Genomic DNA, 72,089 nt, shown 5'->3' on the forward strand with positions numbered 1-72,089 from the left:
GGAGACTGCTTGTTTCTACATGATATCAGAAGGAGACTGCTTGTTTCTGTATGATGTCAGACGGAGACTGCTTGTTTCTTTATGATGTCAGAAGGAGACTGCTTGTTTCTGTATGATGTCAGAAGGATACTGCTTGTTATTTTTTGATGTCAGAAAGAGACTGCTTGTTTCTTTATGATGTCAGAAAGAGACTGCTTGTTTCTTTATGATATCAGGAGACTGCTTTTTTCAAAAAATGAACATTTTAACTTTTTAATCAAGAATTTAATGTTTTAATGAACATTTAACGTTTTTAAAAATGAAGATTTTAACGTTTTATAGAAGATTTTAACGTTTTAATGAAGATTTTAACGTTTTAATGAATTAAAACGTTTTAATGAACATTTGAATGTTTTAATGAAACTTTAAACGTTTTAATGAACATTTTAACGTTTTTAAAAATGAAGATTTTAATGTTTTAATGAAGGGTTTAACGTTTTAATGAACATTTAAACGTTTAAATGAACATTTTAACGTTTTCATGAACATTTAAACGTTTTAATGATCATTTTAACGTTTTTAAAAATGAACATTTTAATGTTTTAATGAAGATTTTAACGTTTTAATGAAGATTTTAAAGTTTTAATGAACCTTTAAACGTTTTAATGAACATTTTAACATTTTAAAAATGAACATTTTAACGTTTTAATGAGCATTTTAACGTTTTAATGAACCTTTAAACATTTTAATGAACATTTTAACATTTTAAAAATGAACATTTTAACGTTTTAATGAACACGTTAATGTTTTCATGAAAATGTCAACGTTTTAATTAACCTTTTAACGTTTTCAAAAATGAACATTTAAACGTTTTAATGAAGAATTTAACGTTTTGATGAACATTTAAATGTTTTCATGAACATTTTAACGTTTTAAAAAATGAAAATTTTAACGTTTTAATGATTTTAACGTTTTAATGAACCTTTAAACGTTTTAATGAACATTTTAACATTTTAAAAACGAACATTTTAAAGTTGTAATGAACATATTAATATTTTAAAAATGAATATTTTAACATTTTAATGAACACATTAACATTTTCATGAAAATTTTAACGTTTTAATAACCTCTTAACGTTTTTAAAAATGAACATTTAAACATTTTAATGAAGAATTTAACATTTTAATTGACATTTAAACGTTTTCATGAACATTTTAACATTTTTAAAAATGAAAATTTTAACGTTTTAATGAAGATTTTAACATTTTAATGAACATTTAAACGTTTTAATGAACATTTTAACGTTTTAATGATCATTTAAATGTTTAAATGAACATTTTAACGTTTTCAAAAAATTGAACATTTAAACATTTTAATGTTGATTTTAATGCTTTTTAAAATGAACATTTAAATGTTTTAATGAAGATTTATATTCAACAAGCATATATATATTCTGATATATATATATATATATATATATATATATATATATATATATATATATATATCTTGTTTCTACATGATATCAGGAGACTGCTTGTTTCTTTATGATGTCAGAAAGAGACTGCTTGTTTCTTTATGATGTCACCAAGATAGTGCTTGTTTCTTTATGATGTCAGAAGGACACTGCTTGTTTCTTGATGATATCAGAAGGAGACTGCTTGTTTCTTTATGATGTCAGAAGGACACTGCTTGTTTCTTGATGATATCAGAAGGAGACTGCTTGTTTCTACATGATATGAGAAAGAGACTGCTTGTTTCTACATGATATCAGAAAGAGACTGCTTGTTTCTTTATGATGTCAGAAGGAGACTGCTTGTTTCTACATGATATCAGAAAGAGACTGCTTGTTTCTTTATGATGTCAGAAGGAGACTGCTTGTTTCTTTATGATGTCAGAAGGAGACTGCTTGTTTCTACATGATATCAGAAGGAGACTGCTTGTTTCTTTATGATGTCAGAAGTAGACTGCTTCTTTCTTTATGATGTCAGAAGGAGACTGCTTGTTTCTTTATGATGTCAGAAGGAGACTGCTTGTTTCTACATGATATCAGAAGGACACTACTTGTTTCTGTATGATGTCAGACGGAGACTGCTTGTTTCTTTATGATGTCAGAAGGAGACTGCTTGTTTCTGTATGATGTCAGAAGGATACTGCTTGTTTCTTTATGATGTCAGAAAGAGACTGCTTGTTTCTTTATGATGTCAGAAGGAGACTGCTTGTTTCTTTATGATGTCAGAAGGACACTGCTTGTTTCTTGATGATATCAGAAGGAGACTGCTTGTTTCTACATGATATCAGAAAGAGACTGCTTGTTTCTACATGATTCCAGAAAGATACTGCTTGTTTCTTTATGATGTCAAAAGGAGACTGCTTGTTTCTTTATGATGTCAGAAAGAGACTGCTTGTTGCTACATGATGTCAGAAGGAGACTGCTTGTTTCTTTATGATGTCAGAAGGAGACTGCTTGTTTCTACATGATATCAGAAAGAGACTGTTTGTTTCTTTATGATGTCAGAAGGAGGCTGCTTGTTTCTACATGATATCAGAAGGAGACTGCTTGTTTATTTATGATGTCAGAAGTAGACTGCTTCTTTCTTTATGATGTCAGAAGGAGACTGCTTGTTTCTTTATGATGTCAGAAGGAGACTGCTTGTTTCTACATGATATCAGAAGGAGACTGCTTGTTTCTGTATGATGTCAGACGGAGACTGCTTGTTTCTTTATGATGTCAGAAGGAGACTGCTTGTTTCTGTATGATGTCAGAAGGATACTGCTTGTTATTTTTTGATGTCAGAAAGAGACTGCTTGTTTCTTTATGATGTCAGAAAGAGACTGCTTGTTTCTTTTTGATATCAGGAGACTGCTTTTTTCAAAAAATGAACATTTTAACTTTTTAATCAAGAATTTAATGTTTTAATGAACATTTAACGTTTTTAAAAATGAAGATTTTAACGTTTTAATGAAGATTTTAACGTTTTAATGAATTAAAACGTTTTAATGAACATTTGAATGTTTTAATGAAACTTTAAACGTTTTAATGAACATTTTAACGTTTTTAAAAATGAAGATTTTAATGTTTTAATGAAGGGTTTAACGTTTTAATGAACATTTAAACGTTTAAATGAACATTTTAACGTTTTCATGAACATTTAAACGTTTTAATGATCATTTTAACGTTTTTAAAAATGAACATTTTAATGTTTTAATGAAGATTTTAACGTTTTAATGAAGATTTTAAAGTTTTAATGAACCTTTAAACGTTTTAATGAACATTTTAACATTTTAAAAATGAACATTTTAACGTTGTAATGAGCATTTTAACGTTTTAATGAACCTTTAAACATTTTAATGAACATTTTAACATTTTAAAAATGAACATTTTAACGTTTTAATGAACACGTTAATGTTTTCATGAAAATGTCAACGTTTTAATTAACCTTTTAACGTTTTCAAAAATGAACATTTAAACGTTTTAATGAAGAATTTAACGTTTTGATGAACATTTAAATGTTTTCATGAACATTTTAACGTTTTAAAAAATGAAAATTTTAACGTTTTAATGATTTTAACATTTTAATGAACCTTTAAACGTTTTAATGAACATTTTAACATTTTAAAAATGAACATTTTAAAGTTGTAATGAACATATTAACATTTTAAAAATGAATATATTAACATTTTAATGAACACATTAACAGTTTTCATGAAAATTTTAACATTTTAATTAACCTTTTAACGTTTTTAAAAATGAACATTTAAACATTTTAATGAAGAATTTAACGTTTTAATTGACATTTAAACGTTTTCATGAACATTTTAACATTTTTAAAAATGAAAAATTTAACGTTTTAATGAAGATTTTAACGTTTTAATGAACATTTAAACGTTTTAATGATCATTTAAACGTTTTAATGAACATTTTAACGTTTTCAAAAAATTGAACATTTAAACATTTTAATGATGATTTTAATGTTTTTTAAAATGAACATTTAAATGTTTTAATGAAGATTTATATTCAACAAGCATATATATATTCTGATATATATATATCTTGTTTCTACATGATATCAGGAGACTGCTTGTTTCTTTATGATGTCAGAATGAGACTGCTTGTTTCTTTATGTCACCAAGATACTGCTTGTTTCTTTATGATGTCACCAAGATACTGCTTGTTTCTTTATGATTTTAAAAGGAGACTGCTTGTTTCTTTATGATGTCAGAAGGACACTGCTTGTTTCTTGATGATATCAGAAGGAGACTGCTTGTTTCTACATGATATCAGAAAGAGACTGCTTGTTTCTACATGATATCAGAAAGATACTGCTTGTTTCTTTATGATGTCAAAAGGAGACTGCTTGTTTCTTTATGATGTCAGAAAGAGAGTGCTTGTTGCTACATGATGTCAGAAGGAGACTGCTTGTTTCTTTATGATGTCAGAAGGAGACTGCTTGTTTCTACATGATATCAGAAAGAGACTGTTTGTTTCTTTATGATGTCAGAAGGAGGCTGCTTGTTTCTACATGATATCAGAAGGAGACTGCTTGTTTATTTATGATGTCAGAAGTAGACTGCTTCTTTCTTTATGATGTCAGAAGGAGACTGCTTGTTTCTTTATGATGTCAGAAGGAGACTGCTTGTTTCTACATGATATCAGAAGGAGACTGCTTGTTTCTGTATGATGTCAGACGGAGACTGCTTGTTTCTTTATGATGTCAGAAGGAGACTGCTTGTTTCTGTATGATGTCAGAAGGATACTGCTTGTTATTTTTTGATGTCAGAAAGAGACTGCTTGTTTCTTTATGATGTCAGAAAGAGACTGCTTGTTTCTTTATGATATCAGGAGACTGCTTTTTTCAAAAAATGAACATTTTAACTTTTTAATCAAGAATTTAATGTTTTAATGAACATTTAACGTTTTTAAAAATGAAGATTTTAACGTTTTATAGAAGATTTTAACGTTTTAATGAAGATTTTAACGTTTTAATGAATTAAAACGTTTTAATGAACATTTGAATGTTTTAATGAAACTTTAAACGTTTTAATGAACATTTTAACGTTTTTAAAAATGAAGATTTTAATGTTTTAATGAAGGGTTTAACGTTTTAATGAACATTTAAACGTTTAAATGAACATTTTAACGTTTTCATGAACATTTAAACGTTTTAATGATCATTTTAACGTTTTTAAAAATGAACATTTTAATGTTTTAATGAAGATTTTAACGTTTTAATGAAGATTTTAAAGTTTTAATGAGCCTTTAAACGTTTTAATGAACATTTTAACATTTTAAAAATGAACATTTTAACGTTTTAATGAGCATTTTAACGTTTTAATGAACCTTTAAACATTTTAATGAACATTTTAACATTTTAAAAATGAACATTTTAACGTTTTAATGAACACGTTAATGTTTTCATGAAAATGTCAACGTTTTAATTAACCTTTTAACGTTTTCAAAAATGAACATTTAAACGTTTTAATGAAGAATTTAACGTTTTGATGAACATTTAAATGTTTTCATGAACATTTTAACGTTTTAAAAAATGAAAATTTTAACGTTTTAATGATTTTAACGTTTTAATGAACCTTTAAACGTTTTAATGAACATTTTAACATTTTAAAAACGAACATTTTAAAGTTGTAATGAACATATTAATATTTTAAAAATGAATATTTTAACATTTTAATGAACACATTAACATTTTCATGAAAATTTTAACGTTTTAATAACCTCTTAACGTTTTTAAAAATGAACATTTAAACATTTTAATGAAGAATTTAACATTTTAATTGACATTTAAACGTTTTCATGAACATTTTAACATTTTTAAAAATGAAAATTTTAACGTTTTAATGAAGATTTTAACATTTTAATGAACATTTAAACGTTTTAATGAACATTTTAACGTTTTAATGATCATTTAAATGTTTTAATGAACATTTTAACGTTTTCAAAAAATTGAACATTTAAACATTTTAATGTTGATTTTAATGCTTTTTAAAATGAACATTTAAATGTTTTAATGAAGATTTATATTCAACAAGCATATATATATTCTGATATATATATATATATATATATATATATATATATATATATCTTGTTTCTACATGATATCAGGAGACTGCTTGTTTCTTTATGATGTCAGAAAGAGACTGCTTGTTTCTTTATGATGTCACCAAGATACTGCTTGTTTCTTTATGATGTCACCAAGATACTGCTTGTTTCTTTATGATGTCAAAAGGAGACTGCTTGTTTCTTTATGATGTCAGAAGGACACTGCTTGTTTCTTGATGATATCAGAAGGAGACTGCTTGTTTCTACATGATATGAGAAAGAGACTGCTTGTTTCTACATGATATCAGAAAGAGACTGCTTGTTTCTTTATGATGTCAGAAGGAGACTGCTTGTTTCTACATGATATCAGAAAGAGACTGCTTGTTTCTTTATGATGTCAGAAGGAGACTGCTTGTTTCTTTATGATGTCAGAAGGAGACTGCTTGTTTCTAGATGATATCAGAAGGAGACTGCTTGTTTCTTTATGATGTCAGAAGTAGACTGCTTCTTCCTTTATGATGTCAGAAGGAGACTGCTTGTTTCTTTATGATGTCAGAAGGAGACTGCTTGTTTCTACATGATATCAGAAGGACACTACTTGTTTCTGTATGATGTCAGACGGAGACTGCTTGTTTCTTTATGATGTCAGAAGGAGACTGCTTGTTTCTGTATGATGTCAGAAGGATACTGCTTGTTTCTTTATGATGTCAGAAAGAGACTGCTTGTTTCTTTATGATGTCAGAAGGAGACTGCTTGTTTCTTTATGATGTCAGAAGGACACTGCTTGTTTCTTGATGATATCAGAAGGAGACTGCTTGTTTCTACATGATATCAGAAAGAGACTGCTTGTTTCTACATGATTCCAGAAAGATACTGCTTGTTTCTTTATGATGTCAAAAGGAGACTGCTTGTTTCTTTATGATGTCAGAAAGAGACTGCTTGTTTCTTTATGATGTCAGAAGGAGACTGCTTGTTTCTACATGATATCAGAAAGAGACTGTTTGTTTCTTTATGATGTCAGAAGGAGGCTGCTTGTTTCTACATGATATCAGAAGGAGACTGCTTGTTTATTTATGATGTCAGAAGTAGACTGCTTCTTTCTTTATGATGTCAGAAGGAGACTGCTTGTTTCTTTATGATGTCAGAAGGAGACTGCTTGTTTCTACATGATATCAGAAGGAGACTGCTTGTTTCTGTATGATGTCAGACGGAGACTGCTTGTTTCTTTATGATGTCAGAAGGAGACTGCTTGTTTCTGTATGATGTCAGAAGGATACTGCTTGTTATTTTTTGATGTCAGAAAGAGACTGCTTGTTTCTTTATGATGTCAGAAGGAGACTGCTTGTTTCTGTATGATGTCAGAAGGATACTGCTTGTTATTTTTTGATGTCAGAAGGAGACTGCTTGTTTCTTTTTGATATCAGGAGACTGCTTTTTTCAAAAAATGAACATTTTAACTTTTTAATCAAGAATTTAATGTTTTAATGAACATTTAACGTTTTTAAAAATGAAGATTTTAACGTTTTATAGAAGATTTTAACGTTTTAATGAAGATTTTAACGTTTTAATGAATTAAAACGTTTTAATGAACATTTGAATGTTTTAATGAAACTTTAAACGTTTTAATGAACATTTTAACGTTTTTAAAAATGAAGATTTTAATGTTTTAATGAAGGGTTTAACGTTTTAATGAACATTTAAACGTTTAAATGAACATTTTAACGTTTTCATGAACATTTAAACGTTTTAATGATCATTTTAACGTTTTTAAAAATGAACATTTTAATGTTTTAATGAAGATTTTAACGTTTTAATGAAGATTTTAAAGTTTTAATGAACCTTTAAACGTTTTAATGAACATTTTAACATTTTAAAAATGAACATTTTAACGTTGTAATGAGCATTTTAACGTTTTAATGAACCTTTAAACATTTTAATGAACATTTTAACATTTTAAAAATGAACATTTTAACGTTTTAATGAACACGTTAATGTTTTCATGAAAATGTCAACGTTTTAATTAACCTTTTAACGTTTTCAAAAATGAACATTTAAACGTTTTAATGAAGAATTTAACGTTTTGATGAACATTTAAATGTTTTCATGAACATTTTAACGTTTTAAAAAATGAAAATTTTAACGTTTTAATGATTTTAACGTTTTAATGAACCTTTAAACGTTTTAATGAACATTTTAACATTTTAAAAACGAACATTTTAAAGTTGTAATGAACATATTAACATTTTAAAAATGAATATATTAACATTTTAATGAACACATTAACAGTTTTCATGAAAATTTTAACATTTTAATTAACCTTTTAACGTTTTTAAAAATGAACATTTAAACATTTTAATGAAGAATTTAACGTTTTAATTGACATTTAAACGTTTTCATGAACATTTTAACATTTTTAAAAATGAAAAATTTAACGTTTTAATGAAGATTTTAACGTTTTAATGAACATTTAAACGTTTTAATGATCATTTAAACGTTTTAATGAACATTTTAACGTTTTCAAAAAATTGAACATTTAAACATTTTAATGATGATTTTAATGTTTTTTAAAATGAACATTTAAATGTTTTAATGAAGATTTATATTCAACAAGCATATATATATTCTGATATATATATATATCTTGTTTCTACATGATATCAGGAGACTGCTTGTTTCTTTATGATGTCAGAATGAGACTGCTTGTTTCTTTATGTCACCAAGATACTGCTTGTTTCTTTATGATGTCACCAAGATACTGCTTGTTTCTTTATGATTTTAAAAGGAGACTGCTTGTTTCTTTATGATGTCAGAAGGACACTGCTTGTTTCTTGATGATATCAGAAGGAGACTGCTTGTTTCTACATGATATCAGAAAGAGACTGCTTGTTTCTACATGATATCAGAAAGATACTGCTTGTTTCTTTATGATGTCAAAAGGAGACTGCTTGTTTCTTTATGATGTCAGAAAGAGACTGCTTGTTGCTACATGATGTCAGAAGGAGACTGCTTGTTTCTTTATGATGTCAGAAGGAGACTGCTTGTTTCTACATGATATCAGAAAGAGACTGTTTGTTTCTTTATGATGTCAGAAGGAGGCTGCTTGTTTCTACATGATATCAGAAGGAGACTGCTTGTTTATTTATGATGTCAGAAGTAGACTGCTTCTTTCTTTATGATGTCAGAAGGAGACTGCTTGTTTCTTTATGATGTCAGAAGGAGACTGCTTGTTTCTACATGATATCAGAAGGAGACTGCTTGTTTCTGTATGATGTCAGACGGAGACTGCTTGTTTCTTTATGATGTCAGAAGGAGACTGCTTGTTTCTGTATGATGTCAGAAGGATACTGCTTGTTATTTTTTGATGTCAGAAAGAGACTGCTTGTTTCTTTATGATGTCAGAAAGAGACTGCTTGTTTCTTTATGATATCAGGAGACTGCTTTTTTCAAAAAATGAACATTTTAACTTTTTAATCAAGAATTTAATGTTTTAATGAACATTTAACGTTTTTAAAAATGAAGATTTTAACGTTTTATAGAAGATTTTAACGTTTTAATGAAGATTTTAACGTTTTAATGAATTAAAACGTTTTAATGAACATTTGAATGTTTTAATGAAACTTTAAACGTTTTAATGAACATTTTAACGTTTTTAAAAATGAAGGTTTTAATGTTTTAATGAAGGGTTTAACGTTTTAATGAACATTTAAACGTTTAAATGAACATTTTAACGTTGTCATGAACATTTAAACGTTTTAATGATCATTTTAACGTTTTTAAAAATGAACATTTTAATGTTTTAATGAAGATTTTAACGTTTTAATGAAGATTTTAAAGTTTTAATGAGCCTTTAAACGTTTTAATGAACATTTTAACATTTTAAAAATGAACATTTTAACGTTTTAATGAGCATTTTAACGTTTTAATGAACCTTTAAACATTTTAATGAACATTTTAACATTTTAAAAATGAACATTTTAACGTTTTAATGAACACGTTAATGTTTTCATGAAAATGTCAACGTTTTAATTAACCTTTTAACGTTTTCAAAAATGAACATTTAAACGTTTTAATGAAGAATTTAACGTTTTGATGAACATTTAAATGTTTTCATGAACATTTTAACGTTTTAAAAAATGAAAATTTTAACGTTTTAATGATTTTAACGTTTTAATGAACCTTTAAACGTTTTAATGAACATTTTAACATTTTAAAAACGAACATTTTAAAGTTGTAATGAACATATTAATATTTTAAAAATGAATATTTTAACATTTTAATGAACACATTAACATTTTCATGAAAATTTTAACGTTTTAATAACCTCTTAACGTTTTTAAAAATGAACATTTAAACATTTTAATGAAGAATTTAACATTTTAATTGACATTTAAACGTTTTCATGAACATTTTAACATTTTTAAAAATGAAAATTTTAACGTTTTAATGAAGATTTTAACATTTTAATGAACATTTAAACGTTTTAATGAACATTTTAACGTTTTAATGATCATTTAAACGTTTTAATGAACATTTTAACGTTTTCAAAAAATTGAACATTTAAACATTTTAATGTTGATTTTAATGCTTTTTAAAATGAACATTTAAATGTTTTAATGAAGATTTATATTCAACAAGCATATATATATTCTGATATATATATATATATATATATATATATATATATATATATATATATATATATATATATCTTGTTTCTACATGATATCAGGAGACTGCTTGTTTCTTTATGATGTCAGAAAGAGACTGCTTGTTTCTTTATGATGTCACCAAGATACTGCTTGTTTCTTTATGATGTCAAAAGGAGACTGCTTCTTTCTTTATGATTTCAGAAGGACACTGCTTGTTTCTTGATGATATCAGAAGGAGACTGCTTGTTTCTACATGATATGAGAAAGAGACTGCTTGTTTCTACATGATATCAGAAAGAGACTGCTTGTTTCTTTATGATGTCAGAAGGAGACTGCTTGTTTCTACATGATATCAGAAAGAGACTGCTTGTTTCTTTATGATGTCAGAAGGAGACTGCTTGTTTCTTTATGATGTCAGAAGGAGACTGCTTGTTTCTACATGATATCAGAAGGAGACTGCTTGTTTCTTTATGATGTCAGAAGTAGACTGCTTCTTTCTTTATGATGTCAGAAGGAGACTGCTTGTTTCTTTATGATGTCAGAAGGAGACTGCTTGTTTCTACATGATATCAGAAGGACACTACTTGTTTCTGTATGATGTCAGACGGAGACTGCTTGTTTCTTTATGATGTCAGAAGGAGACTGCTTGTTTCTGTATGATGTCAGAAGGATACTGCTTGTTTCTTTATGATGTCAGAAAGAGACTGCTTGTTTCTTTATGATGTCAGAAGGAGACTGCTTGTTTCTTTTTGATGTCAGATGGAGACTGCTTGTTTCTTTATGATGTCAGAAAGAGACTGCTTGTTTCTACATGATGTCAGAAGGAGACTGCTTGTTTCTTTATGATATCAGAAGGAGACTGCTTTTTTCAAAAAATGAACATTTTAACTTTTTAATCAAGAATTTAATGTTTTAATGAACATTTAACGTTTTTAAAAATGAAGATTTTAATGTTTTTTAGAAGATTTTAACGTTTTAATGAAGAATTTAACGTTTTAATTGACATTTAAACGTTTTCATGAACATTTTAACATATTTAAAAATGAAAATTTTAACGTTTTAATGAATATTTAAACGTTTTAATGAACATTTAAACGTTTTAATGAACATTTAAACGTTTTAATGATCATTTAAACGTTTTAATGAACATATTAACGTTTTCAAAAAATTGAACATTTAAACATTTTAATGATGATTTTAAAGTTTTTTAAAATGAACATTTCAATGTTTTAATGAAGATTCATATTCAACAAGCATATGTATATTCTGATATATCAGACATATATATATTGTTTCTACATAATATCAGGAGACTGCTTGTTTCTTTATGATGTCAGAAAGAGACTGCTTGTTTCTTTATGATGTCAGAAAGAGACTGCTTGTTTCTTTATGATGTCACCAAGATACTGCTTGTTTCTTTATGATGTCACCAAGATACTGCGTGTTTCTTTATGATGTCAAAAGGAGACTGCTTGTTTCTTGATGATATCAGAAGGAGACTGCTTGTTTCTACATATCAGAAAGAGACTGCTTGTTTCTACATGATATCAGAAGGAGACTGCTTGTTTCTTTATGATGTCAGAAGTAGACTGCTTCTTTCTTTATGATGTCAGAAGGAGACTGCTTGTTTCTTTATGATGTCAGAAGGAGACTGCTTGTTTCTACATGATATCAGAAGGAGACTGCTTGTTTCTGTATGATGTCAGATGGATACTGCTTGTTTCTGTATGATGTCAGAAGGATACTGCTTGTTTCTTTATGATGTCAGAAGGAGACTGCTTGTTTCTGTATGATGTCAGAAGGATACTGCTTGTTTCTTTATGATGTCAGAAAGAGACAGCTTGTTTCTTTATGATGTCAGAAGGAGACTGCTTGTTTCTTTATGATGTCAGAAGGAGACTGCTTGTTTCTTTATGATGTCAGAAAGAGACTGCTTGTTTCTACATGATGTCAGAAGGAGACTGCTTGTTTCTTTATGATATCAGAAGGAGACTGCTTTTTTCAAAAAATGAACATTTTAACTTTTTAATCAAGAACTTAAGGTTTTAATGAACATTTAACGTTTTTAAAAATGAAGATTTTAACGTTTTATTGAAGATTTTAACCTTTTAATGAATTAAAACGTTTTAATGAACATTTGAACGTTTTAAAGGAGACATAACATGCTTTTAAGTTATTCCTTTTTACATCTAAATCCTTCAGTTGGGGTCTAAATACAGTGGAACTGCAGTTCTTTGGTCTGATTTCCTCATTATTGTTGCTCTACAGACCCTCATCTACCCCTGTTCTGAGGAGAGTCTTGAGAACGAGCCGTTTTTGGGTACTGTCTCTTTAAACTGGAGGAGGAGCTGTAAACTCCGCCCCCCCTCCATAGTGCAGACCTGTACTCTCCTCCCCCAGTCGGACTTTGTAGTTCTATAGAGAAATCATTATTTAGCATAGCAGATTTAGCATAGCATATTAGCATTTTTAAAACATGTGGGGAGGGTAGTTCATCAAGCTGTTTCAAGGCTGCTAACTCTCTCATGCATTTGTCTGTAGTCACTCACTCACACCCGTCACGGCCGACGGAGGGACAAGTGAGCAGGCACGTGCGCGCGCGCGCACACACACACACACACACACAAGGAATGCTGCTTGCTTATTTATTTCTATAAAAAATGTTTTAAAAAATGATACAGCTCATTAAAACACCATTAAAAGAATACATTTTATTAAGATCTCTATCTATATATATACATACATATAATTATAAATAATTTTATAAGTAGTCTTATTTAATATTGAGTTTCTTAATGGCTGAAAATGGATAAAAAGCAGTCACATTTTAATTTAAAGATTTGAGATTCGAGTCAAAAATAAATAACATTCCTCCAAATGTTCTTTAATGTGATCATTATAATTCTAATGCTTACAACTTTGTTTTTATTGTCTGCAATGCGTAGCCTATATCTTTATTAAATGTGTTTAGCTGTAAAGTGGTAATTCTCTCTAATGTGTACAGAGAGGTGGACATCAGTGCTGCAGTGAAATTCCCAAGATCAGTCTGCTTTGCTAACAAATATAGTTAAATCTTACCTGCATTCTAAATAAATACCGTTAGGTGAAAACATCAGTAGGCATTGAGTTATTGATACAATCCCTAACAGCCAGAATGGAAGAAGAGCATGCTGGGTCATCCTGGACCTGAGCCTGTTCTGTGTATTTACCTACAGGATGCAATAAATGTCTACAAGGCTGAGTTTGGACCATTACATCTAAAAGAAAACATACAATCAGTGATTTTTTTTAATTGTTTACATTAATATACAAATTTTCTAAGTATTAACCTCACAGCAAATAAGTAGAACAATATAATAAACAGGCTTTAGTAGTTAAACAGGCGTTGTGCACACAGGTGCTTTGTGTCTCGGTGCTGGTGGTGTCTAGGTCTCAGAGTTCCTGTCCTCCTGCCGTCTTCTGTTGTCCTCAGGATACGGATTGATGTTTCCTGATGATGAGGGAGGGGCAGTATGTGGGCTTCAAACTGGTCCTGGATAACAGTGGGAGACCTCCGTTGTCTGAATACTGAGATCAGAGGGTTGGTGAGATGCAGATCTTCTCTACCTCATCTAGAAATGGAGTTGGTTCAGGGAAAACTTTTCCAAAGACCAGTTCCATGATGTCATCGTCATATTCTGCAATGATAGACAATAACTTTAATGACATATTTTGTTTACAAGCAGCTTTAGGAAAGTTGTTTCTTTAGCTTTCATGTTTATAGTCACGTTTGTGTTTGTTCACAAGTTCACTTTGCTGCAGTGACTTCATATTCTTACAAATGTAATAAAATAGTGACACTAAAATTATACAAATGATTCCTTATGAAAGGAAGCTCATTAGAGAGCAGTGCAGACAGACTTACTACTCTATTAAATCCACTGTGTTGATGCACTTTAATGACTTTGTCACGCTGCATTTTAGCTGATATGGGACTTTATTTCCTGGATGCTAAGATTACATCACACTCACGTAGAATAACACACAGGCTCTCTGCTGTTACAATCAGTGGGAGGTGAGCATCTGGTGTAAAAGAAGGCGTTTATCAGAAATCACGTTTTATTCCACGAAAATCAGCCAAATCCACATTGATCTGGGTGCTAACTTTACTAGCATACTGTGCTAGCGATAGCAAGCCGGATGCTAACGCTTTAGTGCTGCTAATGCCCGTAAATCTAAAGTAAAGTTTGTCGACATTTTAGAGTCATATGAAGCTTACTGCTCTGCTGCTGTGTCCCGGTGCTGCCACATTCAGATAAAAATGACTCCTTTTAGATAGATGAAGCCCTCAGTACTTACTAGCCTGGAGATACGAACGAACGAACCACGCGCGCGTGCGCGCGCACACACACACAAACACAAACACACTACTTTTTCTTCTGTGTTTTTTTTAGCAGTAGTGTCATCAGCTCCTGGGTTTAAATACTGCCACACCACCCTTCCTTAAAACGAGGAACAGTTTTGAGCTGTGTGTGGCTAAAATAACCAGACATTCTGCATTTTTCCAATAGGACTACAAAAAATCTTAGCGAGAAGAAAAAATGGCGGATTGGCTCTGTGTTTAGCCGAGGGCCATTACCATATTTGGTAGTTATCCTCACTAAATTAATTACTGATGTCATAGATAATGTAAAAACTGAACGGGTGGACAAATATGCCCAAAACTTAATTATTAAATATCTAAATAGCAACTCCAGTGAATAATATAAGCCTTTTTGCTCACTTAGACACTTAAAATGTGAAACACACTGTGTTAATGGATAAAAAAGTGTGTTTTTCATGTTATGTCTCCTTTAATGAAACTTTAAACGTTTTAATGAGCATTTTAACGTTTTTAAAAATGAAGATTTTAATGTTTTAATGAAGGTTTTAACGTTTTAATGAACATTTAAACGTTTAAATGAACATTTTAACGTTTTCATGAACATTTAAACGTTTTAATGAACATTTTAACGTTTTTAAAAATGAACATTTTAACGTTTTAATGAAGATTTTAAAGTTTTAAAAATGAAAATTTTAACGTTTTAATGAAGATTTTAACATTTTAATGAACATTTAAACGTTTTAATGAACATTTTAATGTTTTAATGATCATTTAAACGTTTTAATGAACATTTTAACGTTAAAAAAAATGAACATTTAAACATTTTAATGATGATTTTAATGTTTTTTTTAAAATGAACATTTAAATGTTTTAATGAAGATTTATATTCAACAAGCATATATATATTCTGATATATCAGACATATATATCTTGTTTCTACATGATATCAGAAGGAGACTGCTTGTTTCTTTATGATGTCAGAAAGAGACTGCTTGTTTCTTTATGATGTCACCAAGATACTGCTTGTTTCTTTATGATGTCAAAAGGAGACTGCTTGTTTCTATGTGATGTCAGAAGGACACTGCTTGTTTCTTGAAGATATCAGAAGGAGACTGCTTGTTTCTTGATGATATCAGAAGGAGACCGCTTGTTTCTACATGATATCTGAAGGAGACTGCTTGTTTCTACATGATATCAGAAGGAGACTGTGTTACGTTTTACCTTCTTCAGGGAGGGGAAACCAGGGAGGCAAGAAGGAACTTGTGTAAAGAAAAACAAATTTATTAAAATATTAGAGGATAACACAAAACCAAGGGCTGGAAATCCTTACAGCAATTCACTAACACAGCCCATAAATCTCAGAGAGTCCAATGTTTGTATAAAATAAAGCAGGAGACTAAGGCTCAGATCTTTTAACTGGCAGCACCAAAAGAAAACCATTCAGACCTAAGTGTCCAACAGGTTGGTACAAAGGAAAGATTTGGGATGGATTAACTAGAAGACTCAGGGTTATTTCCAAAACCTAAAGAAGCTTTCACCTTCTACATAATAATGTTTCGTTCCCTCCTGACTGCCAGTGGCAGTAAACAGAGTGGATGTATCTCCTCGCGCTCTGCGCAGGTCGAGTACTAATGTAAACAAAGTCACGCACGTGACACGTAGCGCACCTGGTCGCGAGTCTATAAATTACGCGCCGATAGCTACGTTCGGGTCTCTTTGATCTTCTCGCTGTTGGCCTGGCGTGCTTCGCTGGTCAATCGCTCCGTAAGTCCGTGATTCGGATCTTATCGGTCTTGAGAGGTGAGTACTGTTTTTACTTGGCGTCTTCCTGCCCGGGACCGTGTGGTCGGAGCGCTCGAAGGAGCCCTCTGGGGCGGTGGATTGACGCTGTTATTTATCTGCTAATTGTTACCGAGTGCGGGTGGTGCGGCCGGCCGGCGCCGTTCGGACCGCCGCTGCCGGCTCGGATAGGGCTCGCTTGCGGTCGCAGGTTTTCCCCTGTGGAAAGGGGAGGTGAGTGCGGCCGGCGAGCGCTACAGGTAAGTGGGGCTGGACGTTCTGTCCGTGGTTGTGGCACGCTCAGTTTACCTAGCCGACACACACGCACGTGTGTTGTTTTACAACGTTACCGGTGAGTGGGGCTGGACGTTCTGACCGTGGTGGTGGCACGCTCAGATTACCTAGCCGACACACACACACGTGCGTTGTTTTACAACTCCAGGACTGAATCGCGTTCTTCAGTTTTCCTCGAAGTCCTCGCTCAGTTCCTGTGGAGTCGCTGGCGTCTCCCACACCGGTAAGGATGTTGGAGTGTACGTCATGCGGGGCTCCCCTCCAGGTGGAGGACGGCCACAACTTGTGTCCTAAGTGCCTGGGCGTCGGTCACCTCAGAGAGGCGCTGACTGACCCGTGCATGAACTGCAGCATTTTGCCGCTGGCGGTGCGGGAGGACAGGCTACGTCAAGTGGAGTGCCTCCTGTTTGAGTCAGACCTGCCGCCCTCTGGTGTCCCTCGCCCGTGTTCCGGGAGACGGAGGGATAGACCGGCTGAGGAACGCGGCAGCCCGAGGCGCAAGAAGCGGCGTGTGGCGCAACCCTCTCGCCAGGAAGTGGACTCTTTGCGGGCGGAGGTGGAACAGCTCAAAGCGCTGCTGACCAGAGCCCCGGACGAGGGGGGCCCGGACGACCTGATCTCTGTGAGGGCCTCAAATTCTGAGTTTCAGTCCCTCGAGGAGGAGGGCCCCTCTCCTGGCCGTAGTCAGGGGCTGGTGATGGAGCCCCCGGGCCTGGGAGGTCACGGTGACTCGGGGATGTCTCTCCATAGCTCAGCAAGCTCGGAGCTGGCGGAGGACCCCTGTCAGTTGCGGGCGATTTTGCGAGCGGCACTGGCCAGGATTGGACTGGACGACGTGCCGGTGGCCCGTCCGGCGGGGAATCCCTTCTTCCGCCGGGCTCCGGCGGCGCCCCCTTTTCAGGTCCCACCATCGCCAGCCTTTGTGGAGGAGCTGCAGCGGTGCTGGGGGGACCCGAGACAGCTCTCCCACCATGGTAGGGATGCCAGGACCCTGGCATCGATGCGGGAGGCAGGAACCTACGGGTTGGACCGCATGCCCCCGGTGGACCACTGCGTTGCCTCTGGTGCTCTCCCCGGATGAGGCATTGAGGGACAGGGTCCGCTGTCCGAGCACCCAGTGTCGGGTGACCGACAGCTTACTGTGCCGGGCTTACGACATCGGGGCACGGATGGTACGCACCAGCAATTCGCTGTCGGTGCTGTTGCTAGCCCAGTCCCAGATGCTGCAGTCGGGCGCAGCGGGGATGGCACTGGGCGATACGAACGACGCAGCCCTGCAAGCATTTGGGCTGATGTCCAGGGAGCTTGGTCGGTTGCTGGGCACGCTGGTAGTGGCCCGCCGTCAGGTCTGGTTGGCGCAGGCTCCGGTGTCGGATGATTGCCGACAGAGCCTGCGCGGTCTGCCCGTGGTGCCGGGCCAGTTGTTCAGGCCCGAGGCTGAGCGGGCGTTGGAACGTCGGCGGCAGTCCAGACAAGCCGCAGAGGCCTGGAGTGGGCGTAGCGGGGCAGGGGTCCTCCCCATGCCACAGTCCAGGCCACGAGGGGCACGGGACCCTCGGCGCCGGTTTCGTCCGGCCGCCCCCTTGCAGGTCGCCCAGCAGGCCGCGGCTGCGGCAGGGACTTGGAGACGCTCGGGGGCAGGTCAGGCCCCGCCCCGGGGATCCTCGGGGCAGGACAGGGGCCGCCGCCCCCCCAGGGCCCCAAACAGGCGTCGGGACACGGCCTGAGGGCTGTGGGCCGGCGGCGGGCAGATTTACACCACAGCACCTGGCCCTCTGGGAGGCCCAATGCGGAGACGCTTGGGTGGTTCGAACTATGTACCAGGGCTACAGGTTGCAGTCCCGCCGTCGGCCCCCACCCCCTTCGGGGGTCAGGGTGACTTCGGTCACAGATCCTGCACGGGTCAGCATCCTGATGCAGGAAATAGATGTGCTCCTGGACAAACGGGCCATAGAGGTCGTTCCGCCGCATTTGCAGGCAGACGGCTTTTATTCGACGTATTTCTTGGTGCCCAAGAAGGACGGGCCCCTGCGGCCGGTACTGGACCTCAGGGGTCTCAATCGGTTCCTGAAGGTGCTGCCCTTCCGCATGCTTCGGACTCGCGATGTCCTTCAGGTGGTTTGTCCGGGAGAGTGGTTTACGACCATAGACCTCAAGGACGCATACTTCCATGTCCCGATCCATCCGGGGCACAGGAAGTACCTGCGGTTTTCTTTCCTCGGGAGGGTGTACCAGTTTCTGGTTCTGCCATTCGGCCTGTCTCTCGCCCCCCGAGTTTTCACGCGGTGCGTGAAGGCAGCCCTGAGCCCCCTGTGTCGGGCGGGGTTGAAGGTCCTGCCATATCTCGACGACTGGCTCGTCTGCGCGCCGTCGTGTCGCGAAGTGGGTCTGGCCACGGCCAGGGTCCTTGCCCACGTCGAGGCGCTGGGGATGACGGTGAACCTGCAGAAGAGTTCTCTGGTTCCGACTCAGCGGGTGGATTTTATCGGCATTGCCATAGATTCTGTGGCCATGCGGGCGAGGCTGACCGAGCAGAGGAGGGTCCGGATTCGGTCCTTGCTCCAGGCCTTTCGCCTTGGGGCGGCACCCCCAGTCCAGGTGTGGCTGCGACTGTTGGGGATGCTGGTCTCGGCTTCTGCACTGGTGCCTCTCGGGCTGCTCCACCTTCGGCCCTTGCAGAGGTGGTTCAACGGCTTCCGCCTGGATCCCCGGCGACACCGACAGGTCGAGCTGGAGGTCACGAGCAGCTGTGTGGCTCTTTTGCGTCGTTGGGACGATGTCGCCTACCTGAGTCTCAGCGTCCCGCTTGGCGCGGTTCCCGCCAGACGGGAGGTGGTCACGACGGATGCGTCACCCCGGGGGTGGGGGGCGCATTGGCAGTGCACGTCGGTCCAGGGGTTGTGGAGCCCCCGTCAGGCACGGCTTCACATCAATGTCCTGGAGTTGAAGAACGTCTACTTGGCGCTGAGGCGCTTCTTGCCCTTTTTGCGGGGCAAGCACGTGCTCATCCGGATGGACAGCACCTCGGCGGTGTTCCACATAAACCATCAGGGGGGCACCAGGTCGTTGCGATCGTTGAGGGAGGCTCAGACGCTGCTGACCTGGGCTTACCCTCGCTTGGCCTCCATCAGGGCGCTGCACCTTCCGGGGTGGAGGAACTCGATGGCGGATTGCCTGTCCCGGCGGGGTCTTCCCCCGGGGGAATGGAGGTTGCACCCTCAGGTGGTGCAGAGGGTGTGGCATCAGTTTGGAGAGGCCCAGGTGGATCTGTTCGCCTCGAGGAGCAGCACACATTGCCCTCTGTGGTTCTCCCTGGCAGAGGCCGACGCCCCTCTGGGGATGGACGCCCTCGCCAATGCCTGGCCGTTGGTTCGGCTGTACGCTTTCCCGCCGTCTCCGTTGATCTTACCAACCCTCCATCGGGTGATGGACTCGTCACACGAGGTCCTTCTGGTGGCGCCAGACTAGCCCATGAGGCTCTGGTTTCCATTGCTTCTCAGTCTGCTGAATGGAGAGCCATGGCGGTTGCCGGCGAGACGGGACCTCCTGTCTCAGATGGAGGGAGGATTTGGCATCCGTCCCCAGATCATCTTCGGCTCACGGTGTGGCCATTGAAAGGGGCAGGCAGCCCCCAGTCGGCTTAGAGTCCTCCATCCAGCAGGTGCTGGATAGTGCCAGGGCTCCGTCTACAAGGGCCACGTACGCTCGCTGTTGGCAGCGGTTCACTACCTGGTGTTCTGGCAGGGACGTGGACCCTGGTTCTTGTTCCCTGCATGAGGTTCTGCGGTACCTCCAGCACCTGTTCGACAAGGGCCGGGCCGCCTCGACCCTTAAGGTACCGGCTATTTCGGCCAACCACCTCTTGGTGGATGGCAGGAGCATTGGGGCTCACTGTTTGGTGACCCAGTTTCTGCGGGGCGTGAGAAGGTTGCGTCCTGCCTTGTGCAGGCCGGCACCTGCTTGGGACCTTCCCCTGGTCCTGCGGGCCATGTGTGGGCCACCCTTTGAGCCAATGACTACCGCCCCGTTGGCAGTGGTGTCTGTGAAAACCGCCTTTCTCTTGGCAGTGACGTCGGCTAAACGGGTCAGTGAGCTGCACGCACTGGACATCAGCCCCGCCTGCCTGCGGTGGAAGGCAGATGGGTCGGGGGTGACGCTGTGGCCCAACATCGCCTTTCTTCCCAAGGTTCTGCCCGCGGGCTACGTGAATGCCGCAGTCGAACTGGGGGCGTATTTCCCTCCCCCATTTCACTCGGAGGAACAACGGCGGGCGAATTTGCTGTGCCCGGTCCGGGCACTGCAGCTCTATATTGTGGCCACAAACACTGTCCGGCAGTCGAACCAGCTGTATGTCTGTCACGGAGGAGTGAACAGGGGTCGGGCCCTCTCGAAGCAGAGGCTGTCGCATTGGGTCGTGGACGCCATTGCGATGGCTTATGCGGCAGTGGGTGCCGTGGCTCCCCCTGGGATCGTGTGCCATTCCACCAGGAGCGTTGCTACATCCTGGGCGGCGATGAGAGGTGTGCCACGGGCAGACGTCTGTGCTGCGGCGTCCTGGGCAACTCCGTGCACATTTGCACGCTTCTACCGCCTCAACGTTGGCCACGGGTCCGCGCTCGCTTCGGCGGTGCTGCCTCTGGCGGCTACCTCCTGAGTGACGGTGAGTTTTATGTTCCTCGTGACACTTCTGGCATAAGTCATCCACTCTGTTTACTGCCACTGGCAGTCAGGAGGGAACGAAACAGAACGGAAGTTACGGTGTAACTATGGTTCTGTGAGTTCCTGGATGACTGCCAGTCACAGGGGTCCTCGGAACTTCTCGGGCGAGAAGATCCCGGGAGACCCGAACGTAGCTATCGGCGCGTAATTTATAGACTCGCAACCAGGTGCGCTACGTGTCATGTGCGTAACTTTGTTTACATTAGTACTCGACCTGCGCAGAGCGCGAGGAGATACATCCACTCTGTTTACTGCCACTGGCAGTCATCCAGGAACTCACAGAACCATAGTTACACCGTAACTTCCGTTACAAGTAGCTCCCAGAATGAAAGTTCTTCCAGCCTTGTATCCTTTCCAGATCCAGAGAAAACGATTAGTCCAATTGCTTCCACCTGAAGAACTGTGGAGGGATCCACTGGTGATGGGGCTGCCGGTGCTCATTGTGGTTTCCATGGTTACTGGACAACAGCTCGAGGCAGCCATCTTGTATCTGGGTCTGGTGTTGTCACTCCAAAAGAAAACAAAACAAAGGGAAGAAAACTACCAAAACAGGAGAAAAAATTCTGACTAAACAGTAATAATAATACGACCAACCATTGTAAAACCCAGGTGTCGTAACAGACTGCTTGTTTCTTTATGATGTCAGAAGGAGACTGCTTGTTTCTACATGATATCAGAAAGATACTGCTGGTTTCTACATGATGTCAGAAGGAGACTGCTTGTTTCTACATGATATCAGAAGGAGACTGCTTGTTTCTACATGATATAAGAAAGAGACTGCTTGTTTCTATATGATATCAGAAGGAGACTGCTTGTTTCTACATGATATCAGAAAGAGACTGCTTGTTTCTACATGATATCAGAAAGAGAATGCTTGTTTCTACATGATATCAGAAAGAGACTGCTTGTTTCTACATGATATCAGAAAGAGACTGCTTGTTTCTACATATCAGAAAGAGACTGCTTGTTTCTACATGATATCAGAAAGAGACTGCTTGTTTCTTTATGATGTCAGAAGGAGACTGCTTGTTTCTTTATGATGTCAGAAGTAGACTGCTTCTTTCTTTATGATGTCAGATGGAGACAGCTTGTTTCTTTATGATGTCAGAAGGAGACTGCTTGTTTCTTTATGATGTCAGAAGGAGACTGCTTGTTTCTTTATGATGTCAGAAGTAGACTGCTTCTTTCTTTATGATGTCAGATGGAGACAGCTTGTTTCTACATGATATCAGAAGGAGACTGCTTATTTCTGTATGATGTCAGAAAGAGACTGCTTGTTTCTTTATAATGTCAGAAGGATACTGCTTGTTTCTTTATGATGTCAGAAAGAGACTGCTTGTTTCTTTATGATGTCAGAAGGAGACTGCTTGTTTCTTTATGATGTCAGAAAGAGACTTATTGTTTCTACATGATATCAGAAGGAGACTGCTTTTTTCAAAAAATGAACATTTTAACTTTTTAATCAAGAGTTTAACGATTTAATGAATATTTAAAGTTTTAAAAAATGAAGATTTTAAAGTTTTAATGAATTTTTTAACGTTTTAATGAATTTAAACGTTTTAATGAACATTTGAACGTTTCAATGAAACTTTAAACGTTTTAATGAACATTTTAACGTTTTTAAAAATGAAGATTTTAATGTTTTAATAAAGGTTTTAACGTTTTAATGAACATTTAAATGTTTAAATGAACATTTTATCGTTTTCATGAACATTTAAACATTTTAATGAACATTTTAACGTTTTTAAAAATGAACATTTTAATTTTTTAATGTACATTTTAACGTTTTAATGAAGATTTTAACGTTTTAATGAACCTTTAAACGTTTTAATGAACATTTTAACATTTTAAAAAGTGAACATTTTAACGTTTTAATGAGCATTTTAACGTTTTAATGAACCTTTAAACATTTTAATGAACATTTTAACATTTTAAAAATGAATATTTTAATGTTTTAATGAACACGTTAATGTTTTCATGAAAATGTTAACGTTTTAATTAACCTTTTAACGTTTTTAAAAATGAACATTTAAACATTTTAATGAAGAATTTAACGTTTTAATGGACATTTAAACGTTTTCATGAACATTTTAATGTTTTTCAAAATGAAAATTTTAATGTGGTATGAAGATTTTAACGTTTTAATGAACCTTTATACGTTTTAATTAACATTTTAACATTTTAAAAATGAACATTTTAATGTTTTAATGAACATTTTAAGGTTTTAATGAACCTTTAAACGTTTTAATGAACATTGTAACATTTTAAAAATGAATATTTTAACGTTTTAATGAACACGTTAACGTTTTCATGAAAATTTTGACGTTTTAATTAACCTTTTAACGTTTTTAAAAATGAACATTTAAACGTTTTAATGAAGAATTTAAAGTTTTAATGAACCTTTAAACGTTTTAATGAACATTTTAACATTTTAAAAATGAACATTTTAACGTTTTATTGAACATTTTAACGTTTTAATGAACCTTTAAATGTTTTAATGAACATTTTAACATTTTAAAAATGAATATTTTAGCGTTTTAAGGAACACGTTAACGTTTTCATGAAAATTTTAACGTTTTAATTAACCTTTTAACGTTTTTAAAAATGAACATTTAAACGATTTAATGAAGAATTTAACGTTTTAATGGACATTTAAACGTTTTCATGAACATTTTAACGTTTTTAAAAATGAAAATTTTAACGTTTTAATGAAGATTTTAACGTTTTTAAAAATGAAAATGTTAACGTTTTAATGAAGATTTTAACGTTTTAATGAACATTTAAACGTTTTAATGAACATTTTAACATTTTAATGATCATTTAAACGTTTTAATGAACATTTTAACGTTTTAAAAAAATGAACATTTAAACATTTTAATGATGATTTTAATGTTTTTTAAAATGAACATTTAAACGTTTTAATGAAGATTTATATTCAACAAGCATATATATATTCTGATATATCAGACATATATATCTTGTTTCTACATGATATCAGAAGGAGACTGCTTGTTTCTTTATGATGTCAGAAAGAGACTGCATGTTTCTTTATGATGTCACCAAGATACTGCTTGTTTCTTTATGATGTCAAAAGGAGACTGCTTGTTTCTATGTGATGTCAGAAGGACACTGCTTGTTTCTTGAAGATATCAGAAGGAGACTGCTTGTTTCTACATGATATCAGAAAGAGAATGCTTGTTTCTACATGATATCAGAAAGAGACTGCTTGTTTCTACATGATATCAGAAAGAGACTGCTTGTTTCTACATATCAGAAAGAGACTGCTTGTTTCTACATGATATCAGAAAGAGACTGCTTGTTTCTTTATGATGTCAGAAGGAGACTGCTTGTTTCTTTATGATGTCAGAAGTAGACTGCTTCTTTCTTTATGATGTCAGATGGAGACAGCTTGTTTCTTTATGATGTCAGAAGGAGACTGCTTGTTTCTTTATGATGTCAGAAGGAGACTGCTTGTTTCTTTATGATGTCAGAAGTAGACTGCTTCTTTCTTTATGATGTCAGATGGAGACAGCTTGTTTCTACATGATATCAGAAGGAGACTGCTTGTTTCTGTATGATGTCAGAAAGAGACTGCTTGTTTCTTTATAATGTCAGAAGGATACTGCTTGTTTCTTTATGATGTCAGAAAGAGACTGCTTGTTTCTTTATGATGTCAGAAGGAGACTGCTTGTTTCTTTATGATGTCAGAAAGAGACTTATTGTTTCTACATGATATCAGAAGGAGACTGCTTTTTTCAAAAAATGAACATTTTAACTTTTTAATCAAGAGTTTAACGATTTAATGAATATTTAAAGTTTTAAAAAATGAAGATTTTAAAGTTTTAATGAATTTTTTAACGTTTTAATGAATTTAAATGTTTTAATGAACATTTGAACGTTTCAATGAAACTTTAAACGTTTTAATGAACATTTTAACGTTTTTAAAAATGAAGATTTTAATGTTTTAATAAAGGTTTTAACGTTTTAATGAACATTTAAATGTTTAAATGAACATTTTATCGTTTTCATGAACATTTAAACATTTTAATGAACATTTTAACGTTTTTAAAAATGAACATTTTAATTTTTTAATGTACATTTTAAGGTTTTAATGAAGATTTTAACGTTTTAATGAACCTTTAAACGTTTTAATGAACATTTTAACATTTTAAAAAGTGAACATTTTAACGTTTTAATGAGCATTTTAACGTTTTAATGAACCTTTAAACATTTTAATGAACATTTTAACATTTTAAAAATGAATATTTTAATGTTTTAATGAACACGTTAATGTTTTCATGAAAATGTTAACGTTTTAATTAACCTTTTAACGTTTTTAAAAATGAACATTTAAACATTTTAATGAAGAATTTAACGTTTTAATGGACATTTAAACGTTTTCATGAACATTTTAATGTTTTTCAAAATGAAAATTTTAATGTGGTATGAAGATTTTAACGTTTTAATGAACCTTTATACGTTTTAATTAACATTTTAACATTTTAAAAATGAACATTTTAATGTTTTAATGAACATTTTAAGGTTTTAATGAACCTTTAAACGTTTTAATGAACATTGTAACATTTTAAAAATGAATATTTTAACGTTTTAATGAACACGTTAACGTTTTCATGAAAATTTTGACGTTTTAATTAACCTTTTAACGTTTTTAAAAATGAACATTTAAACGTTTTAATGAAGAATTTAAAGTTTTAATGAACCTTTAAACGTTTTAATGAACATTTTAACATTTTAAAAATGAACATTTTAACGTTTTATTGAACATTTTAACGTTTTAATGAACCTTTAAATGTTTTAATGAACATTTTAACATTTTAAAAATGAATATTTTAGCGTTTTAAGGAACACGTTAACATTTTCATGAAAATTTTAACGTTTTAATTAACCTTTTAACGTTTTTAAAAATGAACATTTAAACGATTTAATGAAGAATTTAACGTTTTAATGGACATTTAAACGTTTTCATGAACATTTTAACGTTTTTAAAAATGAAAATTTTAACGTTTTAATGAAGATTTTAACGTTTTTAAAAATGAAAATGTTAACGTTTTAATGAAGATTTTAACGTTTTAATGAACATTTAAACGTTTTAATGAACATTTTAACATTTTAATGATCATTTAAACGTTTTAATGAACATTTGAACGTTTTAAAAAAATGAACATTTAAACATTTTAATGATGATTTTAATGTTTTTTAAAATGAACATTTAAACGTTTTAATGAAGATTTATATTCAACAAGCATATATATATTCTGATATATCAGACATATATATCTTGTTTCTACATGATATCAGAAGGAGACTGCTTGTTTCTTTATGATGTCAGAAAGAGACTGCATGTTTCTTTATGATGTCACCAAGATACTGCTTGTTTCTTTATGATGTCAGAAAGAGACTGCTTGTTTCTTTATGATGTCCCCAAGATACTGCTTGTTTCTTTATGATGTCACCAAGATACTGCTTGTTTCTTTATAATGTCAAAAGGAGACTTGTTACAGACGCTGTCTGTTTTGTGGCCACAAGATGGCCTCAGAGCTCCTCCTGTTCTCCTGGCTCTAACTGAGCCAGGTGTCGCTAATCATTCAATCAGGGAGCTTCCAATAAAAGGCAGCTCCCTCTGTCATTCGAGGAGGGAAGCTTAGCAGAGGCCTTGTGTTAAAACGAGTGTTCCTCTTTTTCCCTCCTAGTAACCCAGACCATAGAGTCTTCGTTTTGATTACCTGTGTGGTACACTTCCTAGTCCAGAGCTCGTTGTTTGTCTTTGTTAGAATACTCGTTAAAGATTTCAGCTCACCCTTTTGGTGGAGCTTTTGTGTTTCTTAATACTCGTTACAGAGTTCAGCTCACCCTTCTGGTGGAGCTTTTTGTGTTTAGCTCATTCCTTTAGTTTTCCCGGATTAGTACCGGCGTTTTGTGTTTATTGATATTCCCAGTATTGGATGATCTTTGTGTTTAGTATTATTAGTGATTCCCCAGTGTGGACGTCCTTTTGGTTTTGTATTCATTTTGTCTTTGCCTGCATAAAGCAGTGATTTTTAGTTAATAAACCACTCTAAGTGAGTGAATCTTGGTTTGTCCGGTATTTCACATATATTTCTTTACGCCCCCTTTACCATCATCTCCTAGACGAGCTGGGGGCCGTAAAAAGACTGCTTGTTTCTTGATATCAGAAGGAGACTGCTTGTTTCTACATGACATCAGAAAGATACTGCTTGTTTCTACATGACATCAGAAAGATACTGCTTGTTTCTACATGATATCAGAAGGAGATTGTGTTACGTTTTACCTTCTTCAGGGAGGGGAAACCAGGGAGGCAAGAAGGAACTTGTGTAAAGAAAAACAAATTTATTAAAATATTAGAGGATAACACAAAACCAAGGGCTGGAAATCCTTACAGCAATTCACTAACACAGCCCATAAATCTCAGAGAGTCCAATGTTTGTATAAAATAAAGCAGGAGACTAAGGCTCAGATCTTTTAACTGGCAGCACCAAAAGAAAACCATTCAGACCTAAGTGTCCAACAGGTTGGTACAAAAGAAAGATTTGGGATGGATTAACTAGAAGACTCAGGGTTATTTCCAAAACCTAAAGAAGCTTTCACCTTCTACATAATAATTCAGCGACTTAACCACAAAAGACTCTCAAACTCTAACAGTGGCCACTGTAGTTCTTTTACCAAGAGTAATTACTACACCCAAAGAGAGACTTAATACAAGCTGAGAAATTATTTTCTTTCAAGATGTTTAAACTTCTAAAACCCTGAAACCAGCCAAAAGGGAGTCTACTTGGTTACAAGTAGCTCCCAGAATGAAAGTTCTTCCAGCCTTGTATCCTTTCCAGATCCAGAGAAAATGATTAGTCCAATTGCTTCCACCTGAAGAACTGTGGAGGGATCCAGTGGTGATGAGACTGCCGGTGCTCATTGTGGTTTCCATGGTTACTGGACAACAGCATGGAGGCAGCCATCTTGTATCTGGGTCTGGTGTTGTCACTCCAAAAGAAAACAAAACAATGGGAAGAAAACTACCAAAACAGGAGAAAAAATTCTGACTAAACAGTAATAATAATACGACCAACCATTGTAAAACCCAGGTGTCGTAACAGACTGCTTGTTTCTACATGATATCAGAAAAAGACTGCTTGTTTCTACATGATATCAGAAAAAGACTGCTTGTTTGTACATGACATCAGACAGAGACTACTTGTTTCTTTATGATGTCAGAAAGAAACTGCTTGTTTCTACATGATGTCAGAAGGAGACTGCTTGTTTCTTTATGATGTCAGAAGGAGACTGCCTGTTTCAAAAATTGAACATTTTAACTTTTTAACGAACCTTTAAACGTTTTTAAAAATGAACATTAAAACGTTTTTAAAAATGAACATTTTAACGTTTTAATCAAGAATTTAACGTTTTAATGAACATTTAACATTTTTAAAAATGAAGATTTAAACGTTTTAATGAACATTTTAAAGTTTTAATGAACATTTAAACATTTTAACGAACATTTAAACGTTTTTAATGAAGATTTTAACGTTTAATGAACATTTTAACATTTTTAAAAATGAAGATTTTAACGTTTTAATGAAGATTTTACTGTTTTAATGAACATTTAAACATTTTTAAAAATAAACATTTTAATGTTTTAATGAACATTTTAACGTTTTAATGAAGAATTTAATATTTTAATGAAGATTTTAACGTTTTAATGAACATTTTAACGTTTTAATGAACATTTAAATGTTTTAATGAACATTTTAACGTTTTAATGAAGATTTTAACGTTTTAATGAACATTTTAATGTTTTAATGAACATTTTAATGTTTAAAAAAAAGAACATTTTAATGTTTTAATGAACATTTTAACGTTTTCATGAACATTTTAACATTTTTAAAAATGAAAATTTTAACGTTTTAATGAACATTTTAACGTTTTAATGAACATTTAAACGTTTTAATGAACATTTTAACATTTTCATGAACATTTAAACGTTTTAGTGAACATTTTAACGTTTTTAAAAATAAACATTTTAATGTTTTAATGAACATTTTAACGTTTTAATGAAGAATTTAATATTTTAATGAAAATTTTAACGTTTTAATGAACATTTTAACATTTTAATGAACATTTTAACGTTTTAAAAAAGAACATTTTAATGTTTTAATGAACATTTTAACGTTTTAATGAACATTTTAACGTTTTAATGAAGAATTTAATATTTTAATGAAAATTTTTACGTTTTAATGAACATTTTAACGTTTTAATGAACATTTTAACGTTTTAAAAAAGAACATTTTAATGTTTTAATGAACATTTTAACGTTTTAATGAACCTTTAAACGTTTTAATGAACATTTTAACATTTTAAAAATGAACATTTTAACGTTTTAATGAACACGTTAACGTTTTCATGAAAATTTTAACGTTTTAATTAACCTTTCATCGTTTTTAAAAATGAACATTTAAACATTTTAATGAAGAATTTAACATTTTATTGGACATTTAAACGTTTTCATGAACATTTTAACATTTTTAAAAATGAAAATTTTAACATTTTAATGAAGATTTTAACGTTTTAATGAACATTTAAACGTTTTAATGCACATTTTAACGTTTTAATAAAATGAACATTTAAACATTTTAATGATGATTTTAATGTTTTTTAAAATGATCATTTAAACGTTTTAATGAAGATTTATATTCAACAAGCATATATAGATTCTGATATATCAGACATATATATCTTGTTTCTACATGATATCAGAAGGAGACTGCTTGTTTCTTTATGATGTCAGAAAGAGACTGCTTGTTTCTTTATGATGTCAGAAAGAGACTGCTTGTTTCTTTATGATGTCAGAAGGAGACAGCTTGTTTCTTTATGATGTCAGAAGGAGACTGCTTGTTTCAAAAAATGAACATTTTAACGTTTTAATCAAGAATTTAACGTTTTAATGAACATTTAACATTTTTAAAAATGAAGATTTAAACGTTTTAATGAACTTTAAAACATTTTAATGAACATTGAAACGTTTTTAATGAAGATTTTAACGTTTTAATGAACATTTTAACATTTTTAAAAATGAAGATTTTAACATTTTAATGAAGATTTTAACATTTTTTAAAATGAAGATTTTAACGTTTAATGAAGATTTTAATGTTTTAATGAATTTAAACGTTTTAATGAAGATTTTAACGTTTTAATGAAACTTTAAACGTCTTAATGAACATTTTAACATTTTTAAAAATGAAGATTTTAATGTTTTAATGAAGGTTTTAACGTTTTAATGAACATTTTAACGTTTTCATTAACATTTTAACGTTTTTAAAAATGAAAATTTTTACATTTTAATGAAGATTTTAACATTTTAATGAACCTTTAAACCAGTAGCGGTTTTAGGCATGGGCAGACAGGGCAGTTGCCCGGGGCGGCATTTTTTCATGACACAAAAGGGGCGCACAAGCGCTGAGTAAAAAAAAAAAAAAAAAAAAAAGGAAATCTGCGCCGCACCGAGGTTTTCTATTATCTGTCATATGACAGTGTCTGGATTGGAAACAGCAAGTTGGCGCCCCCTGCAGTTGCAGGCGCTCCGTGCACCGTGTGTGTATGAAGAAGAGGAAGGGGAGGGGTGCGGCGGGGGAATTCACCTCTGGGTGGGTCCAAATGAAATGAGTGGGTAGGGGCTGAATCAACTATCAACATGGCTAAAGTCGATCACATCTTGATGTTCTTCCACATTTCATTCATAATATCATAAACACAGGCCTATCATTCTTTCAGGTGTTTCTGAATTGTGTGAAATGGCCGAATAAAAAAAGGAAAAACAAAACGATTTTGTGGTCACCCCCCTATCAAGGTCAAATTGTTTAGTCCTGACTAAAGGAAACTTATTGAGTTAAGAGCCAAACAGAAGAGATGAACATAAAAAGGCTAAAACCAACAGGTGCCCGATTCAGGAATAAAAAAGAAAAAAAGAGGAGAAAAATAAAGGTATGTTCGCTCTCATGATGAATGTTTTCAATTTTTTGAACCAGTTAACTGGGATTTTAACGGTTAAATCCGGTCAACTAGTTGCTAACAGAGCTAATAGGGCTGAAATATTGAAACAAATATTCAAATGGTTCGAATAAATTCCTTGAATCGTTTTTTATTGATTCAAACTAGGATTTGTTAAATGCTCGCTGCAGCCTGTGGCCTGCCTGAACAACAACAAACACATGTTGATCAAGTTCACATAATAATAAATAAAACAACTCTACAAGCAGAAGAAAACACCCCAGTCACCACTAACTATCCTGTTTATTTATTGCAGATGGCTGCACTGATTATTTTTTACATGATTTGTTCTGTAAAAGTTGGCATTTTTGGTAGTCTACAGTTTTTTTATGTCAGTTTAAATTACAATTTCAGAGGCAATTGTAAAATATTATGGATCATGAGATCTATTGGAGATCTACCCCAACTTTTGGACTGCTCTGCCAGTCACTGTGGCTCAAGCTGAGAGGAGCTTTTCAAAACTGGATCAAGTCATACCTGAGGTCAACTATGTTTCAGGGGCAGCTCACTAACCTGGCTCTGATTAGTATCAATCACTCAGTAGGGGAGCAGATTTCATATGATGACATTATTGATGACTTTGCATCAAGGTTAGGTTTTAATTTTAGTTTGTGTTTTCTGTTCTAAGTGCAGTGCTGTAGTGATTATCTTTAGTTTGTTATGTGTGAAATATTTTTGCTATTTAGAATATTTATTATAAATTATGTTCATATATTCTTAATATTTAGTTATTGTTTGTTTTTGTATATTTGATTCTATATATTTTGATACAGTATATAATGTATATTGCTTTACATTCTGACAACTTCATAGTAATTAATGTAAATATGTGCAACTTAGAAAAATGAATGTTCAATAGTCGTTCTAATAAAACATGCCTGTTTATAGAAAACGTGTGTGTTCGTGCAGGTGGGGTGGTGTGGTGGTGGTGGTGGGGGCGGTTGGGGGGGCGCTCAAAGGGGGCCTCGCCCGGGGAGTAATTCCATGTAGAACCGCCACTGCTTTAAACGTTTTAATGAACATTTTAACATTTTAAAAATGAACATTTTAACGTTTTAATGAACATTTTAACGTTTTAATGAACCTTTAAATGTTTTAATGAACATCTTAACATTTTAAAAATGAATATTTTAACGTTTTAATGAACACGTTAACGTTTTCATGAATATTTTAACGTTTTAATTAACCTTTTAACGTTTTTAAAATGAACATTTAAACGTTTTAATGAAGAATTTAACGTTTGAATGGACATTTAAACGTTTTAATGAACATTTTAACGTTTTTAAAAATGAAAATTTTAACGTTTTAATGAACATTTTAACGTTTTAATGAACATTTAAACGTTTTAATGAACATTTTAACGTTTTAATGATCATTTAAACGTTTTAATGAACATTTTAACGTTTTTAAAAAAATGAACATTTAAACATTTTAATGATGATTTTAATGTTTTTTAAAATGAACATTTAACCGTTTTAATGAAGATTTATATTCAACAAGCATATATAAATTCTGATATATCAGACATATATATCTTGTTTCTACATGATATCAGAAGGAGACTGCTTGTTTCTTTATGATGTCAGAAAGAGACTGCTTGTTTCTTTATGATGTGAGGAGACTGCTTGTTTCTTTATGATGTCAAAAGGAGACTGCTTGTTTATTTATGATGTCAGAAGGAGACTGCTTGTTTCTTGGTGATATCAGAAGGAGACTGCTTGTTTCTACATGATAGATACTGCTTGTTTCTACATGATATCAGAAAGAGACTGCTTGTTTCTTTATGATGTGTAGCGTTAGGAAGTTTATAATGGTCTGCCCTTAACAGCTGCCCCTTCACACAGTAACATCGCCAAGGTCGGACGCTTGGTTCAGTATGTTTACATTCCAGGAGACGAGACAGAAGAACAGAAGAAGAACGCTTTTCATTGATTAATCAAAGTACTTTATTTGTGATAAGCTAATCAAAGCATTTGTTGATCATTAATAATCAGGTGAATGATCTGTGAAATAAAGATGTCATGAGTTATGTGTTTAAATGAATAAACAGGGCTGCACCAGACAGACTGATCTACATTACCATGGAAACACATAACACATTGTTTTCAACCAATCAGAACTTTCGTCTGTCGTAGAGAGAATCTGGGATGTTTACTTAATGTGTCCAATCCGGTTTACTAAGATTGGTAAACAATTAGGAGATATAAAAGAAGGCAACGCCATTTTATGTCAGTTCCACGTTAAGTTCCACGTTGACATCAGCTCTGTTCGATCCGAGCTCCAAGGAGTTACATCATACTCTCAACATTGTTTTCAACCAGCTCTCAATCCATCACCGCAAAGAGGAATACAGGCTGGCCAGCTGTATTTCCTGTTTTAAGCTGAGAACTGTTCAAGCTGGAGATTTCCGTCGTTTGTACCAACGAGACTACGTTCTTTCAAAATAAGAGTGAACTTGCTGACGCCTGCCGACTACTACCGGAGTCATCCTCAGACGGGCTTTGTAGTGCTGCGACCGCTGTTTCACCAGCTCCAGTACAACCGAGGGTCCCAGGACCTGGCATTTCCTGATCTACACGGGAGACTCCATATACGGTAACGTGGTCATGGCAATATGGCGGCTCAGGTCATCAGCTTCTGCAGCCTCGTGGTAGCCTAGTCATAACAAACCAGATTCGCTACGTCAGCCTAGAGATTCTGAACAAAACAAACACACACTAACACGAAACATCTAAATCCATATGCATTCAACATTGAGATAGTCCTGGTAGATTGTAAGAATTTATAATTATAAAAATTAAAGATTCCTAAACGATCCCAACTCTCTCTCTCTCTCTTTTCTTGTCTCTCAGTCAACACAGAGTGTTTAAGTAAACTCCCTGATGATAAAAACAACCACTTCTGATGACCTAATTAAAGTGTATAATATACAAAATCAGATAATTAAATTATCTAATTACAGTATATAAATATATAACTTCAAATCACAACAGATGTCAGAAGGAGACTGCTTGTTTCTACATGATATCAGAAGGAGACTGCTTGTTTCTACATGATATCAGAAGGAGACTGCTTGTTTCTTTATGTCAGAAGGAGACTGCTTGTTCATACATGATATAAGAAAGAGACTGCTTGTTTCTTTATGATGTCAGAAGGAGACTGCTTGTTTCTATATGATGTCAGAAGGAGACTGCTTGTTTCTTTATGACGTCAGAAAGAGACTGCTTGTTTCTACATGATATCAGAAAGAGACTGCTTGTTTCTTTATGATGTCAGAAGGAGACTGCTTGTTTCTACATGATGTCAGAAGGAGACTGCTTGTTTCTTTATGACGTCAGAAAGAGAGTGCTTGTTTCTACATGATATCAGAAAGAGACTGCTTGTTTCTTTATGATGTCAGAAGGAGACTGCTTGTTTCTACATGATGTCAGAAGGAGACTGCTTGTTTGTTTATGACGTCAGAAAGAGACTGCTTGTTTCTACATGATATCAGAAAGAGACTGCTTGTTTCTACATGATATCAGAAATAGACTGCTTGTTTCTTTATGATGTCAGAAGGAGACTGCTGTTTTCTACATGATGTCAGAAGGAGACTGCTTGTTTCTACATGATACCAGAAGGAGACTGCTTGTTTCTTTATGATGTCAGAAGGATGCTGCTTGTTTCTTTTTTATGTCAGAAGGAGACTGCTTGTTTCTACATGATGTCAGAAGGAGACTGCTTGTTTCTACATGATACCAGAAGGAGACTGCTTGTTTCTTTATGATGTCAGAAGGAGACTGCTGTTTTCTACATGATGTCAGAAGGAGACTGCTTGTTTCTACATGATACCAGAAGGAGACTGCTTGTTTCTTTATGATGTCAGAAGGATGCTGCTTGTTTCTTTTTTATGTCAGAAGGAGACTGCTTGTTTCTACATGATGTCAGAAGGAGACTGCTTGTTTCTACATGACGTCAGAAAGAGACTGCTGTTTTCTACATGATGTCAGAAAGAGACTGCTTGTTTCTGTATGATGTCAGAAGGAGACTGCTTGTTTCTTTATGACGTCAGAAAGAGACTGCTGTTTTCTACATGATGTCAGAAGAAGACTGCTTGTTTCTGTATGATGTCAGACGGAGACTGCTTGTTTCTACATGATATCAGAAGTAGACTGCTTGTTTCTTTATGATGTCAGAAGGATACTGCTTGTTTCTTTATGATGTCAGAAGGAGACTGCTTGTTTCTTTATGATGTCAGAAGGAGACTGCTTGTTTCTGTATGATGTCAGAAGGATACTGCTTGTTTCTTTATGATGTCAGAAAGAGACTGCTTGTTTCTTTATGACGTCAGAAAGAGACTGCTGTTTTCTACATGATGTCAGAAGGATACTGCTTGTTTCTTTATGATGTCAGAAAGAGACTGCTTGTTTCTTTATGACGTCAGAAAGAGACTGCTGTTTTCTACATGATGTCAGAAGGAGACTGCTTGTTTCTTTATGACGTCAGAAAGAGACTGCTGTTTTCTACATGATGTCAGAAGAAGACTGCTTGTTTCTGTATGATGTCAGACAGAGACTGCTTGTTTCTACATGATATCAGAAGTAGACTGCTTGTTTCTTTATGATGTCAGAAGGATACTGCTTGTTTCTTTATGATGTCAGAAGGAGACTGCTTGTTTCTTTATGATGTCAGAAGGAGACTGCTTGTTTCTTTATGACGTCAGAAAGAGACTGCTGTTTTCTACATGATGTCAGAAGAAGACTGCTTGTTTCTGTATGATGTCAGACGGAGACTGCTTGTTTCTACATGATATCAGAAGTAGACTGCTTGTTTCTTTATGATGTCAGAAGGAGACTGCTTGTTTCTTTATGATGTCAGAAGGAGACTGCTTGTTTCTTTAAGATGTCAGAAGGAGACTGCTTGTTTCTTTATGATGTCAGAAAGAGACTACTTGTTTCTACATGATGTCAGAAGGAGACTGCTTTTTTCAAAAAATGAACATTTTAACTTTTTAATCAAGAATTTAACGTTTTAATGAACATTTAACATTTTTAAAAATGAAGATTTAGACGTTTTAATGAACATTTTAAAGTTTAATGAACATTTAAACGTTTTAATGAACATTTAAACGTTTTTAATGAAGATTTTAACGTTTTAATGAACATTTTAACATTTTTAAAAATGAAGATTTTAATGTTTTAATGAAGATTAATGTTTTAATGTTCATTTAAACGTTTTAATGAACATTTAAATGTTTTTAATGAATATTTTAACGTTTTAATGAACATTTTAACATTTTTAAAAATGAAGATTTTAATGTTTTAATGAAGATTTTAACGTTTTAATGAAGACTTTAACGTTTTAATGAAGACTTTAACGTTTTAATGAACATTTTAATGTTTTAATGAACATTTAAATGTTTTAATGAACATTTAAAAGTTTTTAAAAATGAAGTTTTTAACGTTGTAATGAACATTTTAACGTTTTAATGAACCTTTAAACGTTTTTAAAAATGAACATTTTGACGTTTTAATGAAGATTTTAACGTTTTAATGAACATTTAAACGTTTTTAATGAAGATTTTCACGTTTTAATGAACATTTTAACATTTTTAAAAATCAAGATTTTAACGTTTTAATGAAGATTTTAACGTCTTAATGAATTTAAACATTTTAATGAACATTTTAACATTTTAATGAAACTAAACGTTTTAATGAACATTTTAACATTTTTAAAATGAAGATTTTAATGTCTTAATGAAGGTTTTGACGTTTTAACGAACATTTAAACGTTTTAATGAACATTTTAACATTTTTAAAAATGAAGATTTTAACGTTTTAATGAAGATTTTAACGTTTTAATGAACATTTAAACGTTTTAATGAACATTTTAACATTTTTAAAAATGAAGATTTTAACCTTTTAATGAAGATTTTAACGTTTTAATGAACATTTAAACATTTTTAATGAAGATTTTCACGTTTTAATGAACATTTTAACATTTTTAAAAATGGAGATTCTAACGTTTTAATGAAAATTTTAACATCTTAATGAAATTAAACATTTTAATGAACATTTTAACATTTTAATGAAACTTTAAACATTTTAATGAACACTTTAACATTTTTAAAAATGAAGATTTTAATGTTTTAATGAAGGTTTTGACGTTTTAATGAACATTTAAACGTTTAAATGAACATTTTAACTTTTTCATGAACATTTAAACGTTTTAATGAACATTTTAACATTTTTAAAAATGAAGATTTTAACGTTTTAATGAAGATTTTAACGTTTTAATGAACATTTAAACGTTTTAATGAACATTTTAACATTTTTAAAAATGAAGATTTCAACCTTTTAATGAACATTTAAACGTTTTAATGAACCTTTAAACATTTTAATGAACATTTTAACGTTTTGAAAAATGAACATTTTAATGTTTTAATGAACCTTTAAACATTTTAATGAACATTTTAACATTTTTACAATGAACATTTTAACGTTTTAATGAACATTTTAACATTTTAATGAACATTTTAACATTTTAAAATTGAAGATTTAAACGTTTTAATGAAGAATTTAATGTTTTAATGAACATTTTAACGTTTTAATGAAGAATTTTACGTTTTAATGAACATTTTAACGTTTTAATGAACATTTTAACGTTTTAAAAATGAAGTTTTAAAGGTTTTAATGAAGAATTTAATGTTTTAATGGACATTTAAACATTTTAATGAAGATTTTAACGTTTTAAAAAATGAACATTTAAACGTTTTAATGAAGAATTTAATGTTTTAATGAACATTTTAACGTTTAAAAAAAATTAACATTTAAACATTTTAATGAAGATTTATATTCCACAAGCATATATATATATATATATATATATATATATATATATTCCAATATATATCAGACATATATATCTTGTTTCTACATGATATCAGAAGGAGACTGCTTGTTTCTACATGTCAGAAGGAGACTGCTTGTTTCTTTATGATGTCAGAAGGAGACTGCTTGTTTCTACATGATATCAGAAAGATACTGCTTGTTTCTTTATGTTGTCAGACGGAGACTGCTTGTTTCTACATGATGTCGGAAGGAGACTGCTTGTTTCTTTTTGATGTCAGAAGGATACTGCCTGTTTCTTTATGATATCAGAAAGAGATTGCTTGTTTCTACATGATATCAGAAAGAGACTGCTTGTTTCTTTATGATGTCAGAAGGAGACTGCTTGTTTCTACATGACGTCAGAAAGAGACTGCTGTTTTCTACATGATGTCAGAAAGAGACTGCTTGTTTCTGTATGATGTCAGAAGGAGACTGCTTGTTTCTTTATGACGTCAGAAAGAGACTGCTGTTTTCTACATGATGTCAGAAGAAGACTGCTTGTTTCTGTATGATGTCAGACGGAGACTGCTTGTTTCTACATGATATCAGAAGTAGACTGCTTGTTTCTTTATGATGTCAGAAGGATACTGCTTGTTTCTTTATGATGTCAGAAGGAGACTGCTTGTTTCTGTATGATGTCAGAAGGATACTGCTTGTTTCTTTATGATGTCAGAAAGAGACTGCTTGTCTCTACATGTCAGAAGGAGACTGCTTGTTTCTTTATGTCAGAAGGAGACTGCTTGTTTCTTTATGATGTCAGAAGGAGACTGCTTGTTTCTTTATGATGTCAGAAAGAGACTCCTTGTTTCTACATGATGTCAGAAGGAGACTGCTTTTTTCAAAAAATGAACATTTTAACTTTTTAATCAAGAATTTAACGTTTTAATGAACATTTAACATATTTAAAAATGAAGATTTAAACGTTTTAATGAACATTTTAAAGTTTAATGAACATTTAAACGTTTTAATGAACATTTAAACGTTTTTAATGAAGATTTTAACGTTTTAATGAACATTTTAACATTTTTAAAAATGAAGATTTTAACGTTTTAATGAAGATTAACGTTTTAATGTTCATTTAAACGTTTTAATGAACATTTAAATGTTTTTAATAAATATTTTAACGTATTAATGAACATTTTAACATTTTTAAAAATGAAGATTTTAATGTTTTAATGAAGATTTTTACGTTTTAATGAAGACTTTAACGTTTTAATGAAGACTTTAACATTTTAATGAACATTTTAACGTTTTAATGAACATTTAAATGTTTTAATGAACATTTAAACGTTTTTAAAAATGAAGTTTTTAACGTTGTAATGAACATTTAAACGTTTTTAATGAAGATTTTCACGTTTTAATGAACATTTTAACATTTTTAAAAATGAAGATTTTAACGATTTAATGAAGATTTTAACGTCTTAATGAATTTAAACATTTTAATGAACATTTTAACATTTTAATGAAACTAAACGTTTTAATGAACATTTTAACGTTTTTAAAAATGAAGATTTTAATGTTTTAATGAAGATTTTTACGTTTTAACGAACATTTAAACGTTTAAATGAACATTTTAACATTTTTAAAAATTAAGATTTTAACGTTTTAATGAAGATTTTAACGTTTTAATGAACATTTAAACGTTTTAATGAACATTTTAACATTTTTAAAAATGAAGATTTTAACCTTTTAATGAAGATTGTAACGTTTTAATGAACATTTAAACGTTTTTAATGAAGATTTTCACGTTTTAATGAACATTTTAACATTTTTAAAAATGAAGATTTCAACCTTTTAATGAACATTTAAACGTTTTAATGAACCTTTAAACATTTTAATGAACATTTTAACGTTTTGAAAAATGAACATTTTAATGTTTTAATGAACATTAATGTTTTAATGAAGAATTTCATATTTTAATGAAGATTTTAACGTTTTAATGAAGATTTTAACGTTTTAATGAACATTTAAAGGTTTTAATGAACATTTTAACGTTTTAATGAAGATTTTAACGTTTTAAAAAAGAACATTTTAATGTTTTAATGAACATTTTAACGTTTTAATCAAGAATTTATCATTTTGATGGACATTTAAACGCTTCATGAACATTTTAACGTGTTTAAAAATTAAAATTTTAACGTTTAATGAAGATTTTAATGTTTTAATGAACCTTTAAATGTTTTAATGAACATTTTAACATTTTAAAAATGAACATTTTAACGTTTTAATGAAGATTTTAATGTTTTAATGAACGTTTAAATGTTTTAATGAACATTTAAACGTTTTAATGAACGTTTAAACGTTTTAATGAACATTTAAACGTTTTAATGAACATTTTAACGTTTTAATGAACCTTTAAACATTTTAATGAACATTTTAACATTTTTACAATGAACATTTTAACGTTTTAATGAACATTTTAACGTTTTAATGAACATTTTAACATTTTAAAATTGAAGATTTAAACGTTTTAATGAAGAATTTAATGTTTTAATGAACATTTTAACGTTTTAATGAAGAATTTTAGGTTTTAATGAACATTTTAACGTTTTAATGAACATTTTAACGTTTTAAAAATGAAGTTTTAAAGGTTTTAATGAAGAATTCAATGTTTTAATGGACATGTAAACATTTTAATGAAGATTTTAACGTTTTTAAAAATTAACATTTAAACATTTTAATGAAGATTTATATTCAACAAGCATATATATATATATATATATATATATATATATATATATATATATTCCGATATATATCAGACATATATATCTTGTTTCTACATGATATCAGAAGGAGACTGCTTGTTTCTACATGTCAGAAAGATACTGCTTGTTTCTTTATGATGTCAGAAGGAGACTGCTTGCTTCTTTATGATGTCAGAAGAATGCTGCTTGTTTCTTTATGATGTCAGAAAGAGATTGCTTGTTTCTACATGATATCAGAAGGAGACTGCTTGCTTCTTTATGATGTCAGAAGAATGCTGCTTGTTTCTTTATGATGTCAGAAAGAGATTGCTTGTTTCTACATGATATCAGAAAGAGACTGCTTGTTTCTTTATGATGTCAGAAGGAGACTGCTTGCTTCTTTATGATGTCAGAAGGAGACTGCTTGTTTCTTTATGATGTCAGACGGAGCCTGCTATTTTCTACATGATATCAGAAAGATACTGCTTGTTTCTACATGGTATCAGAAAGAGACTGCTTGTTTCTACATGATATCAGAAGGAGACTGCTTGTTTCTACATGATATCAGAAGTAGACTGCTTGTTTCTACATGATATCAGAAGGAGACTGCTTGTTTCTACATGGTATCAGAAAGAGACTGCTTGTTTCTACATGATATCAGAAGGAGACTGCTTGTTTCTTTATGATGTCAGAAAGAGACTACTTGTTTCTACATGATGTCAGAAGGAGACTGCTTTTTTCAAAAAATGAACATTTTAACTTTTTAATCAAGAATTTAACGTTTTAATGAACATTTAACATTTTTAAAAATGAAGATTTAGACGTTTTAATGAACATTTTAAAGTTTAATGAACATTTAAACGTTTTAATGAACATTTAAACGTTTTTAATGAAGATTTTAACGTTTTAATGAACATTTTAACATTTTTAAAAATGAAGATTTTAATGTTTTAATGAAGATTAATGTTTTAATGTTCATTTAAACGTTTTAATGAACATTTAAATGTTTTTAATGAATATTTTAACGTTTTAATGAACATTTTAACATTTTTAAAAATGAAGATTTTAATGTTTTAATGAAGATTTTAACGTTTTAATGAAGACTTTAACGTTTTAATGAAGACTTTAACGTTTTAATGAACATTTTAATGTTTTAATGAACATTTAAATGTTTTAATGAACATTTAAAAGTTTTTAAAAATGAAGTTTTTAACGTTGTAATGAACATTTTAACGTTTTAATGAACCTTTAAACGTTTTTAAAAATGAACATTTTGACGTTTTAATGAAGATTTTAACGTTTTAATGAACATTTAAACGTTTTTAATGAAGATTTTCACGTTTTAATGAACATTTTAACATTTTTAAAAATCAAGATTTTAACGTTTTAATGAAGATTTTAACGTCTTAATGAATTTAAACATTTTAATGAACATTTTAACATTTTAATGAAACTAAACGTTTTAATGAACATTTTAACATTTTTAAAATGAAGATTTTAATGTCTTAATGAAGGTTTTGACGTTTTAACGAACATTTAAACGTTTTAATGAACATTTTAACATTTTTAAAAATGAATATTTTAACGTTTTAATGAAGATTTTAACGTTTTAATGAACATTTAAACGTTTTAATGAACATTTTAACATTTTTAAAAATGAAGATTTTAACCTTTTAATGAAGATTTTAACGTTTTAATGAACATTTAAACATTTTTAATGAAGATTTTCACGTTTTAATGAACATTTTAACATTTTTAAAAATGGAGATTCTAACGTTTTAATGAAAATTTTAACATCTTAATGAAATTAAACATTTTAATGAACATTTTAACATTTTAATGAAACTTTAAACATTTTAATGAACACTTTAACATTTTTAAAAATGAAGATTTTAATGTTTTAATGAAGGTTTTGACGTTTTAATGAACATTTAAACGTTTAAATGAACATTTTAACTTTTTCATGAACATTTAAACGTTTTAATGAACATTTTAACATTTTTAAAAATGAAGATTTTAACGTTTTAATGAAGATTTTAACGTTTTAATGAACATTTAAACGTTTTAATGAACATTTTAACATTTTTAAAAATGAAGATTTCAACCTTTTAATGAACATTTAAACGTTTTAATGAACCTTTAAACATTTTAATGAACATTTTAACGTTTTGAAAAATGAACATTTTAATGTTTTAATGAACCTTTAAACATTTTAATGAACATTTTAACATTTTTACAATGAACATTTTAACGTTTTAATGAACATTTTAACATTTTAATGAACATTTTAACATTTTAAAATTGAAGATTTAAACGTTTTAATGAAGAATTTAATGTTTTAATGAACATTTTAACGTTTTAATGAAGAATTTTACGTTTTAATGAACATTTTAACGTTTTAATGAACATTTTAACGTTTTAAAAATGAAGTTTTAAAGGTTTTAATGAAGAATTTAATGTTTTAATGGACATTTAAACATTTTAATGAAGATTTTAACGTTTTAAAAAATGAACATTTAAACGTTTTAATGAAGAATTTAATGTTTTAATGAACATTTTAACGTTTAAAAAAAATTAACATTTAAACATTTTAATGAAGATTTATATTCCACAAGCATATATATATATATATATATATATATATATATATATATATATATTCCAATATATATCAGACATATATATCTTGTTTCTACATGATATCAGAAGGAGACTGCTTGTTTCTACATGTCAGAAGGAGACTGCTTGTTTCTTTATGATGTCAGAAGGAGACTGCTTGTTTCTACATGATATCAGAAAGATACTGCTTGTTTCTTTATGTTGTCAGACGGATACTGCTTGTTTCTACATGATGTCGGAAGGAGACTGCTTGTTTCTTTTTGATGTCAGAAGGATACTGCCTGTTTCTTTATGATATCAGAAAGAGATTGCTTGTTTCTACATGATATCAGAAAGAGACTGCTTGTTTCTTTATGATGTCAGAAGGAGACTGCTTGTTTCTACATGACGTCAGAAAGAGACTGCTGTTTTCTACATGATGTCAGAAAGAGACTGCTTGTTTCTGTATGATGTCAGAAGGAGACTGCTTGTTTCTTTATGACGTCAGAAAGAGACTGCTGTTTTCTACATGATGTCAGAAGAAGACTGCTTGTTTCTGTATGATGTCAGACGGAGACTGCTTGTTTCTACATGATATCAGAAGTAGACTGCTTGTTTCTTTATGATGTCAGAAGGATACTGCTTGTTTCTTTATGATGTCAGAAGGAGACTGCTTGTTTCTGTATGATGTCAGAAGGATACTGCTTGTTTCTTTATGATGTCAGAAAGAGACTGCTTGTCTCTACATGTCAGAAGGAGACTGCTTGTTTCTTTATGATGTCAGAAAGAGACTCCTTGTTTCTACATGATGTCAGAAGGAGACTGCTTTTTTCAAAAAATGAACATTTTAACTTTTTAATCAAGAATTTAACGTTTTATTGAACATTTAACATATTTAAAAATGAAGATTTAAACGTTTTAATGAACATTTTAAAGTTTAATGAACATTTAAACGTTTTAATGAACATTTAAACGTTTTTAATGAAGATTTTAACGTTTTAATGAACATTTTAACATTTTTAAAAATGAAGATTTTAACGTTTTAATGAAGATTAACGTTTTAATGTTCATTTAAACGTTTTAATGAACATTTAAATGTTTTTAATAAATATTTTAACGTATTAATGAACATTTTAACATTTTTAAAAATGAAGATTTTAATGTTTTAATGAAGATTTTAACGTTTTAATGAAGACTTTAACGTTTTAATGAAGACTTTAACATTTTAATGAACATTTTAACGTTTTAATGAACATTTAAATGTTTTAATGAACATTTAAACGTTTTTAAAAATGAAGTTTTTAACGTTGTAATGAACATTTAAACGTTTTTAATGAAGATTTTCACGTTTTAATGAACATTTTAACATTTTTAAAAATGAAGATTTTAACGATTTAATGAAGATTTTAACGTCTTAATGAATTTAAACATTTTAATGAACATTTTAACATTTTAATGAAACTAAACGTTTTAATGAACATTTTAACGTTTTTAAAAATGAAGATTTTAATGTTTTAATGAAGATTTTTACGTTTTAACGAACATTTAAACGTTTAAATGAACATTTTAACATTTTTAAAAATTAAGATTTTAACGTTTTAATGAAGATTTTAACGTTTTAATGAACATTTAAACGTTTTAATGAACATTTTAACATTTTTAAAAATGAAGATTTTAACCTTTTAATGAAGATTGTAACGTTTTAATGAACATTTAAACGTTTTTAATGAAGATTTTCACGTTTTAATGAACATTTTAACATTTTTAAAAATGAAGATTTCAACCTTTTAATGAACATTTAAACGTTTTAATGAACCTTTAAACATTTTAATGAACATTTTAACGTTTTGAAAAATGAACATTTTAATGTTTTAATGAACATTAATGTTTTAATGAAGAATTTCATATTTTAATGAAGATTTTAACGTTTTAATGAAGATTTTAACGTTTTAATGAACATTTAAAGGTTTTAATGAACATTTTAACGTTTTAATGAAGATTTTAACGTTTTAAAAAAGAACATTTTAATGTTTTAATGAACATTTTAACGTTTTAATCAAGAATTTATCATTTTGATGGACATTTAAACGCTTCATGAACATTTTAACGTGTTTAAAAATTTAAATTTTAACGTTTAATGAAGATTTTAATGTTTTAATGAACCTTTAAATGTTTTAATGAACATTTTAACATTTTAAAAATGAACATTTTAACGTTTTAATGAAGATTTTAATGTTTTAATGAACGTTTAAACGTTTTAATGAACATTTAAACGTTTTAATGAACGTTTAAACGTTTTAATGAACATTTAAAAGTTTTAATGAACATTTTAACGTTTTAATGAACCTTTAAACATTTTAATGAACATTTTAACATTTTTACAATGAACATTTTAACGTTTTAATGAACATTTTAACGTTTTAATGAACATTTTAACATTTTAAAATTGAAGATTTAAACGTTTTAATGAAGAATTTAATGTTTTAATGAACATTTTAACGTTTTAATAAAGAATTTTAGGTTTTAATGAACATTTTAACGTTTTAATGAACATTTTAACGTTTTAAAAATGAAGTTTTAAAGGTTTTAATGAAGAATTCAATGTTTTAATGGACATGTAAACATTTTAATGAAGATTTTAACGTTTTTAAAAATTAACATTTAAACATTTTAATGAAGATTTATATTCAACAAGCATATATATATATATATATATATATTCCGATATATATCAGACATATATATCTTGTTTCTACATGATATCAGAAGGAGACTGCTTGTTTCTACATGTCAGAAAGATACTGCTTGTTTCTTTATGATGTCAGAAGGAGACTGCTTGCTTCTTTATGATGTCAGAAGAATGCTGCTTGTTTCTTTATGATGTCAGAAAGAGATTGCTTGTTTCTACATGATATCAGAAGGAGACTGCTTGCTTCTTTATGATGTCAGAAGAATGCTGCTTGTTTCTTTATGATGTCAGAAAGAGATTGCTTGTTTCTACATGATATCAGAAAGAGACTGCTTGTTTCTTTATGATGTCAGAAGGAGACTGCTTGCTTCTTTATGATGTCAGAAGGAGACTGCTTGTTTCTTTATGATGTCAGACGGAGCCTGCTATTTTCTACATGATATCAGAAAGATACTGCTTGTTTCTACATGGTATCAGAAAGAGACTGCTTGTTTCTACATGATATCAGAAGGAGACTGCTTGTTTCTACATGATATCAGAAGTAGACTGCTTGTTTCTACATGATATCAGAAGGAGACTGCTTGTTTCTACATGGTATCAGAAAGAGACTGCTTGTTTCTACATGATATCAGAAGGAGACTGCTTGTTTCTTTATGATGTCAGAAAGAGACTACTTGTTTCTACAGGATGTCAGAAGGAGACTGCTTTTTTTCAAAAAATGAACATTTTAACTTTTTAATCAAGAATTTAACGTTTTAATGAACATTTAACATTTTTAAAAATGAAGATTTAGACGTTTTAATGAACATTTTAAAGTTTAATGAACATTTAAACGTTTTAATGAACATTTAAACGTTTTTAATGAAGATTTTAATGTTTTAATGAACATTTTAACATTTTTAAAAATGAAGATTTTAATGTTTTAATGAAGATTAACGTTATAATGTTCATTTAAACGTCTTAATGAACATTTAAATGTTTTTAATTAATATTTTAAAGTTTTAATGAACATTTTAACATTTTTAAAAATGAAGATTTTAATGTTTTAATGAAGATTTTAACGTTTTAATGAAGACTTTAATGTTTTAATGAAGACTTTAACGTTTTAATGAACATTTTAACGTTTTAATGAACATTTAAATGTTTTAATGAACATTTGAACGTTTTTAAAAATGAAGTTTTTAACGTTGTAATGAACATTTTAACGTTTTAATGAACCTTTAAACGTTTCTAAAAATGAACATTTTGACGTTTTAATGAAGATTTTAACGTTTTAATGAACATTTAAACGTTTTTAATGAAGATTTTCACGTTTTAATGAACATTTTAACATTTTTAAAAATGAAGATTTTAACGTTTTAATGAAGATTTTAACGTCTTAATGAATTTAAACATTTTAATGAACATTTTAACATTTTAATGAAACTAAACGTTTTAATGAACATTTTAACGTTTTTAAAAATGAAGATTTTAATGTTTTAACGAACATTTAAACGTTTTAATGAACATTTTAACATTTTTAAAAATTAAGATTTTAACGTTTTAATGAAGATTTTAACGTTTTAATGAACATTTAAACGTTTTAATGAACATTTTAACATTTTTAAAAATGAAGATTTTAACCTTTTAATGAAGATTGTAACGTTTTAATGAACATTTAAACGTTTTTAATGAAGATTTTCACGTTTTAATGAACATTTTAACATTTTTAAAAATGAAGATTTCAACCTTTTAATGAACATTTAAACGTTTTAATGAACCTTTAAACATTTTAATGAACATTTTAACGTTTTGAAAAATGAACATTTTAATGTTTTAATGAACATTAATGTTTTAATGAAGAATTTCATATTTTAATGAAGATTTTAACGTTTTAATGAACATTTAAAGGTTTTAATTAACATTTTAACGTTTTAATGAAGATTTTAACGTTTTAAAAAAGAACATTTTAATGTTTTAATGAACATTTTAACGTTTTAATCAAGAATTTAACGTTTTGATGGACATTTAAACGCTTCATGAAAATTTTAACGTATTTAAAAATGAAAATTTTAACGTTTAATGAAGATTTTAATGTTTTAATGAACCTTTAAATGTTTTAATGAACATTTTAACATTTTAAAAATGAACATTTTAACGTTTTAATGAAGATTTTAATGTTTTAATGAACGTTTAAACGTTTTAATGAACATTTAAACGTTTTAATGAACGTTTAAACGTTTTAATGAACATTTAAACGTTTTAATGAACATTTTAACGTTTTAATGAACCTTTAAACATTTTAATGAACATTTTAACATTTTTACAATGAACATTTTAACGTTTTAATGAACATTTTAACGTTTTAATGAACATTTTAACATTTTAAAATTGAAGATTTAAACGTTGTAATGAAGAATTTAATGTTTTAATGAACATTTTAACATTTTAATGAAGAATTTTAGGTTTTAATGAACATTTTAACGTTTTAATGAACATTTTAACGTTTTAAAAATGAAGTTTTAAAGGTTTTAATGAAGAATTCAATGTTTTAATGGACATGTAAACATTTTAATGAAGATTTTAACGTTTTTAAAAATGAACATTTTAACGTTTTAAAAAAATTAACATTTAAACATTTTAATGAAGATTTATATTCAACAAGCATATATATATATATATATATATATATATATATATATATATATATATATATATATATATATATATTCCGATATATATCAGACATATATATCTTGTTTCTACATGATATCAGAAGGAGACTGCTTGTTTCTACATGTCAGAAGGAGACTGCTTGTTTCTACATGATATCAGAAGGAGACTGCTTGTTTCTACATGATATCAGAAGTAGACTGCTTGCTTCTTTATGATGTCAGAAGGAGACTAGAGGTGTGAATCTTCACTTGTCTCCCGATTCGATTCGATTTCGATTATTGGGTCAACGATTCAATTCAATTCGATATCCCGATGCATCACGATTATTTCATATTGATTTGTTTTCATCGATAAATAGAAGATGTCAGATAATTGCTTTTTATTTTTTTATCTAAAACGTAAGTGACACAACCTGCCAGCCCTCAAAAGCTCTCCATTCACAACAGGTTAGGACAAAACATTTAAACATTTAAGAAGATTTAACAAAGTAAAACATCTGTTTCCTCCTTCAACACCACGCCTCAGGCTGAGAAAAACACGCTTTGCAAAAACTCACAAAATCTAAAAAAGTACTGAAAACCTACAGGACACATAATGTAATAATAAAATCCATAATGGGTTCATATATGAGTGTTTAATGTCTCTGAGCAGCTCTAGAGTCCAATATTTATGCCACAGTTGAAGGGTGTCAGAAATAACACCAAATGAAATATTTGACTTAGTTTGTTATTTTATTTGAACCCAGTGGTTCATTTCTGAAATGTTGGAGAATGAATCAAGTTCTGTTTGATGCAGAAAATAATAAAACATAAAACAAATTCTTCACTTCCAATAATATTTAAGATGTGTGTTTTATTCTTTCTGATAATAACACCAGCAGAAGGCTGTGGGCTGCATTAGGATTAAATTACCCACCTGATGGATCTCCTTCACTAACCAGCTAACTACAAACCTTTCCACTAACCTGTCCTGTGTGACCCTCACCGTGTAACCCTAATGTCCATGCTGTCTCTGGAGGAGCAGATAGGAAACAAGATCTCCTGTAACCTAAACTGAACCAAAGCTTCCTCCCAGTTTCTCTTTAAGCTGAATTTAACATCAGTTTATCATCATGAAACAAAAGAATAAAGTGGAACAAGAACTTCTATTTCTCTCTCCTTTTAACTTCTCCGAGTCCCTAAATAAAAGACAGACGATCACGCTGCAGCCGCCGTCACTGACCCCGCCCCCTCCCCCAAGACCGGATCTCCCTACAGTACAACAAGCAGTCTGACTGAGCGCTTCCAGGAGAAATAATAATTAAATTATGAAAATAATAACGCGTGTTTGGAGCATCGGTTTGGAGGAGCGTCCTCCGATCCTCTCTTGTGTGAGCAGTCAGTGTCTCTCTCTCTCTCTCTCTGTCGGTCGTTGATCGAGCGAGCGGAGCGCGCCACGTGACATTCCACTCAATTAACATAATTCACGGCCCAAATCCAACAGAACCGGTTGGGCTGATTCGGTTCCGGTTTGGTCTCGGGTTACAACTCCAGCACTAAGCCCTGCAGTACCAAATTAAGGCGGAGGTAAATGTGGAGAACGCTCACTCTGACAGATTTGGATACGGCGCTTGTGCCGCCGTTAAAAAAACAAAACTACATTCCACAATAATGGATTATGGCGTACTCCTCTACGATTCAAAATCGTTTATGTCTGCATCCCGATGCATCGATTATTTGATTATTTTCCTCAGCTCTAACGGAGACTGCTTGTTTCTACATGATATCAGAAGGAGACTGCTTGTTTCTACATGATATCAGAAAGAGACTGCTTGTTTCTTTATGATGTCGGACGGAGACTGCTTGTTTCTTTATGATATCAGAAGAAGACTGCTTGTTTCTTTATTATGTCAGAAGGAGACTGCTTGTTTCTTTATTATGTCAGAAGGAGACTGCTTGTTTCTACATGATATCAGAAAGAGACTGCTTGTTTCTTTATGATGTCAGAAGGAGACTGCTTGTTTCTACATGATATCAGAAGGAGACTGCTTGTTTCTACATGATATCAGAAAGAGACTGCTTGTTTCTTTATGATGTCAGACGGAGACTGCTTGTTTCTTTATGATATCAGAAGAAGACTGCTTGTTTCTTTATTATGTCAGAAGGAGACTGCTTGTTTCTACATGATATCAGAAGGAGACTGCTTGTTTCTTTATGATGTCAGAAGGAGACTGCTTGTTTCTGTATGATGTCAGAAGGATTCTGCTTGTTTCTTTATGATGTCAGAAGGAGACTGCTTGTTTCTTTATGATGTCAGAAGGAGACTGCTTGTTTCTTTTTGATGTCAGAAGGAGACTGCTTGCTTCTGTATGATGTGAGAAAGAGACTGCTTGTTTCTTTATGATGTCAGAAGGAGACTGCTTGTTTCAAAAAAATGATCATTTTAACTTTTTAATGAACATTTAACATTTTTAAAAATGAAGATTTAAACGTTTTTAAAAATGAACATTTTAACGTTTTAATCAAGAATTTAACGTTTTAACGAACATTTTAAAGTTTTAATGAACATTTAAACGTTTTAATGAACATTTAAACATTTTTAATGAAGATTTTAACGTTTTAATGAACATTTTAACATTTTTAAAAATGAAGATTTTAACGTTTTAATGAACTTTTAAACGTTTTTAATGAAGATTTTAATGTTTTAATGAACATTTTAACATTTTTAAAAATGAAGATTTTAATGTTTTAATGACCATTTTAACCTTTTAATGAAGTTAAACATTTTAATGAAACTTTAAACGTTTTAATGAATATTTATATTCAACAAGCATATATATATTCTGATATATCAGACATATATATCTTGTTTCTACATATCAGAAGGAGACTGCTTGTTTCTTTATGATGTCAGAAAGAGACTGCTTGTTTCTACATGATATCAGAAGGAGACTGCTTGTTTCTTTATGATGTCCGAAGGAGACTGCTTGTTTCTACATGATATCAGAAGGAGACTGCTTGTTTCTTTATGATGTCAGAAGTAGACTGCTTGTTTCTTTATGATGTCAGAAAGAGACTGCTTGTTTCTTTATGATGTCAGAAGGAGACTGCTTGTTTCAAAAAAATGATCATTTTAACTTTTTAATGAACATTTAACATTTTTAAAAATGAAGATTTTAATGTTTTAATGACCATTTTAACGTTTTAATGAAGTTAAACATTTTAATGAAACTTTAAACGTTTTAATGAATATTTATATTCAACAAGCATATATATATTCTGATATATCAGACATATATATCTTGTTTCTACATATCAGAAGGAGACTGCTTGTTTCTTTATGATGTCAGAAAGAGACTGCTTGTTTCTACATGATATCAGAAGGAGACTGCTTGTTTCTTTATGATGTCCGAAGGAGACTGCTTGTTTCTACATGATATCAGAAAGAGACTGCTTGTTTCTTTATGATATCAGAAGGAGACTGCTTGTTTCTTTATGATGTCAGAAGGATACTGCTTGTTTCTTTATGATGTCAGAAAGAGACTGCTTGTTTCTTTATGATGTCAGAAGGAGACTGCTTGTTTCTTTATGATGTCAGAAGGAGACTGCTTGTTTCTACATGATATCAGAAGGAGACTGCTTGTTTCTTTATGATATCAGAAAGAGACTGCTTGTTTCTACATGATATCAGAAAGAGACTGCTTGTTTCTTTATGATGTCAGAAGGAGACTGCTTGTTTAAAAAAAATGATCATTTTAACTTTTTAATGAACATTTAACATTTTTAAAAATGAAGATTTAAACGTTTTTAAAAATGAACATTTACGTTTTAATCAAGAATTTAACATTTTAACGAACATTTTAAAGTTTTAATGAACATTTAAACGTTTTAATGAACATTTAAACATTTTTAATGAAGATTTTAACGTTTTAATGAACATTTTAACATTTTTAAAAATGAAGATTTTAACGTTTTAATGAAGATTTTAACGTTTTAATGAATATTTAAACAATTTAATGAACATTTAAACGTTTTTAATGAAGATTTTAATGTTTTAATGAACATTTTAACATTTTTAAAAATGAAGATTTTAATGTTTTAATGACCATTTTAACGTTTTAATGAAGTTAAACATTTTAATGAAACTTTAAACGTTTTAATGAAGATTTATATTCAACAAGCATATATATATTCTGATATATCAGACATATATATCTTGTTTCTACATATCAGAAGGAGACTGCTTGTTTCTTTATGATGTCAGAAAGAGACTGCTTGTTTCTACATGATATCAGAAGGAGACAGCTTGTTTCTTTATGATGTCCGAAGGAGACTGCTTGTTTCTAGATGATATCAGAAGGAGACTGCTTGTTTCTTTATGATGTCAGAAGTAGACTGCTTGTTTCTTTATGATGTCAGAAGGAGACTGCTTGTTTCTTTATGATATCAGAAAGAGACTGCTTGTTTCTTTATGATATCAGAAAGAGACTGCTTGTTTCTACATGATATCAGAAAGAGACTGCTTGTTTAAAAAAAATGATCATTTTAACTTTTTAATGAACATTTAACATTTTTAAAAATGAAGATTTAAACGTTTTTAAAAATGAACATTTACGTTTTAATCAAGAATTTAACATTTTAACGAACATTTTAAAGTTTTAATGAACATTTAAACGTTTTAATGAACATTTAAACATTTTTAATGAAGATTTTAACGTTTTAATGAACATTTTAACATTTTTAAAAATGAAGATTTTAACGTTTTAATGAATATTTAAACAATTTAATGAACATTTAAACGTTTTTAATGAAGATTTTAATGTTTTAATGAACATTTTAACATTTTTAAAAATGAAGATTTTAATGTTTTAATGACCATTTTAACGTTTTAATGAAGTTAAACATTTTAATGAAACTTTAAACGTTTTAATGAAGATTTATATTCAACAAGCATATATATATTCTGATATATCAGACATATATATCTTGTTTCTACATATCAGAAGGAGACTGCTTGTTTCTTTATGATGTCAGAAAGAGACTGCTTGTTTCTACATGATATCAGAAGGAGACAGCTTGTTTCTTTATGATGTCCGAAGGAGACTGCTTGTTTCTAGATGATATCAGAAGGAGACTGCTTGTTTCTTTATGATGTCAGAAGTAGACTGCTTGTTTCTTTATGATGTCAGAAGGAGACTGCTTGTTTCTACATGATGTCAGAAGGAGACTGCTTGTTTCTACATGATATCAGAAAGAGACTGCTTGTTTCTTTATGATTTCAGAAGGAGACTGCTTGTTTCTTTATGATGTCAGAAGGATACTGCTTGTTTCTTTATGATGTCAGAAAGAGACTGCTTGTTTCTACATGATATCAGAAAGAGACTGCTTGTTTCTTTATGATATCAGAAGGAGACTGCTTGTTTCTTTATGATGTCAGAAGGAGACTGCTTGTTTCAAAAAAATGATCATTTTAACTTTTTAATGAACATTTAACATTTTTAAAAATGAAGATTTAAAGGTTTTTAAAAATGAAAATTTTAACGTTTTAATCAAGAATTTAACGTTTTAACGAACATTTTAAAGTTTTAATGAACATTTAAACGTTTTAATGAACATTTAAACATTTTTAATGAAGATTTTAACGTTTTAATGAACATTTTAACATTTTTAAAAATGAAGATTTTAACGTTTTAATGAAGATTTTAACGTTTTAATGAATATTTAAACAATTTAATGAACATTTAAACGTTTTTAATGAAGATTTTAATGTTTTAATGAACATTTTAACGTTTTAATGAAGTTAAACATTTTAATGAAACTTTAAACGTTTTAATGAAGATTTATATTCAACAAGCATATATATATTCTGATATATCAGACATATATATCTTGTTTCTACATATCAGAAGGAGACTGCTTGTTTCTTTATGATGTCAGAAAGAGACTGCTTGTTTCTACATGATATCAGAAGGAGACTGCTTGTTTCTTTATGATGTCAGAAGTAGACTGCTTGTTTCTTTATGATGTCAGAAAGAGACTGCTTGTTTCTACATGATGTCAGAAGGAGACTGCTTGTTTCTACATGATATCAGAAAGAGACTGCTTGTTTCTTTATGATATCAGAAGGAGACTGCTTGTTTCTTTATGATGTCAGAAGGATACTGCTTGTTTCTTTATGATGTCAGAAAGAGACTGCTTGTTTCTACATGATGTCAGAAGGAGACTGCTTGTTTCTACATGATATCAGAAGGAGACTGCTTGTTTCTTTATGATGTCAGAAGGAGACTGCTTGTTTCTTTATTATGTCTGATGGAGACTGCTTGTTTCTACATTATATCAGAAAGAGACTGCTTGTTTCTTTATGATGTCAGAAGGAGACTGCTTGTTTCTACATGATATCAGAAGAAGACTGCTTGTTTCTGTATGATGTCAGAAGGATTCTGCTTGTTTCTTTATGATGTCAGAAGGAGACTGCTTGTTTCTACATGATATCAGAAAGAGACTGCTTGTTTCTTTATGATGTCAGAAGGAGACTGCTTGTTTCTACATGATATCAGAAGAAGACTGCTTGTTTCTGTATGATGTCAGAAGGATTCTGCTTGTTTCTTTATGATGTCAGAAGGAGACTGCTTGTTTCTTTATGATGTCAGAAAGAGACTGCTTGTTTCTGTATGATGTCAGAAGGAGACTGCTTGTTTCTTTTTGATGTCAGAAGGAGACTGCTTATTTCTTTACGATGTCAGAAGGAGACTGCTTGCTTCTGTATGATGTCAGAAGGAGACTGCTTGTTTCTTTATGATGTCAGAAGGAGACTGCTTGTTTCAAAAAAATGATCATTTTAACTTTTTAATGGACATTTAACATTTTTAAAAATGAAGATTTAAACGTTTTTAAAAATGAACATTTTAACGTTTTAATCAAGAATTTAACGTTTTAACGAACATTTTAAAGTTTTAATGAACATTTAAACGTTTTAATGAACATTTAAAAATTTTTAATGAAGATTTTAACGTTTTAATGAACATTTTAACATTTTTAAAAATGAAGATTTTAACGTTTTAATGAACATTTAAACGTTTTTAATGAAGATTTTAATGTTTTAATGAACATTTTAACATTTTTAAAAATGAAGATTTTAATGTTTTAATGACCATTTTAACGTTTTAATGAAGTTAAACATTTTAATGAAACTTTAAACGTTTTAATGAAGATTTATATTCAACAAGCATATATATATTCTGATATATCAGACATATATATCTTGTTTCTACATATCAGAAGGAGACTGCTTGTTTCTTTATGATGTCAGAAAGAGACTGCTTGTTTCTACATGATATCAGAAGGAGACTGCTTGTTTCTTTATGATGTCAGAAGTAGACTGCTTGTTTCTTTATGATGTCCGAAGGAGACTGCTTGTTTCTACATGATATCAGAAGGAGACTGCTTGTTTCTTTATGATGTCAGAAGTAGACTGCTTGTTTCTTTATGATGTCAGAAAGAGACTGTTTGTTTCTTTATGATGTCAGAAGGAGACTGCTTGTTTCAAAAAAATGATCATTTTAACTTTTTAATGAACATTTAACATTTTTAAAAATGAAGATTTAAACGTTTTTAAAAATGAAAATTTTAACGTTTTAATCAAGAATTTAACGTTTTAACGAACATTTTAAAGTTTTAATGAACATTTAAATGTTTTAATGAACATTTAATCATTTTTAATGAAGATTTTAACGTTTTAATGAACATTTAAACGTTTTTAATGAAGATTTTAATGTTTTAATGAACATTTTAACATTTTTAAAAATGAAGATTTTAATGTTTTAATGACCATTTTAACGTTTTAATGAAGTTAAACATTTTAATGAAACTTTAAACGTTTTAATGAATATTTATATTCAACAAGCATATATATATTCTGATATATCAGACATATATATCTTGTTTCTACATATCAGAAGGAGACTGCTTGTTTCTTTATGATGTCAGAAAGAGACTGCTTGTTTCTACATGATATCAGAAGGAGACTGCTTGTTTCTTTATGATGTCCGAAGGAGACTGCTTGTTTCTACATGATATCAGAAAGAGACTGCTTGTTTCTTTATGATATCAGAAGGAGACGGCTTGTTTCTTTATGATGTCAGAAGGATACTGCTTGTTTCTTTATGATGTCAGAAAGACTGCTTGTTTCTTTATGATGTCAGAAGGAGACTGCTTGTTTCTTTATTATGTCAGAAGGAGACTGCTTGTTTCTTTATGATATCAGAAAGAGACTGCTTGTTTCTTTATGATATCAGAAGAAGACTGCTTGTTTCTTTATTATGTCAGAAGGAGACTGCTTGTTTCTTTATTATGTCAGAAGGAGACTGCTTGTTTCTACATGATATCAGAAAGAGACTGCTTGTTTCTTTATGATGTCAGAAGGAGACTGCTTGTTTCTACATGATATCAGAAGGAGACTGCTTGTTTCTTTATGATGTCAGAAGGAGACTGCTTGTTTCTGTATGATGTCAGAAGGATTCTGCTTGTTTCTTTATGATGTCAGAAGGAGACTGCTTGTTTCTTTATGATGTCAGAAGAAGACTGCTTGTTTCTTTATGATGTCAGAAGGAGACTGCTTGTTTCTTTTTGATGTCAGAAGGAGACTGCTTATTTCTTTATGATGTCAGAAGGAGACTGCTTGCTTCTGTATGATGTGAGAAAGAGACTGCTTGTTTCTTTATGATGTCAGAAGGAGACTGCTTGTTTCAAAAAAATGATCATTTTAACTTTTTAATGAACATTTAACATTTTTAAAAATGAAGATTTAAACGTTTTTAAAAATGAACATTTTAACGTTTTAATCAAGAATTTAACGTTTTAACGAACATTTTAAAGTTTTAATGAACATTTAAACGTTTTAATAAACATTTAAACATTTTTAATGAAGATTTTAACGTTTTAATGAACATTTTAACGTTTTTAAAAATGAAGATTTTAACGTTTTAATGAACATTTAAACGTTTTTAATGAAGATTTTAATGTTTTAATGAACATTTTAACATTTTTAAAAATGAAGATTTTAATGTTTTAATGACCATTTTAACCTTTTAATGAAGTTAAACATTTTAATGAAACTTTAAACGTTTTAATGAATATTTATATTCAACAAGCATATATATATTCTGATATATCAGACATATATATCTTGTTTCTACATATCAGAAGGAGACTGCTTGTTTCTTTATGATGTCAGAAAGAGACTGCTTGTTTCTACATGATATCAGAAGGAGACTGCTTGTTTCTTTATGATGTCAGAAGTAGACTGCTTGTTTCTTTATGATGTCAGAAAGAGACTGCTTGTTTCTTTATGATGTCAGAAGGAGACTGCTTGTTTCAAAAAAATGATCATTTTAACTTTTTAATGAACATTTAACATTTTTAAAAATGAAGATTTTAATGTTTTAATGACCATTTTAACGTTTTAATGAAGTTAAACATTTTAATGAAACTTTAAACGTTTTAATCAATATTTATATTCAACAAGCATATATATATTCTGATATATCAGACATATATATCTTGTTTCTACATATCAGAAGGAGACTGCTTGTTTCTTTATGATGTCAGAAAGAGACTGCTTGTTTCTACATGATATCAGAAGGAGACTGCTTGTTTCTTTATGATGTCCGAAGGAGACTGCTTGTTTCTACATGATATCAGAAAGAGACTGCTTGTTTCTTTATGATATCAGAAGGAGACTGCTTGTTTCTTTATGATGTCAGAAGGATACTGCTTGTTTCTTTATGATGTCAGAAAGAGACTGCTTGTTTCTTTATGATGTCAGAAGGAGACTGCTTGTTTCTTTATGATGTCAGAAGGAGACTGCTTGTTTCTGTATGATGTTAGAAAGAGACTGCTTGTTTCTACATGATATCAGAAGGAGACTGCTTGTTTCTTTATGATATCAGAAAGAGACTGCTTGTTTCTACATGATATCAGAAAGAGACTGCTTGTTTCTTTATGATGTCAGAAGGAGACTGCTTGTTTAAAAAAAATGATCATTTTAACTTTTTAATGAACATTTAACATTTTTAAAAATGAAGATTTAAACGTTTTTAAAAATGAACATTTACGTTTTAATCAAGAATTTAACATTTTAACGAACATTTTAAAGTTTTAATGAACATTTAAACGTTTTAATGAACATTTAAACATTTTTAATGAAGATTTTAACGTTTTAATGAACATTTTAACATTTTTAAAAATGAAGATTTTAACGTTTTAATGAAGATTTTAACGTTTTAATGAATATTTAAACAATTTAATGAACATTTAAACGTTTTTAATGAAGATTTTAATGTTTTAATGAACATTTTAACATTTTTAAAAATGAAGATTTTAATGTTTTAATGACCATTTTAACGTTTTAATGAAGTTAAACATTTTAATGAAACTTTAAACGTTTAAATGAAGATTTATATTCAACAAGCATATATATATTCTGATATATCAGACATATATATCTTGTTTCTACATATCAGAAGGAGACTGCTTGTTTCTTTATGATGTCAGAAAGAGACTGCTTGTTTCTACATGATATCAGAAGGAGACAGCTTGTTTCTTTATGATGTCCGAAGGAGACTGCTTGTTTCTAGATGATATCAGAAGGAGACTGCTTGTTTCTTTATGATGTCAGAAGTAGACTGCTTGTTTCTTTATGATGTCAGATAGAGACTGCTTGTTTCTACATGATGTCAGAAGGAGACTGCTTGTTTCTTTATGATGTCAGAAGGATACTGCTTGTTTCTTTATGATGTCAGAAAGAGACTGCTTGTTTCTACATGATGTCAGAAGGAGACTGCTTGTTTCTACATGATATCAGAAAGAGACTGCTTGTTTCTTTATGATATCAGAAGGAGACTGCTTGTTTCTTTATGATGTCAGAAGGAGACTGCTTGTTTCAAAAAAAGATCATTTTAACTTTTTAATGAACATTTAACATTTTTAAAAATGAAGATTTAAACGTTTTTAAAAATGAACATTTTAACGTTTTAATCAAGAATTTAACGTTTTAACGAACATTTTAAAGTTTTAATGAACATTTAAACGATTTAATGAACATTTAAACATTTTTAATGAAGATTTTAACGTTTTAATGAACATTTTAACATTTTTAAAAATGAAGATTTTAACGTTTTAATGAAGATTTTAACGTTTTAATGAATATTTAAACAATTTAATGAACATTTAAACGTTTTTAATGAAGATTTTAATGTTTTAATGAACATTTTAACGTTTTAATGAAGTTAAACATTTTAATGAAACTTTAAACGTTTTAATGAAGATTTATATTCAACAAGCATATATATATATTCTGATATATCAGACATATATATCTTGTTTCTACATATCAGAAGGAGACTGCTTGTTTCTTTATGATGTCAGAAAGAGACTGCTTGTTTCTACATGATATCAGAAGGAGACTGCTTGTTTCTTTATGATGTCCGAAGGAGACTGCTTGTTTCTACATGATATCAGAAGGAGACTGCTTGTTTCTTTATGATGTCAGAAGTAGACTGCTTGTTTCTTTATGATGTCAGAAAGAGACTGCTTGTTTCTGCATGATGTCAGAAGGAGACTGCTTGTTTCTACATGATATCAGAAAGAGACTGCTTGTTTCTTTATGATATCAGAAGGAGACTGCTTGTTTCTTTATGATGTCAGAAGGATACTGCTTGTTTCTTTATGATGTCAGAAAGAGACTGCTTGTTTCTACATGATGTCAGAAGGAGACTGCTTGTTTCTACATGATATCAGAAGGAGACTGCTTGTTTCTTTATGATGTCAGAAGGAGACTGCTTGTTTCTTTATTATGTCTGATGGAGACTGCTTGTTTCTACATTATATCAGAAAGAGACTGCTTGTTTCTTTATGATGTCAGAAGGAGACTGCTTGTTTCTGTATGATGTCAGAAGGATTCTGCTTGTTTCTTTATTATGTCTGATGGAGACTGCTTGTTTCTACATTATATCAGAAAGAGACTGCTTGTTTCTACATGATATCAGAAGAAGACTGCTTGTTTCTGTATGATGTCAGAAGGATTCTGCTTGTTTCTTTATGATGTCAGAAGGAGACTGCTTGTTTCTTTATTATGTCTGATGGAGACTGCTTGTTTCTACATTATATCAGAAAGAGACTGCTTGTTTCTACATGATATCAGAAGAAGACTGCTTGTTTCTGTATGATGTCAGAAGGATTCTGCTTGTTTCTTTATGATGTCAGAAGGAGACTGCTTGTTTCTTTATGATGTCAGAAAGAGACTGCTTGTTTCTGTATGATGTCAGAAGGAGACTGCTTGTTTCTTTTTGATGTCAGAAGGAGACTGCTTATTTCTTTATGATGTCAGAAGGAGACTGCTTGCTTCTGTATGATGTCAGAAGGAGACTGCTTGTTTCAAAAAAATGATCATTTTAACTTTTTAATGAACATTTAACATTTTTAAAAATGAAGATTTAAACGTTTTTAAAAATGAACATTTTAACGTTTTAATCAAGAATTTAACGTTTTAACGAACATTTTAAAGTTTTAATGAACATTTAAACGTTTTAATGAACATTTAAACATTTTTAATGAAGATTTTAACGTTTTAATGAACATTTTAACATTTTTAAAAATGAAGATTTTAACGTTTTAATGAACATTTAAACGTTTTTAATGAAGATTTTAATGTTTTAATGAACATTTTAACATTTTTAAAAATGAAGATTTTAATGTTTTAATGACCATTTTAACGTTTTAATGAAGTTAAACATTTTAATGAAACTTTAAACGTTTTAATGAAGATTTATATTCAACAAGCATATATATATTCTGATATATCAGACATATATATCTTGTTTCTACATATCAGAAGGAGACTGCTTGTTTCTTTATGATGTCAGAAAGAGACTGCTTGTTTCTACATGATATCAGAAGGAGACTGCTTGTTTCTTTATGATGTCAGAAGTAGACTGCTTGTTTCTTTATGATGTCCGAAGGAGACTGCTTGTTTCTACATGATATCAGAAGGAGACTGCTTGTTTCTTTATGATGTCAGAAGTAGAAGTATGGCAAGCCAAATGAGCATTTATTCTGATATCAGGATATCAGCCAGAATTGTCATGAACATGTAAGCCATTTCTGTCCACTAGTTAACTAGTTAGACATGTTTGTGTCCACTAGTTAAATAGTGACAGCCTAAATGTCAACTAGTTAACTAGTAAGGCCTAAATTCTCTCTAGTTAACTAGTTAAAATGTTTCATATCTTACTAGTTAACTAGTATTGCTCAGTGTGTTCACTAGTTAACTAGTGGACAGATCAATGTCCACTAGTTAACTAGTTAAAACACATTTAGTTTTTACTAGTCAACTAGTAAGGTACAAAAACTCGTACTAGCTGACTACTGAATGTAAAAATCCCACTTGTTAACTTTGCCCAATTTGGCCAGCCGCTTGAGCATTAATTCTGATATCTTGTCAACAGGTCAACTAGTTAACTAGTGAGGGTCAAACTGTACACGCTAGTTAACTAGTGAACACATTTTGACCTTCACTAGTTAACTAGTTGACTCAAAATGGCTCATTAGTTAACTAGTAAAGGCCAAAATGCATACCAGTCAGCTAGTTGAAGGTATTTGTGTCTCACTAGTTAACTAGTCAGGGTCAAAATGAGCCCACCAGTTAACTAGTGGGAGACGGAAATGTTCACTAGTTAACTAGTGAACACATTTTGGCTTCACTAGTTAACTAGGTGACACAAAATGGCTCACTAGTTAACTAGTAAAGGCCAAAATGCATACCAGTCAGCTAGTTGAAGGTTTTTGTGTCTCACTAGTTAACTAGTGATGGCCAAAATGTGCACACCAGTTAACTAGTGACAGAAGAAATGCCCACTAGTTGACTAGTGAACACATTTTGGCTTCCTAGTTAACTAGGTGACACAAAAATGGCTCACTAGTTAACTAGTAAGGGCTAAAATGCATACCAGTCAGCTAGTTGAAGGTTTTTGTGTCTCACTAGTTAACTAGTGACAGTTCAAAGTGTCCACATGTTCACTAGTGAAGGCAAAACTCCTAACTAGTTAAGTAGTTGGAGTAGGGCAGTGCCACTAGTTAACTAGTGAACCATTAATGACTCACTAGCTAGCTAGTTGATTGTAGCAGGCTCACTAGTTACCTAGTTGATGCATCCATTGTCCAAACTAGTTAACTAGTGAGGACATAAATGTATACTAGTAAACTAGTTCAAGCCTACATTCACACTAGCTAGCTAGTTGCACAGAATTCTAATTAGGAGGCAGAGAATTTCTCAAATTGAGGCTTTCTATTGGCTCACTATGTTAAAATAAAATATGACAACCAATCACAGTGCGGAATTTTGCAAAATCCCACCCCAAACATTTGCATGCGGCACACAAGTTAACATGCTGGCCAGAGGAACCTCAGCTAGTAAACTAGTAGTGGCTTCAGTGTGACACTTACATGTAAACTTGTGAAGGCGGAACTGCTCACTAGTTAACTAGAGAGGGTACAAATGTCCACTAGTTAACTAGTGAGGTGCAAAATAAGTGTCACTAGTTCACTAGTGGGCCCCAAAACGCCCACAAGTTAACTAGTAAGGTGTGGATATGCTCACTAGTTAACTAGTGAGGTGCAGATTTGCTCACTAGTTAACTAGTGCACCCTTAAGCGCCCACTAGTTAACTAGTAAGGTGCAAAAAAGCATCACTAGTTAACTAGTAAGGTGCAGATATGCTCACTAGTTAACTAGTGGGCCCCAAAACGCCAACTAGTTAACTAGTAGGGTGCGGATTTGCTCACTAGTTAACTAGTGAGGCGCAGATATGCTCACTAGTTAACTAGTGACGTGCGGATTTGCTTACTAGTTAACTAGTGAGGCGCAGATATGCTCACTAGTTAACTAGTGAGGTGCGGATTTGCTCACTAGTTAACTAGTGAGGTGCGGATTTGCTCACTAGTTAACTAGTGAGGTGCAGATTTGCTCACTAGTTAACTAGTGAGGTGCGGATTTGCTCACTAGTTAACTAGTGAGGTGCGGATTTGCTCACTAGTTAACTAGTGAGGTGCAGATATGCTCACTAGTTAACTAGTGAGCATATCTGCACCTCACTAGTACCTCACTAGTTAACTAGTGAGCATATCTGCACCTCACTAGTTAACTAGTGAGGTGCGGATTTGCTCACTAGTTAACTAGTTGCATCTAAAAACACATACAAGCTGACCATTTTTGTCCACTAGTTAACTAGTGGAACAATTGAAATTTCACCAGTTTACATGTGTGGCAGTGCAGCAGCTCACTAGTTAACTAGTGCCTGAAACACAAATTATGCATATTCTAATGAGAAGGCGGGCAGAAGACTCCTGTTGGGTATAAGAATCCCACCCAGTCTAAAACGTATGTGCTGTGGCCTCACAATCTGATGGGTGTCCTTGAGCGCCAAGGCTTGCACTCATTAGTCATGGTTTGACACCTACTGGTTGGTCGTTGCGGCGGGTTCGAATCCCGCAGATGGCATTCCGCAATTGCTGTAACATTATTTATTTTCTCTTTGTGTTGTAATGTTCAAAGTTTTATTGTTTTACTGCTTTTATTCCCCCCTCCCAAATCAAGTAAAGCACCTCGTTTGGTGTCGTGTAAGGGAGATCAGTTGGCGAGTTCAAGTCCCATTGAGGAGAATTGGAATTTAGTGTGCCAGTAATTTTATTGTAGTTCATTTTTGTTTGGTATTGAAAGTTTGGTATTGAAAAAGGCTATATTAAAAATAATTATTGATATATATATATATATATATATATATATATATATATATATATATATATATATATATATATATATATATATCTCCATCCATCCATCCATCCATCTTCCCAAGAAAAAGATCAAATGACACTGAGGGAAAAAACTGTGGTTATTTTGGAGAGGGTGCTGGCTGCAAAACCACAAAGGCGGAGCTGCACCCCGCCCATTCACGCAAACTCAGCCTAGCCCACTGACTTCCGTTTTTGTTTTCAACTTTATCGCAAACTGACCTGACCCACATGAATTACGGCTGTTACTAGTTTACAGTCGTTAATGCTATGTTCTATACTCCAATTAAACAAGATAAATATAACTTGCTACATGACAAAGACTGAATATATCTCGAAATGAAAAGGTTTCTTTTAGCGAATATCTGCCTACAGCTGGTCTAATAAAAGTGGTGTACAACAGCACTTCAGACATTGAATGGCCTCTGGTAGTTTAGTGGTAAAATCGTCTGAGTTGGTTTTTGCTTTCCCCTCAGCTGATGCTGGTTCGATTCTCGGTGGGGTCATCAGCAGTCTATTTAGCCACATTCAATTTGTTTATATTTTAGTTGTAATGTTTCTTTTCAGCAAAATATTTATGTCGCTAAAAGTTCTTTGAATTTGGTCGTTCCTAAACAGCATTTTAGTTGAAACTCTGCTCACAAATGGACTCACACTGGCTAAATAAACGAATAAATAAATAAATAAACACATTATATGTTAAACGGTATACCAGTAAATTGTTGTAAACATAGTACTGGCAAGTGTAGCTAGAAATGAAGAAAAGAGGTTGTAAACTACCTAAAACTTACACTACTGGGAGGCGAAACAGCATGTCAACCTGACTCCATAACCACTACACCACCACATCTGTTATAAATCAAGTGGCGTTACATGTAATTGTGCTGCCCAGTGTGTCTCTGAGATGGGATGTATGGTTTATTGGCGGTGTCTCAGTAGAAGTCATTTCAGAAATAATTTGTCAGAAAATTCACAGAATATCCAGATTTGAGAACCAAGACCAGACCCGCTTCGGGGGAGGAGACCAAATTGAAGCTGAGATGGGAGGAAAATGCATGAATTAGGCTAAAAATGGCTTTGGCGTGTTTCTTATGAGGAAATGACAATATAACATGATTAAAAGTTCCAAAAGTTAGATTTTTAATTATATGGAACCTTTACAAAAACTGTTCAATTAACTTCTCAACTCCGTCCTCAATCTCGCATTTTTTAGCTACAACACCCTCTTTGGTTCCAGAATGCTATCAAGTCTGACAACTGGAAGGAATTAGACTGACTCTAATGGAATGGGCGGGGCTGATTCTGGAATGGGCGGGGCTGACTCTGGTGCAGCTCCACCTTCTGGTGCAGCTCCGCCTTTGTGGTTCTGCAGCAAGCACCACTTGTTATTTTGAGCTAGTACCAGAAGACAGTGTAAACTTTTTTAGTTCTCTCCAGTCAAAACAAAACTTTAGACTTTTTTCTTTTTTAAATTTAACAGGGAACAGCAATCAATTGAACAGGGAACTGAACCAGTAGTCACACAACAAAATAAAATCACACAAACAAAATAAAGTTACTCTCCTTTTTTCTTGGTGTCTGAAAAGGGCAGGGAAAACCATCAGACTCCAGTCACCCATCGAATGGACTCTTCACCCTCCTGCCCTCTGGGAAGCGCTACAGGAGCCTATGGACTAAGACTACCAGGTCCCGAAACAGTTTCTTCCCCACAGCTGTCAGACTCCTAAACTCTGCCTGTTGACATAACACCCCAAACCAGCAGCACCCTACATAAACTCTGTAGAAACAAGAAAGCCCTGGAAATCGATGCAGAGCGTCGCGGGATATGCCTGACTGGTCATATATATTACCTCTCATGACACTGACCTCTGACCCTATGAACTTGTGTATGTGATGAGTTTATTTACCTTTGATAGGGAGTTATGACCTCTGATTTTGTCAAAATCCTTCAACCCGTTCAGGAGATATTGCACACAAAAGCCAAATTTTCATATATACGGCCTCACACAACCTTGACCTTTGACCCTATGAGGTTTTGTACCTCATGAGTTTATTTACCTTAGATAGGGAGTTCTCACCTGCGATTTGGTCAAAGTATTTCAACCTGTTCAGAAGATATTGCACACAAAAACCAATTTTTCATATATACGGCCTCACACGACCTTTACCTTTGTCCCTATGAGGTTGTGACCTGATCAGTTTATCTACCTTTGATAGGGAGCTATCACCTCTGATTTGGTCAAAATCATTCAACCCGTTCAGGCAATTTTCGATATATATATGACCTCACACAACCTTGACCTTTGACCCTATGACATTGTGTTCCTAATCAGTTCATGTACCCTTCATAGTAATAAAATACACAGGCGAGGGTCCGACTCTCTGGAGGACGCCATGTTGGATTTTATGTTTATTTAGCTGTATTTATGGTTTTGCTGGTGGTTTTTGACTCCTTTGAAAACTGTGCAACAACACTCTTCTTCTTCCTTTTCTCGTGTGTTATTTGGCGGATGGCACTCAACATAAAAAGATGCATTTCTCAAACAATTAATGTATTGGAGCGTGAACCTGAGTCATTAATCTCATATCCTAATTTGAGAGTTACAGCTAGAGTCCAGAGAGTTTTGTTGGCTTTATGAGCATTAGTTAGTAAGGTCCTCACTTGAACAAAAAATACAGCTTGTTTGCAGTGACTTTGGTATTTACTACCCCCTATTGCCAGAAATCTACACACTTTCCCTTTAAGCGCGTTGTCTCTTTAAGACTGGTCCTGGGTGACATTGGAGTTTACAGCGAGGCCGTAGAAATTCTCTGTCTGGATATTTATTGTGGAGATTAATGGACTAAAATGGGTTGCTGCACCGTGACTGTCTTCTCCTTTTTTTGGAGAGTAAAAACTATATTTTGGTTTTTAAATGCTGCCGCTGCACCGTATTAAGAAATCATATTACTGGTTGGTTCGAAATGGGTTGAAATGTTCACATTTCTTCTTTGCTTTACATGCTGATCACTAAAGCGTGCTTTAATTAATATTGCGTTTTCGTAAAACGTAAGAGCAAACAAGGGGGATTTTAATTGACAAAAATAATAAAATCAGCACATTTCCAAGCCAACTGCGGTTAACATTGGCACGTCGGCTTGAAAAATATCTCCTTTTTGCCGTAAATAACACACATTTCATAGCTGTTGTGGGTTATGTATGTGTTCATCAGTGCTTGAGAACTGTAACTTTGGGGAGCGGGTCGTAATTGTGGGCTTTTAATGCGGTGCTGTCTGTGATGCGAGATGTTGGTAGGGTCTGATCGGAGCTGCAGCCAGAGCGTTTCTCCCGACCAGCGGCTGCTGGGAGCTGGTCCACGGTGAAGCAGCCCACGCAGCCGAACGAGGGCTTCCCGGCTAAGAGCTGACCGCAGCGGCCCCGACGACCGCGGGCCAGCGACCCGAGAAATAACACGGGGAGTCCTGCTGCTGCCTGCTGTTGTTTGTTTTCCGTAGTAAATACCTGAATATGCAGAGACTCAACAGGTCATTCAGTTGTGTGGTATCATTCAGATGATCAAATGAAATGTTGCAACATTAATATCAGTTTACCTGATCTTGATCAATAATCACATTGATGAATTGGTGCATGAATAACTACAGACCCTGCTTCCTGCAGCAGCTTTTTCTGCTCTAGATTTATGATCTGCTATTTGTATATTTCAACGAAAAAGACGGAAATGGCATTAATTATTTAGATTTATTTGTGGATTTTTTTGTCGATGTTAACCCTGTTGTGTCTCAGTTCATGAAGCTGTTTTCAATGTTTCCCGCGATGCGAGCAGCTGATTGTGCAGCAGATGGCCGCGGACATGATCAATTTCGAAGTGCTAGTTCTGGATCAAGAGAAAGCCTGCTGTGCTGTGCCGATGATTTTATTTTGCGAGGATGGATTGAGGAAGGGGGACACACATGCTTAAATATCGACTGTCGGCAATAATCAGATTCATACTCATAAAATACTTGTTTACATGTTTTGTGTGTGTGTGTGTGTGTGTGTGTGTGTGTGTGTGTGTGTGTGTGTGTGTGTGTGTGTGTGTGTGTGTGACTCTGCCCACTAATCCGTTACGTATTTTGTTTCTTGTTGACATAAATACAAAAATTATGCAAAAGAAAAGAAGTGAAATAATGTACAAAACTAAACTGTATGATCCAGTATCAAACCCGCGATCTTCACCATTGCAGGCGAACGCGTTAGTCACTAGACCACCAACACTAGGCAGTACATCTCGCAAATTCATACCTTTAAAACACTATGAGTGCTGGCAGGCTTTACAGCAACGTATGTAAAATAGAGCCTTTTTTATTATTATAAACTTGTCGCTTCCGTACAAATGTGAAACAATATATCTGACGGAGATTTCTGCGGAGTTTCTGCACTTTCCTGTCAACAGAAACAGACATGCTGTCTGCCGCTGCCTTCCGCCTCCAGGCTTTTTCAGACTAATAACTGAAAACTAAAGACTGCACACGTTAACTGAACAAAGATTACAGCAATACACCACAACTTTCTCGCTACAAATATCGTCAAAACATATTTATGTGCTCAAACGATCTTAGTTTATCAAATTTTCTCTTAGAACAGCCTGAACAGAGTCCGCCATACTTTCTCTGTTTCTCAGTCCTAAATGGACCAATCACATTGCTGTTCTGCATTTCTTCATTTGCATGTAAAGGCCGGATTTGCTCACTAGCTAACTAGTGAGCAGTACAGCGGTCGAACTAGTTAACATGTTACACAGAATGCCAGCCAAGTGTGTATTTATTCAAATTCCACAAATTTACTAGTTTTAGGGGCATTTTTCTGCAGCTAGTTAACTAGTGACAGTGTTTTGTGTTCACTACTTAACATGTAAGGCTCAGTTTGCCCTCTATAAGCTAGTGAGAAAAAATTATAATGCAGATATGCTCACTAGTTAACTAGTGAGTGCTTCCTGTCCCATTACAAGTGAACTAGAAAGGCCAAATATGTCAACTAGTTAACTAGTGAAGGTAAATTTGTCACTAGTTAACTAGTAAGAACACAGTTTTACATAACAAGTAAACTAGATTGCTCCAAAAACAGCAACTAGTGTGCGTCTTGTGCGCACTAGTTAACTAGTGAGCATATCTGCACCTCACTAGTTAACTAGTGAGCATATCTGCACCTCACTAGTTAACTAGTGAGCAAATCCGCACCTCACTAGTTAACTAGTGAGCAAATCCGCACCTCACTAGTTAACTAGTGAGCAAATCCGCACCTCACTAGTTAACTAGTGAGCAAATCCGCACTTCACTAGTTAACTAGTGAGCAAATCCGCACCTCACTAGTTAGCTAGTAAGCAAATCCGCACTTCACTAGTTAACTAGTGAGCATATCTGTGCCTCACTAGTTAACTAGTGAGCAAATCCGCACCCTACTAGTTAACTAGTTGGCGTTTTGGGGCCCACTAGTTAACTAGTGAGCATATCTGCACTTTACAAGTTAACTAGTGATGCTTTTTTGCACCTTACTAGTTAACTAGTGGGTGCTTTAGGGCACACTAGTTAACTAGTGAGCAAATCTGCACCTCACTAGTTAACTAGTGAGCAAATCCGCACATCACTAGTTAACTAGTGAGCATATCTGTGCCTCACTAGTTAACTAGTGAGCAAATCCGCACCCTACTAGTTAACTTGTTGACATTTTGGGGCCCACTAGTTAACTAGTGAGCATATCTGCACTTTACAAGTTAACTAGTGATGCTTTTTTGCACCTTACTAGTTAACTAGTGGGCGCTTTAGGGCGCACTAGTTAACTAGTGAGCAAATCTGCACCTCACTAGTTAACTAGTGAGCATATCCGCACCTTACTAGTTAACTTGTGGGCGATTTGGGGCCCACTAGTGAACTAGTGACACTTATTTTGCACCTCACTAGTTAACTAGTGGACATTTGTACCCTCTCTAGTTAACTAGTGAGCAGTTCTGCCTTCACAAGTTTACATGTAAGTGTCACACTGAAGCCACTACTAGTTCACTAGCTGAGGTTCCTCTGGCCAGCATGTTAACTTGTGTGCCGCATGCAAATGTTTGGGGTGGGATTTTACGAAATTCCGCACTGTGATTGGTTGTCATATTTTATTTTGACACAGGGAGCCAATAGAGAGTCTTAATTTGAGAAATTCTCCGCCTCCTGATTAGAATTCTGCGCAACTAGCTAGCTAGTGTGAATGTAGACTTGAACTAGTTTACTAGTATACATTTATGTCCTCACTAGTTAACTAGTTTGGACAATGGATGCATCAACTAGGTAACTAGTGAACCTGCTGCCATCAACTAGCTAGCTAGTGAGCCATTAATGGTTCACTAGTTAACTAGTGGCACTGACCTACTCCAACTAGTTAACTAGTTAGGAGTTAAGCCTTCACTAGTTAACTAGTGTGCACATTTTGGCCATCAATAGTTAACTAGTGAGACACAAAAAACCTACAACTAGCTGACTGGTATGCACTTTGGCCTTTACTAGTTAACTAGTGAGCCATTTATGTTACAACTAGTTAACTAGTGAAGCCAAAATGTGTTCACTAGTTAACTAGTGCACATTTATGTCTACCACAAGTTAACTAGTGTGCACATTTTGGCCATCACTAGTTAACTAGTGAGACACAAAAACCTTCAACTAGCTGACTGGTATGCATTTTGGTCTTTACTAGTTAACTAGTGAGCCATTTATGTGTCAACTAGTTAACTAGTGCAGCCAAAATATGTTCACTAGTTAACTAGTGCGCATTTATGTCTACCACAAGTTAACTAGTGTGCACATTTTGACCCTCACTAGTTAACTAGT

This window comes from Nothobranchius furzeri, chromosome 5, assembly GCF_043380555.1.
Source record: "Nothobranchius furzeri strain GRZ-AD chromosome 5, NfurGRZ-RIMD1, whole genome shotgun sequence".
Taxonomy (NCBI): domain Eukaryota; kingdom Metazoa; phylum Chordata; class Actinopteri; order Cyprinodontiformes; family Nothobranchiidae; genus Nothobranchius; species Nothobranchius furzeri.